The sequence below is a fragment of the Stegostoma tigrinum genome, chromosome 41 (assembly GCF_030684315.1).
Source record: "Stegostoma tigrinum isolate sSteTig4 chromosome 41, sSteTig4.hap1, whole genome shotgun sequence".
In the NCBI taxonomy this organism is placed as follows: Eukaryota; Metazoa; Chordata; class Chondrichthyes; order Orectolobiformes; family Stegostomatidae; genus Stegostoma; species Stegostoma tigrinum.
In genome coordinates this window covers 8,605,043-8,677,131 of record NC_081394.1, presented here as the reverse complement: position 1 = coordinate 8,677,131, position 72,089 = coordinate 8,605,043, and the positions used below count along the sequence as shown (strand labels likewise).

Sequence of the window (72,089 nt, the reverse complement as noted above, 5' to 3'; positions counted from 1 at the left end):
TCTATTCCTGAAATGTCAGGTTTTGTGCTCCTGAGATGCTGCTTGGACTGCTGTGTTCATTCAGCTCCACACTTTGTTATCTAAGATCTGCACATTGGTCATTTCCTTCTGGGTTTTTTTTTAAAACCCCTTGTGTTGTTAATAATTTTCTGTTTGTATTTTGAATTTTAAATGGTGCCAGAGAATTTGATTTGATTGAATTTGAGTTATTATTGACACATGGACCTGGCAAAGTGAAAAGTTTGGTTTGCAAGCAGTGCAGGCAGATCATAATGTAATAAGTACATATGGGGAGGAGAATGGAGTGAGGAATACAATGTAACAGCTCCAGAGGGGTGCACAAAGAGCGAGGTCAAAATTAAATTTAAAAGTTCAAAGGTGTATTCAAAAGTCTAATAACAGTGGGGGAAAATAATATTGAATCTGTTGGTGGGTTTGTTTAAGCTTTGTTGTCAAGTCTGACATTTGCAATGCCATTGTGGATGCCAGTAGGCAATACAAACCGAAGCTTGAAGCCCAGACTAACCACACAGGCATTTGTCGTTTGTAGCAAAGTTTACGCAATATGATAGTCTACGAAGCGAAATCAGTCAGACTCATGGGCAACAGTAGATCCCTATCCCGTGAGCTCGATACATTCTAAGTTTGCTTTGAATAGAACGACAGTGAACCAACATCCTCTGCCCCATCAGCCCCGAATGCACAGGTACCCTCAGTCAGCTACAGATGTTAGGTTGGCAAACCCATTGAAAGCAACCACTACAGATGCATTCAGATCCAGCTTGGACCAGCTGGTGGGAGTGTTTATAGACGATTCAACTACTGCTGTCAATGACCTGAGTTCTTACTTTCTTCAAGAAGATCACTCATGTCCTCAGTGCCAAAAAAGTCAGGCAGTGGCCTCAATGTCTACCACTCTGAGGTTCTGACATCCATAATTTTAAAGTTCTTGAACAGGTTGGCCATGGCTCACATCAACTCCAGCCTCCCAGTTTGCTCTGTCCCTTGCAATTCACCAACCAGGGCAACAGGTCCATGATAGATGCCATATCCCCGGCCCTACACTCGTCTCTGGAACATTTGTACAACAAGGACATCTACATCAGGCTCCTACATATTGGCTACAGCTCCAACTTCAACACCAAAATTCCAAACAAACTCGTCTCCAAATTCCAGGACCCAGGTCTCTGCTTCCCTCTGGATCCTCCACTTGCTGACAAACAGAGCGTACTCAGTAAGGATAGGCGACAACACCTCCTCCACAATAAAGGCCAAACAAAGAACAAAGAAAATTACAGCACACAAACAGGCCCTTCGGCCCTCACAGCCTGTGCCGATTCAGAAACTCGATCGAAACCTGTCGCCTATTTTCCAAAGGTTAAATATCTCTGCGCTCCCTGCTCATTCATGGACCTGTCTAGATACATCTTCAATGATGCTATCGTGCCCGCCTCTACCAACTGTGTGGCAAGCTTCTGCACAAATTCCATTTCGAATTTACGACAGCACTATTGTTTGGTCGGATCTCAAACAATGACAAGACAGAGTACAGAGAGTAGATGGAAGGGTTAACAGCACAGTTTAAAGTCAAAAATCATCAACATCAGCAAAATCTACAAACTAGTCATCGACTACAAGAAGCAGAGTGGAGATCAACCCTCTGTCTGCATGAATGGTGCTGGGGTTTAGATGATCGGATGCGTCAATCTCCTGAGACTGATGATCTCCAAAAATCTGCCCTGGTCCAACCACATTGATGTCATGTTCTAGAAAACACAACAATATTTCTACTTTCTCAGAAGGGTAAGGACATTTAGCATATCCATAAAACCTGTTTTGTTTTGCATAGATGCACCAGAGATAGCATCCTATCTGGATATCACAGCATTGTATGGTAACTGCTCTTCCCAAGACTGAAAGAAATGACAATGAGATGCGAGCACAACCCAGTCTATCATGCAAACTAGCATCCCATGCATTCACTCCACCTACAGTTCCTACTGCTTCAGGACAGCAACCAACATTACGAAAGATTCTTCCACCCTCGTCCACCAAGCAGAAATTATAAAAGATGGAAATACACGTGAGAACAGATTCAAGAACAGCTTCTTCCCTGCTGTTAGCAGATTTCTGAATGGACCTCTTGAATGTTAATGCTGATCTCTCTCCGCACCTACTTGGCACACCTCACTGTACCTCGGTGCACGTGACTGTAATAAATCAAATCAAAGGGGAATGACGTCCTGCAGAATGATACAGCTAGGCAGAAATTTACAAAGCAGGGCATCAACGGTGGTAATCTCAAATTTTACCTTGTGCCACATGCGAGTGTGAGTAAGAACAGGAGGATAGGGAGAATGAATATGTGGCTGAGAATCTGGTGCAGGGGGCTGGGATTAAGATTTTCAAGAGATTATTAGAATCTCTTCTGAGTCAAAAGAGACCTCTACGAGGGGGAAGGGTTGCACATGAACTGGAAAGGGGCAAATATCCTGGTGGGGAAGTTTGCTCGAGCGACCCGGTTTGAACTACCTTGGCAGAGGTTAGGACCCAAAGCAACAGTAAGACCAGAAGGAAAGTTGAAACTGGTACAAATGTTAAACAGAGCAAGTTACATAAACAAAGGCAGGCAAGAGTATGGCAAAGAAGGAGGAAAGACTTATGAATGAAACTGCAATTATTTCAATGCAAGAGGCCTCACAGGTGAAACTGATGAACTCAGAACATGGACTAGAACATGTGACTGCGACACCACAGCTGTTACAGAAACATGGTTGAGAAAAGGACAGTGCTGGCAGTTGAGTTTTCTAATGTACGGATGCTGTATGAAAGACAGAAGGGAAGACAGGGTAGGAGGGGGAGTGGCATTTTTTGAGCAGGGAAAACATCACAGCAAAACTTAGAGAGAATATTCCTTGGGGAGTTTCCAGTGAAATATGTTTTGAACTAAGACATAACCACGGGTTGATAACTTTGATGCGATTCTACTCTATGCTGCCCAATAATTGGCAGCAACTTGAGGACCAAATATGGAGAAAGATGCCAGATTGATGGAAGAAAAATGGTGTTGCCATAGTATGGTATTTTAACTTTCCAAGCTTAGACTGGAACTTCCAAGAGTTGAGGGCTTGGATGGGGATGAATTTGTTAATTGTGTCGAAGAATATTTTTTCAGTCAAGATGGAAATTTCTCAACTAGAGAAGGGACAGAGCTTAACTTGCTGTTAGGAAATAATGCAGGGCAAGTGACTGAGCTATTTGTGGGGGAGCACTTTGCAACCAATGGCCACAATTCCATCAGTTTCAAAAGAGTCATAGAAAAGGACAGTTCTGTTCTGAGGAAGCGTTACCGGACCTGAAATGATAATTCTGTTTTTCCTTCACAGATGCTGCCAGACTTGCTGAGCTTTTCCAGCAATTTCTGTTTTGATTCCGTAAAGGACAGGCCTGGTTCTTAAGATAAATTTCATATTCAGGGCAAATCCAATTTTGATAGTGTACGGAATTGTCTAAAAGTCGATTGAGAGAAGCTGTTTGGAGGTAGAGGATGGCAGATAGGCCAGGAAAGAGGTGGATCATCAGGCCGTGAAGATTGGCTGAGTCTGGGACTTGTCAAGTCCATGTGGAGTTAGTCAGTTTGGTTGTGGGAAGAGTCAAGTCTCACTGGGGAGGCGGCTGGGTCATATCATCACGGTTAGGTGCGTAAGAGAGCAGTCATGACTTCTGTGAGTATGAGGGAGATTGAGCTGCAGTGTCAGGTGATCAGTCGAGGATGTTGGGGGTATTGGAATGAGGGGTGGGAATTGCTGTGGGATCAAGGAGAATGTTGGTGCTGCAGAGTTCAGTATGAGTGATCAGTGTGCTAGTCATGAAACAATAGTGAGAGAAAATTATTTTTACAGTCTAGTAATTGAATCCAGCTGAGCACACTGCTAGGTTTCGATGTCTCTGATTCTCATTGAGAATGTTTTTGTTCAGAATAAGCAACTTGTGTCCATTTGATGTTTAAATAACCTGCAAAATTCTCATGTGTCAGGAGGGCTGTGCTGGTGAATGCCCTGGTCTTTGGCGATCTGACAACAAGATAACTCATTACGCATTAGGTCTCTGACCAGGAGTTCAGGCCATTGTGATTCTGAGAGAATCAGCGTGTCTTTTACTGACAAACCAGTTTGTGGCTGGATTGCAGTGCGGACTGATACCAACAGCACCGGTTCTATCCCCCTCCTGGCTGTGTTGGTTCAGCAGGCTCTGCCTCGCAACCTTCACTCATAAATCGATGTGGAGCAGTGCTTCTCATTTCTGGTTGTGTTCCCTCTCTGAAACAGAGAGACAACTGAGGCCCTTTCAGGGGCTACGGCTCCTTCCTTGATAACCAACAAAACTCCGATGTCAGATGGCATTGTGAGTTAAAACAAAAATTAGATGAGCAAATGAAGAGCTTATTGTAAACCATTTGAGTCAAGGTCAAGATTTCTCCAATTTATGAACAACAGGATGATGTTAAGAGTTCATTCATGCTTTATTAAGAGAATGAAAGAACACGTTTATGCAAAAAAAAGCAAAGTTCAGACGAAGATTACTGGAACAATGGTTGCTGTAGATTTTTCGAATCAGCCTCTTCAGAGGGGTAGGTGGGATTTGAACTTAGACCTCCTGGCCTCGGCTTCTGGGCATTAATTCTGCACTAAGAGGACACAATGATTTTAATCAACCATTTCAGGTGTGCTATGACACGTTTGTGGAACTGGAGGACCCAAACCCTGGTCTTCTGGACCAGCGAGCTGGACATTACCAACATGCCTGAAGATCCCATGATGTTAACCCCGGACATGCTGTGTGGTGTAAAGTTAGCTACGCCCCTTTATTTCCTTGTCAGTGTTTGATGTTCTTGTATCCTTTCCTCTCTTTCTCCTTTGTCTCATTCATTACTCCATTGTCGATGTTACTTTGTTCAGTTCCCCAGCAAAAAAAAACACTTTCAAAGATTCGCGATTAGGCTCGCGGTAAACTGAATAACTTTCCCTGAGTTGACCAATTTGAGTCGTCTGTGGACATTTCACTGCACAGCTGTGACACTTGTGTCCACTCCCTGGTATATCCATGTGGGCTGTAATCACCTGGCCACTTGCACAGTGATGCCACACAGCCCCTGTAGCTCTCCTTATCTCATTCTGGATTAAAGCTGCTACAAGCCAGTTAGTAAGGCATAAGAATATTTCTGCAGGTTCTGCTGTACAGATCAATGCACAGTCAAAGATGGAATATACATCATCTCACTTGTACACTCATTAAAACATTTAAAAAGAGTTACAGTTGTGACATTAAGATCGTTACCCAGTCGAATAAAAGTGCGAGAAATCTTCGCCTTTTCCTTACTCCTTCAAGGAATCTCGCTGTCCCACGAAGAATGGTTACAGGCTGGAACAGACTACTCCAACTCTGTCACCCTTTTTAAGTGGTGTCAAACACCTGCAATGGTCATTGGGTGAAAACTCAGTTGATATTTGTCCATTCTCCTCATTTGAATCTGTGTACATTACAGTCGTAGGATTTTCAGTTGATGTGCTGGTTTCAGGTGTGATTGACATCATTGTTATCAAGGCATCACACAAACAATCACTGATTAGGGAAGAAGCAAAGAGAATAAATTGGTTTTAGTGATACCAGAGACAAGCTTCCTTTGCAATACAAATTCAATAGCAGCCGATGCTTTATGTGACACGTAACTAAATTCTTACGCACAATGTACAGACTAGTTCCAAAGACTGGATGCAGCCTGCTGTGAAAAGCAAGCGATGATCTTGTTCTGGTTTCAATTATCTCACATTGTTTCTTTGCTGTTTTTCTTAAAACATGCGCTCATTTTTTTCAGCAAGTGTCCAGAGAATCACAACAATGTGGAACGAGACCATTCAGCCAATGAAGTCACCACTGCTTGCGAAAAGAGCATCCCATCCACACCCACCCCAGTTACAGTTCATTTCCTACAGCTAATCCACAGAGCCTACACATCCCTGGACACTATGGGTTAATGAACATGGCCAATCCAACAAACATGCACACATTTTGACTCGGGGTAAAAGCAAAGGCACCCAGAAAGATCTTGTAGAGTCACAGGGAGAATGTGGAAAGTCCGGATTGACAGTCACCTGAGGCTGGAATCAAACCAACAACCCTGGTACTGTAAGCCAGCAGTGCTAACTCCTGAGCCACTGTGCTCTGTCTCGAAATCTCAGTTGATTCTGAGCTTTGCACTGAATCATTCATCATTACTGTTTGAGGAATTAGTGATTAATGAACTTTCTTTATCATTGTGTACAATTGGCCTCTGAGATTGTAAGAGGGCAGGGGAAGCATCAAAATACAGTTTCCGATGAGGAAATATTGTAAGATTTAAAAGGAATTTCCAAGACATGTTTGATAAGGCACAGTATGTTACACTCCTTCATAACATGGGAGCCCACAGTATGGTAGGCAGTGTATTACCAGGAATAGAGGATTGGCTAATTAATTAAACATGGAAAGTTGAGATAAGGGGTAGATTTACACGGTGACAGGCAGGAGCAATGATGATACCAAAGGGATCAGTGCTGGAGCCTCAGTTATTTCAAAGACATTTCAATGACTTGTGTGAGGAAATTGAACATATGAAAGCCAACTTTGTGATGTTGCAAAAATAGATGCAAAAGAAACTGATGAGAAAAATAGAATACTACCACGAGACCGTCACCTGGCCTCTAATGAGGTTGGCCGTTGCTTTCCAAAACTCCACAGACTGTTGGTTAATTTTTCGCAATCCGTATAAATGGGAGGGTCCCACCACCATGGAAATAAGTCTGAAGACCCTTTGTTGCATTCCCTTTTTGGAAATAATACTCTTCTTCAGATAAGGGGACTTGAACTGCACACATTACTCAAAGTGCAATAAAAAAAAGCTCTAATAAGGAATATAGACAGATGGACAGCAACTTGACAGATGGAATATAATGTGGGGATTTATGAGTTTGTGCTCTTTGATAGGAAGAATAGAGGAATGGAACGTTATTTAAATAGTGAAAGACCACAGAAAACTACAGAACAGATGGATTTGAGGGTCTTTGTGAGAAGCACAAACTTTGACAAGTTGAGTTATTATAATTCATGTCAGAGCATGGTTTGACTGGCCAAACTTATTGGAGGGGAGTTGATTGTCTCATGGTACCATTGCTGGACTGTTAATCCAAGGACCTAAGTTATGCTCTGGGGACTGAGTTTCAAATCCAGCTGTGGAAGATGGTGAAATTTGAATTCAATTTTTAAAAGAACTGGAATTGAATCTACTCATGAATAAGAATCCATTGGTGAGAGCTGGAAAAACATACCTACATCACTAACGTCCTTTATGGAAGGGAATCTGCCCATGCCTTGGCCTGGCCTACATATGACTGCAGACTATTGGCGATATGGCTGACTCTCAACTACCTTCAGTGCAATTAGGAATGGCAATGAATGCTAGCCTCGCCAGCAATGCCCTCATCCTGCGGATGGATAAGAGAAGTTGAAAGACTCACAGAATACAAAGTGGAAGACAGGCGTGGCTAAGATGATTCCCAAGTTTGGGAAGTTGTGAAGAAGAGGCATGATTAGGGAGAACGCCACTGAGGTCCAATAGAAGGAGAAAAGGTTTTTTTTTTAACTCAGAGTGTTGTGAACCTTGGCAACTGTGAACCATACTTAGCTGTCGTAGTTCAGCATTTTGTTTATTTTAAGCCAGAAAATGTTCAGTTTTGGATTCCCAGGGAGAACCAGGTGGTGAGTATGAGTTGGGTAATAAAACATTTTAAGCTCGATCATGGACAGTTGCATTGAATCTTTGGGGTGTGGATGGAGTCGAACTGATGTGCAATGACCGAGTAACATTACTGCTAGAGGCATAATACAGACAATCGGCGAGTGTTCTGGGGGCCCGTGTTTGATGGTGGAATTTAGTTTCACCAAAAAATGTGGAATTAAGAATCTACTGATGACCATGAAGCCATTGTTCATTGTCATCAAAGCCCACTTGGTTCACTAATATTCTGATGATTCAGGCAGTGAATAACTTTGAAGAATATTCCTTACGGATCTCGAGCCTCTGCAGCATCGCAGCCTGAAGGACATTAAATGGACAGAAGGTAATTTGGCACTTCTCTTGTGTCATACTTATCATGTTGAAATGGAACAGAGTTACAGCGGGGATGAACAAAAAATGAGGAGACCCATCCAATTTTACAGGAAAAAATTGAAAATTTGTGGATCCCTGGAAGAGATTTTTAGTAACACATGCTGCGATGACAAAAAGTGATGAAATATCTTCTGTAATGGAAAGTGGGGAAAAATCCTTCATTGAGAGAGAATGTAATGTGAAACAACTTCATTGCCCAGAAGTGAATATACTTAAAGAACGATGAACTTCTTGAATTTATAAATGGTAGGGAGTCATGATCTATTCTATTTGTGAGTTTTATTACAATGTATTTTAAAAGGAAAAGAAATCATTGAAATAAATTATTGAATGAAGATCAAACATATTCTGGAGGACAATGGCCGCTGCAGTTGGGGAGATCCTGAATGCCATGTAGTCATAGAGAGCTACAGCATGGAAATAGACTCTTTGGTCCACCTCATCAATGCCAACCAGACACCAAAAATAATTTAGTCCCATTTGCAACCATTTGTCCCATATATTTCTATAAACTTCGTGTGGATGTACTGATTCAACATTTCAATGTTGTAATTGTACTTGCCTCCAACATATCCTCTGGTGTTCATTTCATACATGCACCCACCTGTGTGAAAAGGTTGCCCCTTCGGTCCCTTTTAAATTTTTCCCTAATCGCCTTAAACCTCAAGATTTGGGCTCTTCCGTGCTGCTTAAAAGACCTTGCCTGTTCACTTAATCCATGCCCATTGTGACTTTATAAACATCTGTAAGGTCATCCGTCAGCCTCTAAAGCTGCGGAGAATTAGCCCTAACCTGTTCAGACTCTGATCGCATTCCCACACTTGGGAATCAGGCCATTGAGCCCTACAAGTCTGTACTGCCCCTCTGAAGATCCAACAACCGAGAACCACCCTCCTACCCTATCCCTGTAACCCTGCATTTACATGGTCAATCACCAAACCTGCAATTCTCTGGAATGTGGGAGGAAATCGCAGCACTGGACGATGCCCATGCAGATACGGGTAGAATGTGCAAACACCACACAGACAGTCACCTGAGGCTGAAATTCAACCCAGGTACCTGCCGCTGTGAGGCAGCAGCCCGAACCACTGAGCCACTGCCTCCCCTGTCTATGACTTAAACCCTCCAATCCTGGCAACATTTCACACTCAATGCACTGAATACCAAAGGCAAGCATAACAAATGGCTTCGTCACGAGACTGCCTACCTGTGACTCCACTTTCAACTGTGAGCCTGCACCCTCAGAACTCTATGAATGACAATACTCCGCAGGACATTACCGTTAAATATATAAGTCCTGCCTGATTTGCTCTACCAAACTGTAGCACCACACATTGATCTGGAAATGACCATTGAACGGAAATGCTCACCATTGTCAGTCAGGCTGACCTTGCGGAACACCACTTGAGTGCAGCCAGTTACACAGTCTCAGTCAGGATAATGTCTGACTTTGGGCAGAGAAAGTTCAAGCCCTGTCAAAACTGAAACAACAGTTGGTGATGGGGGAAGCTGAAGGGCCATTACAACGCAAACTGGACCCTTTCCAGATGCCGAGTGACCAGCTTATAATCAAGTATTGTTGTGAGCAGCATGAGTGATTGTCCTAAGCAAGGGCCATTGCCAAACACAGGCAGGTCTCCACCTGGGACATCCAGGGATCTCCGAAATGTTGATCAGAAGGTGTGTCTGATGGCCAGGCTCGGGTGCAGACAGAATGGCATCGTGGGTCACTGCCCAGAGTGAAAACAAGGACAAAACTTACTGTCAGCATCTCCCCTACATTCACAGAAATGTCTGGGTTAACTTTGGATGGGGTTGCATGAGAACTGTGCAGTTCTTTTCATGGGCTCAATATTCTTAACCATGGTGGACACCCAGTCAAACTGGTTGGATGTGCGCAGACTGCATTCGTCAAACATGGGGCCGATGACAGAAAAACTGCACAGGACTTTTTCAATGCAAGGAGCCCTGGAGGTATTGGTCACGGATAGTGAGCCTCGTTAACAGCAAGGAAATGATGAAAAGGATTTGGCACACAACAACATCTCCATACCACCATATATTCACTGGCCTGGCAAAGAAAGAAGTCCTAAATTTAAAGGCAGGCTTAAGGAAACAGCCTATAGCCTTGTTAGATACACAGCTGTCAAGGTTGCTATTTTATTATTGGACCACCGCAAATGTCACTGCAGGGATAATGCCAGCGGAGTTGCTCATGGGTAGAAGGCTCCACACGGGGTTAACTCTGATCTTCCTGGGCCGGCCGTGGAGAAGCGGAAAGCAGCACCAGGAATGCCAATGACAAACACAAGGCTCCAACAAGCGCAAGAGTCAGTTTACTTCAGGTGACAAAGAATCACAGAAATGGCCCGTGTGAGAAAGAGACGTGACCGATGAGTGGTCAAGCCCAATGATATGTAACAATCGAGAAGGTGCAACTGTCTGAACAAGCACATGGACTACGTGAAAGCTGCAAACTCACAGACAGCACAGAAGCAAAACGTACCCTGCCCATTGGAAAACTCCGAAAGGCTGCTGGAACCCATGGGTTCACACACTTCACCAAGCATTGACCAAACCTCTGAGTCAGAAGTGGACATGACAGATGTAGCCACCTGAATGCCTTTTCAACCTGAAGAAGGACGTGAAATTCTACCAAGGTGTTCCTGGAGCATGAGGCGTACAATGGGTGCTGGAACCTGTCCCAGTGATTAAATGCCCCAAAGGGCTCTCCAAGAGAAAGGACCAAACAATGTCCTCGGACTCAGTCATTCAGAGATGTAGTGACTGTAATGAGGGCATCATCAAATTGGACACCGCAGGAGATGAGTTCCCTAATTGGATTTGGTAATCTGGTCCAATCTGGGATCCCTGGCTCACAGATAAAAAGAGGAATGCAAAAGATTCTGTTCCTCTGAGAGCTGAGTCTGAATGATACAGGACTAGAGGCAAGGGCACTGCATGTCTAAATAAAGGATGGCTTGTTCACAGAATTCCAGCCTCCATGGAGTTACTTCAGAACTGAATGGCCTACTTCCTTTCTTATCAGCCCTTGCATGAGAAACTGCCTGTGGCATCTTTCCAAGTATCTTTCAAAAATCCTAACATTTCCCTTTAAATGCTTCACTTCAATCTGCGTTGCTCGTTTTATCGTCCGAAAGGTGCGAACAGTTTTGTCTCTGAAGAAGGGTCCTGACCAGAAATGTCAACTTTCCTGCTCCTCTGATGCTTCCTGGCATGTTGCGTTCCTCCAGCTCCACACTGTGTTATCTCTGACTCTAGCATCTGCAGTTCGGAGGAACCTATCAGATTGTCTCAGTCATTTACATAATCCATAACAATGATGCCTCTGTGTATTCAATGTCTTCTGAACCTACTTGCCTTCCTCTACATATCTGGATCTCTTCCAGTTAGAACTTATTATAACTGCATTATTTGGATTGGACAAACGGGGCCAAACTCCCATCTTTCCACTGAGTGCACACAACCTGACACAGATTGAGAACTGATCCAAACTGGGCCTCTGGGAGGCACTGCAGGCCATCAGAAGCAGCAGAATTACATTCAGTCACAATCTGTAATCTGCAGTCTGTCATGAGCACCGACCAAGTGAGTTCATCCCAGTTCAAAGAGAAAATCAGAGCTAGCAATCCAGGACGAAAACCAGGCAAAACTAAAAAGTGGAGGTGGCAAACCCTGGTGAAGCTCACACACAGCAATAGTAAACTTTAATTCCCTTTCTTTCCCACCAAAGAAAGTCGACAGGACTCAAAGTCGGTGCACTCGGAATTTCATGGTAACGAAAGGGGAAGTGAAAAGTCACACTAGTAAACGCTCTTTGTTCCCATTCCTGATGCCAACAGGCGCCGAGTCTCACTACCAACATAATCCACGACTTTGAGCTTTCGGCTGCATAATTCAACGGATGATTCATAGCATGAAAGTTCACTTGGAGTATCAAGTTCTGCAGTGTAAGCCAGAGAAAAAGAGACATATATTTTAAATTGCCAGCTTCCTTATCCCCCTGAAAGTTCCCTCGATAAATATCCCTCCTTTTAGAAAAGGATTCAAGACACACCAGCCCCAGAGGCATTTCACAACATCTCTGAAAATGTTCATTAGAAAATGCCCATAAATTCATCTGTTCAATACAAATCGCTGATAGGTGAATGGTCCAAGTCAGCAACTGACGGAGAGTTCTTCACAATTTAGGACAATGTGGCATATTGGGTGCGTTTGGGAGAGAAATGCATCACCCCATCATCATCTCCACTCAGGGCTTAGCAATTCACCGGGAGTATGCCAAACATGATCCTATTCAGGATGTTTAAGAGCAGCAAAACTGACTGTTGAGACAAAGAGTGATCTGTGTTTTCATCCAGTTCATGCATAGATGTAGCACAGAGCTCTTTGGGGCAATTTGGGCGCAAGGAGTCGTGATAGCAGAATTTCTGGGGCATGTGTAGCCGAGCTCTTTGAAAGGAAGTTTCACAGAAGTTACCGCCTGAAAATGTGGCAGTTCAACTGAGGCATTCCAGAGCTCGTTAGATGGTTATTTCAATGGAAATAGCATGCAGCGATATTGAAGAACAATTCGGATATTGGCCCTGGGTAATGATGAATGTTTGAAGAGCCCGGACATGGCAATTCTGACTTGAGATGCTGTATTGGTTGACAATTTTACACTCACAAATCTAGGCAAGGTCAGTTGTATTGGGATAAGGATCGCCAATGGCCCATATTGACACTTCAGCCCCGACTACAGATCAATGTTTAGATTGCAACACCAACTGACATGAATGGAGCACCATCAATTTTGTGAAGGGGCCAGAGAAACTGTGATGTTTGGTTCTTCAGCTACAATACAAGGTGCACAATAAAGATGGCAGAAATTATCGGGACAATGTAGGAAACACATAATGATTTCAATTGCATGATAATATGTAATTATATCATTGTATTATATTACATATTCTAACACTACTATTATTATAATTGAGTGGTACCATGTTCCAGGTCACTTCAGGCCATCACAAGGGATGTTCCAAATGTAACCCCATGCTGCTCATAGCAGAATTTATGGAGGTACATTGTGTAGAGAGAGACAATTTTGGGAAGTGAACTTCAAACTTGAAGACAAAAGAAACTTGCCTCTCCCAGCTTAGCATGTCAAACATTGTCATGCCATTCATTAGTTGCAGCTACTGGCTCAAAATTATTTTATCATGTACAGGAACCTTACCTGCTCAGGCTGCTCATTGCAATGATCAGGATCACACAAAGTGCTGATCTTTGAGAAAGAAGCAACACCACTGTTCAGAGACATATTGCTCTCATGGTTCAAGTCACAACTTTTTGCAACTTTACAGACCATTTTCCCTTCTGTAATCAAGCACACAAGTGGAGATGTAAAATTGACAATTCTTCCTGGTATCTGGACAGCTTACTATTTCCCTCCATCTATGCAAGGCCACCATCCCTCACTCACTCCTTTATTTCGTCTTCCTCTCTAACACCCTTATCTACATTGGACCTGAGGAACTGAAGAGGGCCATTCAAACCCTCCACCCTGTTTAGCCATCCGATGGGATCTGTGACCTAATTACATATATCTGCCTTCAGCCCATAACCCTTAATATCATTTTAAAATGAACAACCGATCTAGCACCAAGTGCCATTTGAGGAAGAGGGCTCGAAACTTTCATCACTCTTTGTGTGTCGAAGTACTTCCTAACATCTCTCCTGAATGGTCTGGGCAGAATTTTAAGGCGACCACCTCATGGTTTAGAATACAGAACACATGCAAATTGTTTGTCTTTATCAAAACTGAAATCTTCTGATAATATATTGAAAACTTTGATCAGATTACCCTGTCATCTTCGAAATTCTAAAGAAAACAGTTCCAATGAGTATAATCCTTCCTCATGGACCAAAGTAATGTTTTGGTGTTCTGGTTTTGAATCCATATATGGAAGATGGCGAAATTTGAATTTAATTTTTTTCAAAAAGATATGAAAGCAAGAGTCTAATAATCAAACCATTGTCGGAAAAAAACACAGAGATAAAGGGGCCGCAGATGCTGGAGAATCCCAGCTCGAAACAGCAGTCATCCTGCTTCCCTGACGCTGCTTGCCCTGCTGTGTTCATCCAGCTCCACACCTTGTTATATTAGGGAAAAATCCCTCTTGGCTCACTAGTGTCCTTTAGGGAAAGTGACTGCATTCCTTTCCTGTTGTGGCCCTACATTTCACACCAGACTCGCAGCAATGTGGTTGACTCTAAACTGCCTGCTGGAACTTAAGATTCATAAAAAATGCTGACCCAGAGCATCCCATGAATGAAAAACAAGGCCCTCTGAGGCTTTTGTGGGAGAATGAAAAATAAGGGGAAGGGATCATTTATTCCGAACTGTTTTGCTCCTGACTCGCTATGCTGCTAAGACGAATCTGAGAAGAGACAAAAAGCCATCAAAGAACGTCAAAAATGAAGTTACAAGCTGTGCTACCTACATTTGTTGTTGTTGAAACGGTCCAACATCATTTGTTAACTTCTCTGCTTGAAGAAAATAGACCCATGCAATCGCCTTTGAAGCATTTCAAAGAGTCCACAGAGCATATTGATGTAAGTTAAGCAAAAGAGAAATGCAAGCATTCTCCAAACTTCACTTTGTAATGCCTGTCATTTCCATAATATTGATGGGCCAAGATTTCTGGGGCAGGTTCTGGGCAAATGAGCAAAGATGTTAAAGATCTCATTAAAAAGTTGACACGTGGGAATCTCAACTTCCATCGTTGAGGTTCCCTCCTCCCCGACACCATTTCAGCTCTGAGCAAGTGATGATCTTTTGTTCCTTCCAGGGTGATGAAGGTGGGAAACATTGCAATCTGTAAGAAGTATTTTTTTGATCACTTGAGATGCTGTAACGTAGAAGGCTTTGGAGCAAGTGCTGGGAAATGGGTTCAGGGCAGAGACAGGTGGAGTGAGACTGGGGAAGGCAGGTGGGATGGGGATAGGTGAGTGCAGGTCGGAATGGTAGGGATTAGTCAGTAGGAGGGGCAGTTTGGTGGGAGAGAAGATGGGCAGATAATGTCAGTTTAAGGAGCCGGGGATGAAAGAGAGGGTTAGCCATGGGAAGAGGGCAGGGGGTGTGGAGATTTTAAAACTAGTGAACTCACATTGACAACATTGGACTGTCAGCTCCCAAGCAGAATATGAAGTGCTCCTTCTCCTGTGTGCTGGTTTCATCATATTCTGAGCTGTCGCTCCCTCTCCATTTCAGAAGAAGGATCTCCACCAAAACATTAGCTTTCTTGCTCTTCTGATGCTTCCTGGCCTGCTGTGTTCCTCCAGTTCCACATTCTGTCAACTCAAACTTCAGCATCTGCAGTTCTTGCTATGTTAGCAATTAGGGTGGAGTAGGTTGATGGCTAGCATAGCCTCCATGGGCCAAAGGGCCTCTTTCTATTCTGTAAAACCCCACAACAATGGCAGTATAACGATGGCCATCAACCCAAACCAGCTGCCCACTTCCCCACGTACCTCACCCACCCACCCATTCACACATTTAAACTTGCTGAAGCTATTGTGCTGAAAGGAAATACGTTCCCCGACTGCGTTAAGCTTCACATCTGGTCTGCCTTCCATGTTTCTCAAATCTTGGAAAGCCACAGAAGAAACCACAAAATTGCAGTATTGTAACGGTGCAAATGGAGAGCATTCAGCCCATCATACCTGTGCAGGTTCTGTTACTGAGTTCCAAATCTCCTGTCCTTTGTCCCCATATCTCTGCACACTATGTTTATGGATATGTGGATCAGCATCAAATGAGCATATATCTGCTAAATGGGAGCAGACTGGTGATCCGAGCCATCACTGCAAGACCTCAGAATAGACAGGCAAGACTCCACTCAACATCCTGAGGAATGTCTATTACCATCGTTCCGTCAGCGGTGGCCATGATTACATCTGTCAGAGGTCCGGAAATCCCTACCTCCACCTCCTAGTCTTTTGAATTTGTTTTACTTCAGGGCAACTTCGAATAACTTAACTCAACCTGAAAAATTCAAAAACACAGATACAGTGACTTTCCCAGATCCAGATATTGCTAATTGATTGTTCCAATTTAGTAAACAGCCCATAAACATAACCTTGGCAAAAAGGCAAATTCAGAAAATACATTGTCTCACATGACATTCTCCTATCCAGAAGGAAAGAATATCAAAAGACAATTCTGAGAGAAAACTCAGAGAGAGACAGTAGCAACCAGAAGAGATTCACTGCAGCAGAATTCTGCTAAAACCCCAAGATGTAAAAATTCTGGACCTATCAGAGTTTGATGACACCCACTCAGGCTACTTCTATTGTTCCATCTTTAAAAATAAGCTCCAAGGCCTCACAATCTGCTTTTGTCCTCATTGACTACACACCAGCCCTCCCACAATCTCTCCCAAAATGAAACCCTCTCAAAACCACAGCATTGTCACACTACATGTCAGTTTGTTGCCCGAGGGAGCATTTGGGCAGAGGGAACATTACCCTGTATGTAAATCCAGGCTGTCCCTGTCCAAGGATGTGTTTGATGAAGGTATTTTGGATGGATATTTACATTCTGCTGAAAAGTGTGAAGGGAACTGCAGTTAGTATCTAACCCACTATTGTATCTCTCCAAGAATTGGTTCTTAGGGATAGTGTCAAGGGAACTGTAATTTCAGTTTAAAAGAGTCCAGGGGGCTTTCTCCCATATCAAAACATGTGTTATCCTTGCACTGAGAGAGTTTGATGGAAACACCATCAATGGAGCTTTACTTTCAATTTACTTTCACTTTAAAAGACGATCCTGTTTCTAAAATTCCGCATTCTGTGCTGTCCAACCCTCGGAGTGTTTGTTAAGGACAGTGGAGAGGTATCTCCACTTCGAAGGTAAACTTGTAGTGTCTGGTTTACTCTAACCCGGTGCTGAGTGTTTGATGGGAAGTATGTCAAAAGAGCGTCAGGACACATCGCAATCTGTGGCTAAATTTGTGCTGGAAGTGATTGATGAGGGAATGGTGAAGGAACATGCACTCTTCACCTAATCCTGTGGTCTACCTGTCCTCGATATGATTGATAGCAACAGCTCAGATGAATAAAATTTGTGTTTGTGACACAAACTTGGGCTAATTTCATTGTCTTCCATGAGACTCTGCTGAATTGCAGAAAGGTAGAAATGTACAAGTGCAGATCATTCAGCCCTGTCCCTGTGCTAACCCAGCAGAGGAGTTTACCAGCTTCAAGCATCAAATCCTCTTTCTGTGCTTGAAAAGCCAGTACCTTCCTTGCACTTAAGGTCTTATTTAAGAGAATTGTTTCACGATAACTCAGTTTTATCAACTATTATTATGGTATATTCTGGGGTCATAACCCTCAGTAATACTTGCTGCAATGAATGCTTCAGAAGTTAATATACTGAACCAACATATTTTGGGGCATGTCTACATTTGGAGTACAGATCTTCAGCATTATCGCTGGCATGTCATGAATCCATGACTATTTCAACATCCTGTGCATACAGTCATTCCTGCATATCATGAGTATTGTGCAGTATTAGCTCATAGCTGGCAGTCATGTCAGTGGGAATTTCATGGTGGAGATGAAGGTGGATCACTCACTTCGCACCTCTGGTTGAAGGTATTGCAAAAGCTTCAGCTTTTGAGGGATATTTACATTCTGTTGAAAAGTGTAACGGGAGCTGTCGTCATTGAGGACGGAGGTGAGTGCTTCCCCAAATTGGCCGTTGAATTTGCTGCAACCATTCCCACCTGGATGTAAATGGACTGTTGCAGAATCACACAGGTCTGCATATTGCAAGTTGATTTTCCCCTGTTCAGCATCCTGTGTTGTGACATTATTAGATTTAATGCAAATTTTACATATGTTTAGGGCTGCTGCATATGAGGCCTCCTGTGCTTGTCACTTGACCTGGTTTGACATTGGCAATTACTGGTCTCTGGACAATATTCATTTAAATGCCATTTCAGAATTTGCAAACAAAATTAATTATGGAACAATATGCCACCCAGTGTAAACACTTGTCCTAAATATTTGATAACAGTTTTGCATTCTGTAATATGCATCCAAAACTCTAATCTTAAGTAACCTGCTTGATTGGCATCACATCCTGAGACATCCATTCCCTCAACCGCTAACTTTCATTTCCAGCATAGTCAACTGTCTACAAGATATAATAATGAAATTCACCTCAGAACCATTGACAACCCACGCCCACGCCCTTATTGAAGACAAAACACAGATGGGAGCACCACCCCTTGCAGGTTTCCCTCCAAGTCTCTATCCTTCCTTGGAAATATTTTGCCTGTCCTTCACTGTTGTTTTGTCTCAGTTCTGGAATTTCCTCCCTAACGGCATGGTCTTCCTATTGCACTGAGCATCTGCAGTTCAAGAAAGCAGCTCACTAGCACGCTCCCAATGACAACTCGGAAAGGACAATAAATGTTGGCCAGCCAGTGATGTCTACTTCCCACATGAAAATGAAAAACGAACGTAATGTATTAATCATCCATGATTACAGCTGTATCTTTCTTACAAGCTGACAGTATTTCCTGATTTGTTCTGTGCCCCACTCTGGTGCCAGTGCTTGGGTGGTGGCAAGCCACAGAGAAACAGGGACGATGTGCAATCTGCATACAAATGGTCACCCAAGTCACCAAGCAAACACGTGTCCAGGGCACTGTGAGGTAGCAGTGTTAATGACTGAGCTACCATGTCGGGAATCTGGTCCCAGTAGAATTCAGTTGGAGCCCATCTCATTACAACATCTCTCTCCTTCCCCAGTTCAGGTGCCAGTGCCCCATAAATTCAAACCATTTTCCAACATCACCGTTTGAGCTTTCTTTTTATCTCTTACATTTGTTTGATTTTGTGCCAATTGGCTCAGGTAGTAGTCTATAGATCATGACCTTTATAGTTCTGCTTTACAATGTAGCCCCAAGCAGCTCATGATTGTTCAGCAAAATTCTCATTCACTCCATCAGTAGCAACTTCGGTCCCTAAGTAGCAACTTAATCTTCCACCTCCCACTCCAGGTTCCACTGCAGGACTCAGGAAATATCCTAAAACTCTTGAAACCAGGCACAAGACAGACAACAGAACATTTGGGCATCACGATCCTGGCCAAGGAGAACCCTGTCCATTTCCTTGACCATACTATCTCCAATTATAGCTATTTCTCTCCACGTTATTGAGAGGCTTCCTGTATAATGGTTCGATGGTCAGTTTGCTCATCCTCCTTACAGACTTCACTTTCATCCGCAGAGGGAGCACCAATATCTAACCTTTCAGACAAGGCCAAGTGCTGAGGCTTCTTCAACCCTACCTCGTGAATCACACCAGTTGCCCCCAGTCACAGTTGCATCCTCCTGTCCCTGATCACTGATTTAATTTAAAGCAGTTTATTGAAGGGTGTCTCCTGGAACACAATGTCCAACTATCTCTCCTACCTCCTCATGTGTCACAGTGTTCTACAGTTGGTGTCTAGCTCATTAACTCTGAGCCGAAGTTCCTCACTCAACAATCATTTGTTATCGATGCCATCACTGTGAAACCCAATGAGTTCATCAACTCCCAAATCGTGCAGATCTTACATATTGCCTCATCCTTTACCTTGATGTCAGGTACTTTGTCCTTAATGCATTTCTTGTTACAGTTCAATCTGACCTTTAGGCTTTTTCATAAATCTGTAAAATAATTCTCTGAATAATCTTCGATCTGAAAGTGATTGATAATCGGTATTCAAATGAGCAGCTATTACCAACCACTGAAAGTACAATGACGTCACTCCTTGTTTTGTGCTGGGGCCCCGAATCTGAGCCTCGAATGAGCGAGACAAAGACCTTATTAATAAGCAAAGAGAAAATAGCAAGAAAACGCTTGTTTCCTTTTGCACCAAATTCCTAGGGTAGTCCAAAATCCCAGAAACACACTCTCGGGCTGTTCCCCGCTCTGGATGTGCTGTTTCCTAACTGCTCGCATCAAGCTCAATCGTTATGCATTTTCAATAACGATGGGGAGTGTTGAGATGAGTCACCAATTAAGTTTCAGCTGTATTCAGATTTCATTGACTAACGGACAACTGTTTCTCAGAAATGAAGTCAATAATTAACTAAATTACTGAACATTCGATTTTAAATAGTGAAAGAAAGGAATGACTTCCCAGTTCTATTCCCAAGTCACTCCACATTCCCAGAAACACACACCCAGGATTGCGCCTCATTCTGGCCATGCAAAGTCTCTTGATGAAGGCGATTGTGATCTTCCTTCGTGAACTGCCAGAGTCCATGTGTTTTAGGTTGACAACAATACTGTTTGGGAGGAAATATCAGCATTTTGACCCAGCTACAGTGAAGGAATGGCAATAGATTCTCCAGGCAGCATGGTGAGTGTGTTCAAGGGAAACATGCAGTGGGTGATATTCCGATGTAGCTGTTGGCATTGTCCTTCCGGACTGAAGTGTTTGTCAGTTCAGAAGTTGCTATTGAAGGCTCTTTGGTGATTTTTTGCATTGAATAACGAATATGGTAAAAACTGCAGCACCTGAGAAGTGGTGTTTGGGGGAGTGAATGTTTGTTTGTGTGGTGCCAATCAAGCAAGCTGCTCTGTCCTGGTGGCTGTCGCAAACATTCCGGCAAATTGGGAGCATTCCATCATAAAGACGCTAAAAGCACGTGGGATAATGGGTGTAACAGTGGTGAATAATGAGGAAGATGCAAGGCTACAAGAAAATATGAATGAGTTATTCACATGGGTTCAAACCTGCCAGATGGAATTTAATCCTGAAAGGTGTGTAGTGATGCATTTTGGATGTATAGCAGGACACGGGGAAGCTCAGTGGATCAGTGGGTTATTGTGGTATTTGTCAAAAGATCCCTGCAGGTGGTGGGGCAGATTAAGAGGGAGGTTAAGAAGGCATATCAGACACTTGCGTCGAATATGACAACAGAGATGATCGTTTGAGCTGTACAGAAAATTGGTTAGGCCACAGCTGGAGTACGTGTACAGTTCTGGTCACCACATTTTAGGCAGAATGAGATTGCACTGGAGAGGTCGCAGAGCCGGTTCACTGGAATGGAGCAGTTTAGCGACGAACACAGACTGGAGAAGCTTGGGTTGTTTTCTTTGGAGCAGAGAAGGGTGAGGGGAGATCCAATCAATGAGTATAAGATTCTGAGGGCAGACAAATGGGTGGATCGAAAGCAGCTTGTTGAAGGGTTAATCAGAAAGGGGCATAACTTTCAGTTCAAAGAAAAAGGTTCAGAGGGGATCTTAAGGAGAATTTATTTCGCCCCGCTTGCGGTGGGTGAGGAGTGCACTGCCTGAGAAGGAGGTTGAAGCAGCAAAACTTCACACCCTTTAGAAATGACAGAGATAGCAAGAACAGCCAATGCTGGAGTTGGAGATAACACAGTGTGGATCTGGAGGAATACAGCAGGCCAGGCAGCATCAGAGGAGCAGGAAAGCTAATGTTGCCAGTGAGTGCCCTGAGGTACTTGGATGAGCACCTGGAATGCCATAAGCTGTTGGCCAAGTGCTGTAAAGTGGAATTAGTCTTGAAATGCCAATACAGTCTCAGTGGGCTGAAGGGCCTTTCCAAAGAGAAGAACAGAAATTGCTGCAGAAGGCTGAGGAGTGCATTGAACAATATTCAACAAGTTGACAAAGCTGCTCCCTCCATCTCATACAGGAGTTTGGAGAATTGGCAGTTTGTCACATCTACATGTGCCCCACATCAGAATTTTGTGGATCAGTGGCGATTTTACTTACTCTGAGCCAAGAGACCGAGATTTTAACCATCAGAGGTGTTTCATTATATCACTGAATAGGTTGATTAGAAAACTGAACTCATAATTCTGTTCAAGCAGTACTAACATATTGGGCATTACAAATTACATGGAATAAGTTCGGACCAAGGTTCATTCAGTACACTGAAATAAATTCCAGGAAGAAAGGGAAAAAGATTGTAAGAGGGGGAAATATTGTCCGTGGCTAAGCTAAAAAGTTAAAGAAAATGACAAAACAAAATGTAAGGCAGACCATATTCAAATGTGAATGGCAGGCTCGAAGACCAAAAACCTTTAAAGTTCAACAGAGAGTTTTGAACAGAGTCAGAAATGAACAAAGATAAACAATGAAAGAAAATGAGAGCGAAATTTAAAAATAGATGTCAAAAGCCTTGATAAGTATAAGAATGGGCAGAGAGTGGCAGAAGGTAAATTTTAGTCCCTGGGAGTGTGAGACGCAGGAGTTAATCGTGGGGAGCACAGAAATGGCATGAGCCAGGAAATCAGTACTTTGTTTCATTTTCACAGTGGGGGACACTTCTCGTATCCCAACAGAAACAACTATTTAGAGCATAAGACAGGAAGAAATAGAGATAGCAGGAGGCTGTTCAGCCTCTCAAGTCTGCTGTCCCATTCTGTTAGGTCATGGCTGATACAAAGTTTCTCTCAACCACTTTCCTGCCCTTTCCATGCGACTCCTGATTTCCCGACTGATCAAGAATGTATTTGTCGCAGCCTGATATTTCCACAGTGACTCCACACACCCACAGTTCTCTGTCTGAGAATTCCACAGACCTTTAACCCTATGCGAGAAATAAAATCCTCCTCATCACAGTCTTCAGTAGGTGCCCCTGAATTCTGAGATTATAGCATCTGTTCCCAGATTCTCCCATGACAGCATGTATCTCTCTGTGAGAATTTATCGTTGTATGATAAGTGACAGCAGATTTAAAACAGAAGAGAAGAAATTCCTTCTCTCAATATCTGCGAAATTGACCATGCCAGAATATGGTGGATGTCACGGCATTGAGTAAATTTAAAGAGGACATAGACAGTATTTTTTCATTACTATTGTCTTGAAGGATCATGTGGAGCACACAGGAGAGTGGATTTAGGGCTGAGATGAGACCAACCATGATACCACTGAATGGTGGGACCGGCTCAACGGGCTGAAAGGCTCATGATCCAATATTCTTTCTGTACTTGCGTTCTGAAGGCTTGTATGTAAAGACAGACAAGAAATTCTGGCTCAGCCAGTAACACTTGCATCCCTCAGTGAAAATGAGTCTAAAACAATTTTTTATTATTTCTGCCATTTCTCAGTTGTTTTTAATAAGTTCTCAAGACTCTACTTTTAATTGACGCATGTTTGTCTTCACCAAACATCTGCAGAAGGTGTTACAGTCCATTTTGACATTTCATTGCAGATTGTGTACATATTCTGGTTTTGTTTTCCTTTTCGCTTTTTTGATCCTCCATTCCATCTTCTATAAACGTCATTATCGTCAGATTTATTAACATTTACCGGCACTTTAAGAAAGTGCTTTATTTTACATTTCTCGACTCCAGACCTTTATTTCTCAATGATAGCACAGTGACAGATTGTTTAGCTCCTGTAAGCCATGTAAAAGCTGTTAAACACTGACCATTACCATTGTTTGGTGATGCTTTTCGATCTATTTTCCGAATCTCGCCTGGCCAACCTGTACCTCATGCATTCATAAATGACCTTGTTCAAATTTAACATCCTTGTTTCAGTTTTAGCTGCATCAGTTTAAAAATTCTGAACATTCATGTCAAAAATTTCTTCATACAGCATGATTTTCGATTCGTCCTTTTTCATTCCGTAATACGAGCCCCTGTCGCTTGTCCTATATCTCACTCCTCACCACGCTCACCATCTTTAAACCCATTCTCCACATCTTTAGAGCCCAGGCTCTTAACCCAGTCAATATGCAAATTGGAGTCAATCGTGACAACCGTGTTGCTCATTCTGCAAGTTTCTCCCATCTCCTGACGTATACAAGACCCCATGTTCCAGTACTGTTTGGTGGCTTGTAAATAACTCCAACATCCGAACCCTCATGCTGTTTCATAGATTTATCCAAACAAATTAAACCGATTGTTCTTCCAATCAGATACCATCCTTTTCAATACACGAAACCCATCTTGTATTATCAGCACATGTCCACCTTCTCTATCCTTCCGAAATATCGAAAAGCATCGGAGTTTCTGCTCCCAGTTCTGGTCACCATGCAGCCATCTTTATGTCATGCCAATTAGATTATAACTGCTTACGTCCATTTACAGTCACTGAATCATTAGAGATATTCGGCATGAAAACAGACCCTTCTGCACAACTCATCCATGCTGACCACATATCCGAAATAGATCTCAGCCCTTCCTCGTCATGTACCCATCCAGATACCTATCACATGGTGTATTTGTACCAGCCTCCACCACTTACTCTGGCAGCCCATTCTGTACACCCTCTAACCTCTGCATTAAAATGCTGCCATTACTTCCGTTTTAAACCTATGCCCTCTCACCTAAAACCCATTTCCTCGTGTTTTACACTCCCTCACCCAGGGATAAAGGAGCAGAAATAGAAGTTGCTGGAAAATCTCAGCAGGTCTGGCAGCACCTGTGAAGAAAACAAAAACAGATTTAAAGTTTTGAGTCCGGTGACCCTTCCTCAGAACTTGGGAAAAGACTTCGGTTTTGCACCCTATCCATGCCCCTTACAATTTGACGAACTTTTATAACGTCTCTCCGAAGCTCCCGACACTGCAGGGAAGGTAGCCCAGTCTGTTCAGACTCTGTCTGTAACTCAAACCATGGCAACATTCTTGTGTATCTTTTCTGAACCCTTTCAAATGTCACAACATCCTTCCGATAGCAGGGAGATCAGAATTGATTGCAATATTCTAATAACGGCCGAACCAATGTCCTGTACAGCTGCAAACTGATCTCCTCTCTCCAAGACACAACGCAGTGATCAAGAAAGGCAAGAATACCAAACACCTTCTTCAGTTTCCTTTTCACCTGCAACTCCACTTTCAGGGAACTATGAACATGAAATCCAAGGTTTTTTTGTTTAGCAACTCTCCACAGGACCTTAACATTCAGCGTATAAGTGCGGACCTGATTTGCCTTTGCAAAAGGCAGCACCTCACATCGATCTAAATTAAACTCGCTCTGCCACACCTCAGCCCATCTGATTGAACTTTGAGGCCACCTTCTTCGCTGTCGACAACCCCTCCGGCTGCGGTGTCATCTGCAACCTTACCAACCGTACCTCCTATGCTCACTTCGAAATGATTTAGAAAATGACGTAAAGCGGTGGACCCAGCACCAATCCTCTGGCACTCTACTGGTCACAGGACTGCAGCCTGAACCTCAACACTCCTCCACCATGCTCTATCTCTTACCTTTACGGCAGTTCTTTCTCCAAATGGCTAATTCTCCCTGAAGACCATATAGATCGTGCCCATCACTCTGCCTCCATGTTGTGCTGTTGGGTTTTGTTGTGAATGCTGTGTGTATCCATGAAGAATGGCCTTATCATGGTCTTCTTGACATCTTTCCGCCTCCAAAGCACACTCGATGGTAGACTTTCCCTTCATTTCCTTCTGGTCTCCCTCATAACTTTTCTGCTTCCTGTTTCCAGCTTAACCACATTTCAATTTCAGTGACCTCTTTGATGCCCTTTAAAGTTTGTTGTTTAACCTTCCTCTTAAAGTTACAGTATTAATAGCAAATCATTAATTTCTCTTTAAGCTACACATTTGGTGTTTGATTGCTGTTATTCATAAAATATTCGCAAGAACAAGTGAACAATTCTAAGGGTTATAGAATATTGCAATTGCAGTGTGTTGCAAATCCAGCGTTACCACAGCAGACGTTATTTATTTTACCGCACACAGTTCTCTGAGGCTACTTATGAAACTAACAAACCCAATGATGTGGCCTGAAGTGACTCCGAGCTCATGAAAACCTCACCCTCACTCGCCAAAAACATAATCACAGTGGCAAATGTGCAGTGGTTTCATTGAAGAATGTTGAAAATGTGCGGGGCAGAGATTCTTGTTCATTCTGGCTAAATCCTCACGTCACCCACATATCTCAGAATTTGGCAACTTAATGGTGAAGATTTATGACTGAGATTAATTGCTGCCAACTGCAGTTCTGTGCGTTGGTTGTATTTTGATCATCGTAATGGTAGGTAAATTTGGAGTTTTGAAGCTGTCAGGTATTCGGATGATGGAACATTCCAGGTTATCACAGAATGAAGGACAGTACAAAGGAGACCATTGGGTCCATGGAGCCGGTTCCTACATTCCCAATGAGAATTTGTTTATTATAAGTGGAATGTATAACAGATTGCCTGTAACAATAGGAGTTGGTGCGCCTTAAGTTTAATTCAATGCTGCGACAGTGCAAGTGAAAGCTTGATAAAAGTGTGAAATGTCATCTTTTTGATATTACTGTTGACTTTTCAGTTTGTGACGTTGCTGAGTGGTGTCCCATGTGAGTTCAAAATGGCCAATTCCACAATGAAGAGACTTGTGATTGCTCCAAACTTTCTCCTCATGATAACCTGAGCCCACTTATTGGCCAAAACAGCCAACAAGCGTTATGTGATATTCACTATCAAACAATTGTCTCATAGATCCAAAAAGATGGCACTGTGACACCTGTGGCAAATGCACCACAACTGAAGGGACGTGCTGGCCTCGTGGTGTCATTGTGAGGGTCTTAATCCAAAAACCAGGTCACATTCTGCAGAACGTGAATTCAAAACTCACTGGAGAACACAGTGTAATCTGAATAAAATCTGGATCCAGATATCTCATGATGATTGTTGAAAAATGCCTTTGTGTTCAAACATACATCTTTTAAGGAAGAAAATATGTTGACCTTACCGAGAATGGTCATGATGATACTCCTGCCCCACCGAAAATTGTTTGACTCCAAATTGCCTTCTGGACAATTATGGATGAATAATAAATGCCTCTTCACTCATGCCCACAAAAAGCACTCCACTGGGGGCAGTATCCTGTCACCAAGTATCCCTTAAAGTCCACATGGAGAGTCCTTTGCACAGATCCAGCTCCCTCAGAGGCAGCTCACAGCGCGAACAGCATGGGCTACTTTCCCATTCTGTCATCCGTGCCTCCCCCATTGGACCAGAATTATGGCCCCAATCAGGAAACTCATATTCTGGGAGGTCCGCCTGTCTGACATCATCCCAATCACTGAATCTATCCCCTTCTGATTCCGAGGACTTTGGCGGGTTTAATTTTTTTAGTTCCTTGGTGACATGTTAGCACTGGGTCACGTTCCGATAAATCTGTCCCTGATATGGATGATGTGTAATGCACAGTAGCTTGCCTCTTGTGCCAAGAACAACTCAGGAGCCAACTCACATTCCGAGGTATCATCAACGTTTGATTTATAAGGTGATGTTGGATTGAACTAGAACAGTACAGCACAGTACAAGCCCTTTGGCCCACAATGTTGTGCCGACTTATTATCCGACTAAGGTCAAACTACCACGCAAACCCAACATTTTGTTATCCTCCGTGTGCCTATCCAAGTGTCGCTTGAAATGTATCTGACTCTAATGCCATATGTGGCAGTGCCTTCCTAATTCCCATTACTCTCTGTACAAAGAACATGCCATACCTCTGACATCTCCCTGATACTTTCCTCCAAACCCTTTAAAATTATGCCCTCTCCTAATATTCATTTCTGCCCTGGGACAGATCTCTGAGCATCCACTTGATCTATGCCCCTCATCATCTTGAGCACATCTATCAAGTCACCTCTCATCCTTCTTCTCTCCAATGAAGAAAGCCCCAACTCCCTCAATTTTTCCTCATAAAACCTACCCTACACTTTAGGCAGCATCCTGGTGAATCTCCTCTGCACTCTCTCTGAAGCTTCCACATCATTCCTCCACTGAGGTGCCCAGAATTGAACACAATATTCCAAGGACAGACAGCACTTTCTCCACTGGAGCATTGGATTTTGAAGATAATAACATAATGAAGAGTAGAGTTATATTAAATGGCATTTGGCTTTTCCTTCACATTCTGGATTTCAAGACTGGAGTGCACAGGTTTAAGGTTTGAGGGTAAAAATTTCAAAAAAGGCATGGGACATTTTTTTAAAACTGAGAATGAATCAACTTCCAGAAGAACTAGTAAATGCAGGCACACTTACACCGTTTAATGCCATTTGGGTTCGTACATGATCAGAAAATATTGAAGGGATATGTGCCAAAAGCGGGCAGGTGGGATTTGTTTAGTTTTGGATTATGGTTGACATGCATTGTTTGGAGCAAAAGGTCTGATCATTCGCTGCATTCTTCAATGAGAGGGAGAACCAATGGATTCTGGAACAGTCAGAAAGTCTGCTGTGGAAGTGGGAAAGCTTTGCTCCTGCACGGTTTGCTTGTTTTCAGCTTTCATATGATCCACCTGCTTGTTCAGAACCAATGCACCAAACCGAACCTTGTATATCATTGGGCCTGACCTCACATCCACCACATCTACAACGAACTTTGCCCCCTGAAGTAAACAATCTCTCAGTCCTCATGGAGTCATGTATCTCACATTGGCGTTCCTGATCCCACCATCCACTCCTGGGAAGTTCAGATTTAGCCTAATGAAGAGACTTGACCCCACTAGCATCTCTGCTTAAGCTATCCCTGTAGTCGCACGTGTAGTGGTCCAATAACCAAAGAGAACACAGCTGTTTTTTTTAATCGTTGTCCCTGTGTTTGACGAATGATCTCTATTCATGTCCAGCCTCTTTTAACAGGCATCAAAAATGGCAAAGAGCATTGAGGCCATGAAAGAGCCGCATAGTTGAATATTGGGGAGTTGCAGGCAGTAATTCTTGTCCTTGTCTGCATCCTGTCCCATCCACCAAACAGAACTCCATGTCACTGTCTTCATTTCGGAAACCCTGAGACAGCCCTTGTGGAGTTCTGCCAGAATGCAGCAGCGACAATTGTTCGGGCATATCACTCTTGCTTATCATAATAATATGCCGTGCTCAGCTAGTTGGCATTTTGCGTGGTTACATCATTAATCCCACACATCAAAACGGTCTGTCAGCATCTCATTAAGGTATAAAGAAAAACCACTGGCCTCTGCCAGTCATCTTAGCCTGTTCAAGATTCTGATATGAATTCTCCTCGTTTTTCGCATTGCCAAGTGAAAACGATTGCATCTCAGAATTAGAGGTGGCTTGTGGTTGTAATATTTCCCAAGCTAATTCCACCAACTCTTGAATGGTTTTAGTTCTGCTTGAGTTTAGGTAAGCCATGCTTCCCAATGACCAAGAAAGCCACGGGCTATCAAAAGAAATACTGTAGGGTTTCCCTCTGCCCTTGTTTCCACTTGCAAGGGAAGGTCAATGCAGTCTTTCTGCATTCTAGGCATGTTTTTCGACAGCAGCATTGATCAGGTCATGCTTCCCAAATAATGGCACGATGCTACATATGCTTACCCATAATGAAAGATACTTGTTGTGAGTGAATTTCTGCAAGAGATTAGTTTTTCTTTCATCACCACTGAAATAACTCCATGGAGGCCAGAATCCCATCACCAAAGCATTCTCCACTTACAAATGCCAGTAATTGACACTGAGCCTGCACCCTGACCCAGCTTTCAGCATGAACAGAACCTCTGGCGTCACTGTTTTATCTGCCAGGTAAGGCTCCCTGATTGGAGCAATTTAACAGACGCAAATAATGAACTCATGTGCGACGAGGCCCACCTGGTTCACCTCCTTGCAATCGCTACAGACACATCCTGTGGATGAATGCAGAAGAAAATTCAAACGTCTTTCACATGAAATTCTTTGAAACACGAAGAAGGTGATGCTCAAAGGCAGTGGAGCTGTCAGCTTCAAAATATCACCAGTCTTTGTGTCTCTCACTGTTGTCAGATTTCTCGCACTTATTGAGTTGTAGTGGTCTACAACACAGTAAAGGCTCGTCAGCCCATCGAGCCAGTACTAATCAACACAGGCATTGAACTGTTCTAATCCCATGTTTTATCACTTTGCCCACAGCCTCGCGTGCCTTTGCATTGCAAATGGACATCCAAATACTTCTTCAATGTTATGAGGTTTGTAAGTAAGTACCTGCCCATGTTCTTCCGACTGCTTTTGCAGTCTATTTGTTATTTCAGGCTTATCTGCTGCTGATGTTTGGTATTTGTTGTAAAGGACAACAAATTCTGGAACGTTGTGCGATAATTCGGTCTGTACTGTTTCAGTCAGTGCTAAATCATTGGGTTCAAGACACTTTGTTGACTTGCCTCATGGTTTGTCCTTATCTGTTCCCTCCTTTAGATTTCTTATGAAAAAAAAAATTAAAAAAAAACTAGATTTAATGTTTTCAATCTGGTGACCCTTCCACAGAACCGGGGAAAACACTTGGCTTTTCACACTATCCCCATGCACCTAACAATTTTACAAACTTTTGTAAGGTCACTCCTCAGCTTCCAACACTCCAGCAAAAATAGCCCCGCCCCTGCCCCCTCAGTCGCCTGCTCAAACACTCCAACCCTGGCAACATCTTTGTATATCTTTTCTGACCCCTTTCAAATTTTACAACATCCTTCGTCTCGCCAGGAGAAGAGAGTTGAATGCCGTCTTCCAAAAGTGGCTAAACCAATGTCCTCGACAGCTGCAACAAGACATTTCAACTCCTATACTCAGCACAACAGTCAATAAAGGCAGGAATACCAAATGCCTTCTTCACTATCCCGTCTACCTCAAACTCCACTTTCAAGGATCTATGAATATGAACTCCACGATTTCTTTGTAAAGCAACACACCCCAGCACCTGACCATTCAGTGTCTATGTTTATTCCTGAAGTGCATTTCAAACATACAGCACCACACATGTATCTAAATTACACTCCATCTGCCACACCTCAGCCCATCTGATTGGGGACCGAGTGAACTCTGAGGTCACGTTTTTCACTGTCCACTCCTCCTCCAAGTTTGACGAAAGGTGCCAGTTTATCAGCGAATTAAACACAGTACAAAGGAGGCCACTGTTTCCATCGAGCCTGCTTCTCCTCTCACAATGAGAATTAGTTTGTTGTAAGTTGAACGTGTAACAGATTGTAACAACAGGAGACGGTGCACGTTTAGTTTAATTCAATGCTGTGACTGAGCAAGTGAATTCTTGTGAAACGCCATCCTCCCAATATCAAGTTGTGGATTCTTCAATTTGTGACTTTGCTGAGTGGTTTCCACATGTCAGTGTCAAGACGCACAATTCCACAATTCAGAGTCTCACCATTGCTCTGAGCGTCTTTCTTGTGACATGCTGTGGCCTTTTAATCACCAAAACAGTTGACAAGTGTGATGTGACATTTGCTGTTCACAATTGCCTCACAGTGGAACAAAGTTGGGACTGTGACATTTGTGGCAAGTGCACAAAAACCGAAGGGAGGTGCTGGCCTCGTGGTATCATTGCGAGGCTATTAATCCAAAATCCATTTCATGGCCTGGTGACTTGAAATCAAAACCCACTGAGGTTTTCAAAATTCAAAAACCAAGTGGTGTAATCTGAATTCAATCAAATAAAATCTGGAACCAAGTATCTCATGATGATTATTGAAAAATGCCTTTGTGTTCATTCAGACCCCTTTCAGGGAAGAGAATCTGCCAACCTACCTAGAATGGCCTTGATGTGACTCCAGTCCCACAGCAGTGTGTACTCGGGCACAATTATGGATGGGTAATAAATCTGCTTTCACTCATGCCCACTGAAATAACTTCACAGTGGACCATATCCTATCACCAAGTCACCCTCTGATAACACGGCGAAAGCCCTTCACGTTGATCCAGCTCCCTCAGAAGCAGCTCTCAGAGTGAAAAGAATTTTTGACAATCCCATTCTTTTAGCCATGGCTTCCTGACCGGACCAGATTTAGAGCGTGAATCAGGGAACTCATATTTTGTGAGAACCTCCTCTCCAACAATATCCTATTATCCTACAAAAATCAAACACCCCTGCATATGTTATAGTTTACAATCTTCCGTGTCCCTCTCTGAGAGTTGCAAAAAAGTCTCCATCTGACTCCAGTACCACTTCCGGCAGCACATTCCACACGCCCACCACTCTCTGTGTTACGAACCTACTCCTGACATCTCCCCTATACCTTCTTCTAATCACTCTAAAATTCTGCCCCCTTGTAATAGTCATTTCTGCCCTGGGAAAAAGTCTGACTGGACACTCTATCTGTGCCTTTCATCATCTTGTACACATCTCTCCAGTCATCTCTCATTCATTTTTGATCATATCAATAAAGCCCGAGTTCCCTCAGACTTTCCTTGTAAGACCTGCCCTCCCGTCCAGGCAATACTTTGGTAAATGTCCTCTGCACCCACTCTGAAGCTTCCACATGTTTCCTGTAATGAGGCAACCAGAACTGAAGACAATTTTCCAAGATAACACGGCTCAGAACTGGATGGACTCAGGAGGCCAAGCATCATCAGAGGAGCAGGAAAGCTGAAGTTTCAGGTCGAGACCCTTCTTCAGAAAAAACTCTCCTCTGATGCTGCCTGGCCTGCTGTGTTCACCCAGCTCTACACCGCGCTATCTCAGATTCTCCAGCATTGGCAGTTCCTACGATCTCTGCAACAATTTTCCAAGGACAGATGGGCATATTTTTTGACTGGAGCATGGGAGGTTGAGAGGCCAAAGATAGAAGTTTATAAAATAATGAAGAGTGTGAGGTTATGCATTTTGGAAGGACAAATTTGAAAACAGAATATAGAATTAACGGAAAGATTCTTGGCAGTGTGGAGGAGCTGAGGGATCTTGGGCTTCGTGTCCACAGTTCACTGAAAGCTGCCACCCAGGTGGATAGAGTCATTAAGAAGGCATATGGTGTGTTAGCTTTCATTAGTAGAGGGATTGAGTTCAAGAGCTATGAAGTTCTGCTCTCGCAATACAAAACCCTGGCTCGGCCACATCTGAAGTATTGTGTCCTGTTCTGGTTGTCTCATTATAACAAAGGTGTGGAAAAGTTGGAATAGTTGCTGAGGAGATTTACCTGGAATGGACGCAAGTTCTTTCAAGGAAAGGTTGCGAGAGCAGTGGCTTTTCTCTTTGGAATGACGAAGGATGAGAGGCAACTTGATGGAAGTGTACAAAGTGATCAGAGGTATGGATAGAGTGGACAACCTGAGACATTTTAGTTGGGTGGAGGTAGCTGCTACAAGGGGGCATAATTTTAAAGTGATTGCAATTAGATATAGGGGAGAAATGAGAGGTAGTTTCTTTCCTCAGAGTGTGGTAGGCGCATGGAAAGCATGCAATAGATGTTCGTGGATTTGGCCTCATGAGGGACTTTTAAGTGCCTGGGAGATCGTCATATGGATGTTAATACGAGGTACAGGTGGAGGTTACATAGACCTGAGGTTTCGGAAAAAGTTTTGTACTGCATTATGAACCGAAGGGCCTGTACTGTGCTGTAATGTTCAATGACCTACGAATTGTCTGTAAGACATCTTAACAAGTAGCCAAATTAATAACAATACGATAATTTGCCCACGCTAATTTCTTTAATCGTATCACACATCTCTTTAATGTCTGTACTCATGTTTGAAGAAGCATTATTTGGTGCCTTTGAGGCAATTTAAGTCAGCAAGTCAAGTGAGGCTGTGGTCCAGTGGTCATCATGGAATTTGTAATTCATTTTGTTCTGTGAATGTGAGTTCAAATCCCCCTGTGACAAAGTGTGAAATTTAAAATTCAGTGACGATCTGCAAATTAAATTTTAAAAAATGCATTCAATTATAATTTTACAATAACACCATCTGGTTCACGAATGCCCTTCAAGGAAAGGAATCTGCTGTCCTTACTGAGCCAAGCCTTCACGTCACTCCAGACCCAAAGTGATGTGGTTGACCGTCCTCTAGGAAATTGGAGATGGCCAATAAATACTGGCCCAGCCAGCGGCCCACGTCCCATAAATGAATTTTTTAAAAGTATTCATATCAAATGTCCCCATGCTGAGTGACACCTACTGAGGCAAATTACCCATGGCCATGCCCCGATCGCACGTGAGGCCTATTTCGCCTAACAACCAATGGTAATATCCCCGTACCGAGGAAGGCCTATAAAGCCTAACTGCCCATGGTAATGTCCTGATGCCGAGTGAGGCCTATAAAGCCTAAATACCCATGGTAATATCCCCATGCCGATTGAGGACAACAAAGTCTAAAGACCCATGGTAATGTTCCCACACTAAGTGAGTCCTATAAAGCTGGACGACCCATGGTAATGTACTGCTGCCATGTGAGGCCTATAAAGCCGAAATCCCCATGCTAACATCCCCATGCCGATTTATGCCTCTCAAGCCGAAATACCAATGGTAATGTCCTCATGCCGATTGAGGCTAATAAAATCCAAATACCCATGGTAATGTTCCCACACCAAGTGAGGCCTATAAAGCCTCAATACCCATGGTAATGCCCCCATACCAGGTGAAGCCGATAAAGTCTAAATACCCATGGTAATGTCCCCATGCCAAGTGAGGCCAATAAAGCCGAAATACCAATGTTAATGTCCCCATACTAAGAGAGACCTGTAAAGCCTAAATACCCATGGTAATGTCCCCATACTAAGAGAGACCTGTAAAGCCTAAATACCCATGGTAATGTCCCCAAGCCAAGTGAGGCCAATAAATCCGAACTACCCATGGTAACGTCCCCATGCCAAGTGAGGCCTAAAAAGCCTAACTGCCCATGGTAACGTCCACATACCAAGTGAGGCCTATAAAACCGAAATACCCATGGTAATGCCCTGATGCTGAGTGAGGCCTATAAAGCCGAACTACCCATGGTAACGCCCCTGTACCGAAAGAGGCCTATAAAGCCCATATGCCCATGGTAATGTCCCCATACTAAGTGAGGCCTATAAAGCCTAACTATCCATGGGAATGTCCCAATGCTGAGTGAGGCGTGTGAAGCTTACCTTCCCATGATAATGTCCCCATACCGAGTGAGGCCTATAAAGCTGTTGGGGACCAAAGGCAGGACAAGTGACTGAGTTGTTCATCGGGGAGCTCTGAGCAACCAGTAATCACAGTTCTGACAGTTTCAAAACAGTTATGGAATAGGACAGGGCAGGTCCCAAGTTAAATTTCTAAATCAGGACTAATCCAATTTTGACAGTGGACAGAATTTTATCAAAGTCGATTGAGACAAGGTGTTCGGAGGTACAGGGACATCTGGCAAGTGAGAGGGGTGGAGGTGGGTTTCAAAAGGAAGATGACAAGAGCTCAGGGACAGCATGTTAGTGTGAAAAGGAAGGCTGGCAGGAGTAGGGAACACTGGATTATGAGGGATGCTGAGACTCTGGTGAAGCAAAAGAAGAAGCTAAGTGTGAGGTAGAGACGTCTGGAATCAATTAAATCCCTTGAGTAAGATAGGGGGTACAAGAGTGCACTTAAGAAGGATTCAGAAGGGCACAAAGGGGATATGACACAGCTTTGACAGAAAAGATTAAGAAGAACCCAAAGACATTCTGTGAGGATATTAAAGGCAAAAGAATAACTAGGGACAGAACAGGGCTCCTTAAATGATCAACAAGGCCATCTGTGTGCGGGATGCATGAGATGCATAAGGTCCTAAAGGAATATTTTGTGTCAGCATCTACAGTGGCAGAAAGACACGGAAGCCTGGGAACTTGTGGAAATAAGCAGTGATCTTGTTGAAAAGAACCCACAGTGCAGAAATAGAGGAGCTGGAGACTTGACAATGCATAAAGGCAGGTAAGGACTCAGGAACTGATCAGCTGTATTCCAGGACATTGTAAGAAGCTGGGGCAATTAGCAGAGATATTTGTATCATTGAAAGGCATGTGTCAGGTTGAAGACAGTTCAGATGGTAGATTTCTCAAGTGGCAGATGGTAAGGCTGCATGTGGGTAGAGCAGCATGTGAGGGACTGCGTCAATTCCTATGGTTTTACATGGTTAAAGAGGGGAAACAGAATACGGTAGATTAAAAAAAGCAAGTTCCAGAGAATCTCAGATGGTCTTGCAGCATGTGTGGAGGCGGAAACTGAGGTAACATTTCCATGACCCTGCTCAGGTCATATGTTACTCGAGTGGCATTTCCGTCAGGTGGCATGTGAGACAGCTGTTGAAGAAGCGCACGTCATGGAGATGCCAGTTGCTTCAAAGGTACATCTCTTGCAGTCTGCTTGGGCAGTGTTAGCATGAAGGTAGTTGGGGGATAGAAATGTTTGAGGGGTAGCTGGGTGGCTGAGTTGAGAGGGGTTGAGAGGGTGTTTTCAGAGGGTGGTATGGAGGTGAGCTGATATGTGGATAGTCAGGGCCGGAGGTTTGGTGAAGTCAGGGGATAGCCAAGTCCACCTGGAGTCACCCAGTAAGTTTGTGGGATGAATTGAGTCACACTGGGAAGATGGTTGGGTCATATCATCATGGTTAGGCGTGTAAGAGAGCAGTCTTGGCTTCTGTGAGTATGGGAGAGATTGAGCTACAGTGTTAGGTGATCAGTGGAGGATCTTGGGGATACGGAATGGGGGTGGGGAAATTACGGTGAAATCAAGGAGAATGTTGTTGCTGGAGTGTGCAGTATGAGTTCTCAGCTTGACAATCAAGAAACAACAGTGAGACAAACTCATTTTCACTGTCTAGTCTTTGAACCCAGCTGATCACACTGCTGCTTTTCAATGTCTGTGACATTCATTTACAGTCTTTTTGGCACAGACCTGCAGCTTGTGTCCATTTGAGGTTTAAATGACTTGCACGATTCTCATGTGTCAGGAGGGCTGTGCTGGTGAATGCCCTGGTCTTTGGCAATATCCCAACACACTTTATGCTTCTGACTAGGGAAGTTCAGGCCATTGTGGTTCTGAGAGAATCAGCGTGTCTTTTACTGACAAACCAGTTTGTGGCTGGATTGCAGTGCAGACTGATCCCAACAGCACCGGTTCAATCCCCCTCCTGGCTGTGCTGGTTCAGCCAGCTCTGCCTCCCAGCCTTCACCCACACATCGATGTGGAGTGGTGCTTCTCATTTCTGATTGTTTTCCCTCTGTGAAATATAGAGACAGCTAAGGCCCCTTCAGGGGCTACGGCTCCTTCCTTGATAACCAACAAAACTCCAATGTCATATGGCATTGTGAGGGATAAAAAATAACATTGAGAAGAGCAAGTGAATCGTTGTAAACCATTTGAGTTAAGGTCAAGATTTCTCCAACTTACGAACAACAGGATGACGTTAAGAGTTGATTCATGCTTTATTAAGAGAATGAAAGAAAAAGTTTTTACCACAATGCAAAGTTCAGGCCAAGATTAATGGAGCAATCATTGTAGATTTTTCAAATCAGCCTCTTCAGGTACAACGGGCGCAGGTGGGACTTGAATTTAGACCTCCTGGCATAGATCTCACACATTACTCCTGCACTATAAGGACACAAGCATTTTAATCAAACATTTCAGATGTGTTATGTCATATTTCTGGAACAGGTAGGACACAAGGCCTGGTCTTCTGGGCCAGTGGTCTGAACATTACCAATGTGCCAGAAGACTACATGATGTTTACTCCACGCAGCGTGTGTGCAGTTAAGTTAGCAATGCACACTTATTTCCGTCTCAGTTTTTGATGTTCTAAAATCCTTTTCTCTCTGCCTCCTTTGCCTCATTCATTACTCCACTTTTGGTGTTTCTCCATTCAATTCACAACAAAAAAAAAACATTTCAAATATTCCCCATTCGGCTCGCAGTGCCCTGCTACTTTCCCTGAGGCTACCAATTTGAGTCATCTCTGGACATTTCACTGCACAGCTGAGGCACTTGTGTCCGCTACATGGTGTATTCATGTGTCCCACACTCAGCTGGCCACTTACACAGTGATGCCACACAGCCCTTGTAGCTCTTTCTCACTCATTATGGGTGTACGTAGCTACAAGCAAGTCTGTAAGGCAAAAAATAACAATATTTCTGCAAGTTCTGCTGAACACATCAATCCGCAGTCAAATTCTGAATACAAATCATCAATCTTGTACACTCATTAACACATAAAGAAAGACTTTAATTGCTGCATTAAGATAGTGACCGAGCCAAATTAAAGAGCTTGAAACCAATACACCTTTGCATTGATCCTTCAAAGAATCTCGCTGTCCCACCCTAACTATGGTTACAGGCTGGGACAGACTCTACTCCAACACTGTCAGCCTTTTAACCTAATTTCCAATTCCTGGAAGAGCCATGGTGAGAAGCCTCGAGTGAAATGACTGTTGTAGGATTTTCAGTTGATTTACCGGTTTCAGGTGTGATTGACATCATTGTTGTCGAGGAATCGCAGGAGCAAATAATCACAGATGAGGGGAGAAAGAAAGAAAATAATTTAGTCTTTGTGATACCAGAGACAAGCTTCCTTTCCATTACAACTGAAAACACCAAGTGCTCCAGTCAATGCTTAATGTGACATGGAACTTAATTAATCGCCACAACGTACAGACTAGTTCTAAAGACTTGACATATGCTGCAGTGAAAATCAAGCGATGATCTAGTTCTGGTTTCAATTATCTCACATTCTTTCTTTGTCTTTGTTCACAATGTGGAAACAGGCCATTCGGCTCAAGAAGTCAAAACTGCTCCTCCGAAGGGAATCCCATCTCCACCCTCCCCAGTAAACCTACATTTCCTGCAGCTAATCCAACTACCCTGAACATCCCTGGACATGATGGGTAATTTAGCATGGCCAATCCACCAAACCTGCACACATTGGACTGTGGTAAGAGACCAGGTCACCCAGGAAACTCCTGTGCAGACACAGGGAGAATGTGCAAACTCCACATGGACAGAGCCCCGAGTCTGGAATCAAACTAATATCACTGCTACTGCACAGCAGCAGGCTAACCACTGAGCCACTCCGCTCTCTTGCTAAACCTCAGCTGACTCTGAGATTAGCATTGAATCATTCTACATTGCTGTTTGATGAATTGTGATGAATGTGCTTTCTTGGTGATTATGTATGATTGGCCTTTGAGACTGTAATAGAGCAGGGGAAGCAGTAAAATACAGTTTCTGATGAGGAAAGATCATAAGATTGAAAGGGAATTTCCAAAACATCTTTGAGAAGGCACGGCACGTTACGCTCTTCATAAGATAGGAGCCCACAGTGTGGTGGGCAGCATGTACCATGGGAAGTCAATTGGCGAATTAATTGAACAGAGAGAGTTGGGATAAGGGGGAAATTTACAGGATGACAGGCAGTAGCAATTAGAATTCCACAGGGAACAGAGCTGGAGCCACAATTATTTACAAGATATATGAATAACTTGTATGAGGCAAGTGAATGTCGGATAGCCACGTTTGTGATATTGCAAAAATAGATACAAAACTCTACTCAAGGAGACAGGTGGACAAAAACTTGGCAGATGGAATATCCAGCACGGTGGCTCAGTGGTGGGGTGGCATGGTGGCTCAGTGGTGGGGCGGCACGGAGGCTCAGTGGATGGGCGGCACGGCGGCTCAGTAGTGGGGCGGCACGGTGGGTCAGTGGATGGGCGGCACGGTGGATCAGTTGTGGGCAGCACGGTGGGTCAGTTGTCGGGCGGCACGGTGGGTCAGTTGTGGGGCGGCACAGTGGCTCAGTGATTAGCACTGCAGCCTCACCACACCAGGGACGATTCCAGCCTCAGGCGACTGTGTGTGTGGATTTTGAACATTCTCCCAGCGTCTGCGTGGGTTTCCTCCGGGGGCTCCGGTTTCCTCCCATAGTCCAAAAATGTGCAGACTAGGTGAATTGGCCATGCTAGCACTTCCCGTAGTGTGCAGGGGTGTGTGGGTTATAGGGGGATGGATCTGGATGGGATGGTCTAAGGGGCAGTGTGGACTTGTTGGGCCGAAGGGCCTGTTGCCACACTGTAGGGAATCTAATTTAATGTGTGGACATGTGAGTTATGCTCTTTGGCAGGAAGAATAGAGAAACTAAATATTATGTAAATGGTGAAAGGCAACAGAAAACGACAGAACAGATGATTTTGAGGGTTTTTGTGATCAGCAAAAACGTTTATGAATTGAGTTGTTATAATTCATACAGGAGCTTGGTTAGACTGCTCCGTGAGTAATGTGCGCAGCTCAAGGCTCTTTATCTGAGAAGGGGACTATTTTCAAAAAGAGAGTGCAACAATGGGTCACCAGACTTGTTTCCAGAATGATGGGAATCTCCCATGTGGAGAGATTGGGCAAAATTAACCAATAGTCTGTGGAATTTTGGAAAGTGGGAGCCAACCTTGTTAGAGGGGAGGCGATGGGCTCAAGATACTATTGCTGGACTATTACTCCAAAGATCGAGGTAATGTTCTGGTGACTTAGTTTCAAATCCTGCCAAGGAAGATGGTGAAATTTGAATTCTATTTTTTTTAAAAAGTGGAATTAAGAGTCTAAAGATGAACAATAATACATTGCCGAGTGTTGGAAAAACACATCTGGTTCATTAATGTCCTTTCCAGAAGGAAATCTATCCCTGCCTTGGTCTGAACTATATGTGACTACTGACCATTGCCAATATGGCTGACTCTGAACTGACAGCAGTGCAATTAGGAATAGCGATAACTGCTGGTCTCGCCAGCAATGCCCACATCCCATGGAAGGATAAAATAAATTGAAAGACTCATAGAACACAAAGGAGAAGATAGAGTCAATAAGCCTGAGATACTTCCCATTTTGGGGAGTCTGGAGCCAGGGGCAAAATTAAGGGGAATGTTACTCAGGTCCAATGTGTGGAGAATCTTTTTTTTGAACTCTGAGGGTTGTGAAACTTGCGATTTGTTGAACACACAGAGCTGCCGTAGTTTTACTTCAGGCTGAAATTGATCAGTTTTGGATTGCCAGGTTGTACAAGGTGGTGAGAGGGAGTTGGGCAAAAAGCATTTTAAGTTCAATCAGCCACGATCGCTTTACATTCTTGGGAATCTGCTGGGGTGGGGATGATGCGCAATGACCCATGAGCATTATCGCTGGATTAGTAACCCAGAAAATCAACGAATGTTCTTGCGGCCTGTGTTTGACAGTGGAATTTGAATTCCACAAAGCAAGATGTGGAATTAAAAACCTACTGATGACCATAAAGACATTGGTCATTGTCATCAAATACCATTTGAGTCACTAATGTCCTGATGATTGAGGCAGTGAATGACTTTGAAGAATATTCCGGATGCATCACGAGCCTGGCCTGAACAGCAATAGCAACTTAAAGGACACTAAATGGAGAGAAGGTAGTTTTGCACTTCTCTCTGTCACACTTACCATGTTGCAATGTAACATTGTTACACAGCGAGGATGAACAACAATGTGCAGACCCATCCAATTTTACAGGGAAAAAGTCAAAATCTGCGGGGCCCTGGCAGAGATTTTCAGTGGCACATGCTGCTGTGACAAAAGGAGATGGAATACTGTCTGTAACGGAAAGGGGGGAAATGCTTCATTTAGAGAGAAAGCAACGTGAAACAACTTCATTGTCCAGCAGCGAACATTCTTAAAGAAGAACGATGAACCGCTTGAATTTATGAACGGTAGGTAGTTAAGATCTATTATATTTGTGAGATTTATGAAAGTTGAGTAACTGGGTGAAGTTGACAATGCAATTTAAAAGTAAATGAAATCACTGAAAGAAGTTATTGAATAATTGAAATTTTTTTTGAATGATTCTAGTGGAGAGTGGGAACTGCTGTTTGGGAAATCCTGAATGTAATACAGTCACAGAGATCAATAGCAATGGAACAGACTCTTCGGTCCACCTCATCAATGCCGTACAGATAAAATAAAAAATATCAGTCCCATTTGCCAGCATTTGGCCCAATGCCTCTGTCCCCTTCCTATTCATGTGCCCATTCAACATTTCCATGTTATAATTGTAATTGTCTCCACCATTTCCTCCGGCATTTCATTTCATACCTGCACCACCCTCTGTGTAAAGAAGTTTCCACGTAGGTTCCGATTAAATATTTCCCCTCTCAGCTGAAACCTCTAGTTTTACACTCCCCTGCCATGGGGCAAAGATATTGATTATTCACCTCATCCGTGCCTCTCATGGGGCATAAACCTGTATAAGGCCATCCCTCAGCATCGAATTCTCTATAAAAATTAGCCTCAGCCTTTTCAACCTCTCCCAGAATTCCCACGCTTTTGAATCAGGGCATTCGTCCCCTCGGAAGATATCCCCCCTGAGAATATCCCTCCTACCTTATCCCTGTAACCCTGCATTTCCCAGAGCCAATCCAACTGAGCTTCAAATCTTTGGACTGTGTGAGGAAACCAGCTCACCCTGATGAAACCCACACAGGCACGGCGAGAATCTGCAAACGCCAAACAGACAGTCGCCCGAGGGTGGAATTCAACCGGGGTGCCTGGTACTGTGAGGCAGCAGTGCCAATCACTGAGCCGATGTGATGCTCCTGCCTTCTCTCAAAACCTCCCAACCTGGCAACATCTTGTACTCATTGCACTGAAAAATCAAGGCAAGCATAAGAAATGCCTTCTTCACTGGGCTGCCTGTTTGTGACTCCACTTTCAAGGAGCCATGAACCTGCACCCTCAGGTCTCTTTGTTTGACAATACTCCCAAAGACATTACCGTAAAGTGTACAAGTCCTTCCCTGATTTGCATTCGTCAGACGTGGGGCTGATGACAGAAAAACTGTACACATCTCTTTCAACAGAACGAGCCCTTGAAGTGTTGGTCACAGATAACGGTCCTCGTTTACAAGGAAGGAAACGTTGAAAGGTATTTGACACACAAAAACAGCTCCATACTAACTCACATCCACTACCCTGGCAGCGACAGCAGCCCAAACATTAAAGGTTGGCCAAAAGAAACAGCTTTTAGTTTTGTCAGAGACCAAACTGTCAGGGTTCCTGTTTGATTGTTAGACCACCCTGAATGCAACTGCAGGGTTTGTGCCAGCAGGTTTGCAAATGGGTAGAAAGCGCCACACCGGGATCTTCCTGTGCCTGGCACGGAGAAGGGGAATGCGGCATCGGGAATGCCAATGCCAAACACAAGGCCCCTCCAAGCGGGAGAGACAGTTTCCTTCTGGGGACGAAGAATAACAGAAATGGCCCTAGATGAGTAAGAGACGTGGCCAATGAGAGGTCAAGTCCGATGATGTGTAATGTTCCAGTGGGTGCAATGGTCTGAACAAGCACATGGACCACGTGAAAGCTGCAAACTCGCAATTAGTACAGAAGCAAAACGTGCCCTGCCCATTGGAAAACTCCGAAAGGCTGCCTGAGTCTGTGAGTTCACCCTCTTCACCAAGCATTGATCAAACCTCTGAGTCAGAAGTGGACATGGCAGATGTCGCCACAACGATGACTTTTCCACCAGAAGGAGGAAGTGAAATTCTACCAAGGTGTTCCTTGAGCATGAAGTGTGCTCCCGTGTCACCTGCAATGGCAGCGGGAACCTGACCCAGTGCTTAAATGCCCCAGAGGGCTCTCCAAGAGAAAGGACCAAACAATGTCCTCGGACTCAGTCGGGGACAGGTATAGTGACTGTTTGAGTTCATCCAGCTGGATGCTGCAGGATAAGAGTTCCCTAATTGGCTTTGTTAATCTGGTCCAATCAGGGAGCCATGGCTGATAGAGAAAAACGGAAATGCAAAAGATTCGGTTCCTCTGAGAGCTGAGTCTGAATGATGCAGGAGGAGAGGCAAGGACACTGCATGTCTAAATAAAGGATGACTTGGTCACAGAATACCAGCCTCCATGGAGTTACTTCAGAACTGAATGGCCTACTTCTGTTCTTATCAGCGCTTGCATGAGAAACTCTCTGTGGCATCTTTCCAAGTATCTTCCAAAAATACTAACATTCCTCTTGCCCTTCAATCTGTGTTGCTCGTTTTATCCTCCGAAAGGTGCTGCCAGAATTGTCTCTGAAGAAGGGCCCCGACCAGAAACGTCAACATTTCTGTTCCTCTGAGGCTGCCTGGCCTGCTATGTTCCACCAGCTCCACACTGTGTTATCTCTGACTCCAGCATCTGTAGTACTGACTATCCTATCATATTTCTGTCAGTTGTTCACCTCAGAAAGAACAATGATGCCTCTGCCTAATCACTCTTCTGAACCTACTTGCCCTGCCTTACACAACTAGATCCCCTGCAGCCCAATGGTATCAATGTGGACTTCACCAGCTTCAAAATCTCCCTTTCCCCCACCACATCCCACAACCAGCCCAGTTTGTCCCCTCCCACAACTGAACACACAACCAGCTCAGCTCTTCCCCACCCCTCACTGCATCCCAAAACCAGCCCAGCATGTCTCTGCCTACCTAACCTGTACTTCTTCTCACCCATCCCTTCTTCCCACCTCAAGACGCACCTCCATTTCCTACCTACTAACCTCATCCCACCTCCTTGACCTGTCCGTCTTCCCTGGACTGACCTCTCCACTCCCTACCTCCCCACCTATACTCTCCTCTCCACCTATCTTCTTTTCTCTCCATCTTCGGTCCGCCTCCCCCTTTCTCCCTATTTATTCCAGAACCGTCAACCCATTCCCCTCTCTGATGAAGGGTCTTGGCCCAAAAAGTCAGCTTTTGTGCTCCTGAGATGCTGCTTGGCCTGCTGTGATCATCCAGCTTCACACTTTATTATCTTGGATTCTCCAGCATCTGCAGTTCCCATTATCACTCTGACAGTTATAATTTACTTTAAATGCATTATTTGGATTGGACAAATGGGGCCAATCTCCCATTTTTCTCCTGAATGCACACAACTTTTCTCAGATGAGAACAGATCTAAACTGGGTCTTTGGAAGTCACTGAAGGCCATCAGCAGCAGGATGTTCGCTCTCAGGCACAATCTGTAATCTACAGTCTGTCATTAGCACTGACCAAGTGAATTCATCCAAGTTCAAAGAGAAAAGGAGGGAGAATATCCCAGGACCAAAACCGGACAAACCAAAAAAAGATGAGGTGGCAAAACCTGGTGAAGTTACAACACAGCAATTGTAAATGTTAATTCCCTTTCTTTCATCCGAAAGAAAGTTGACTGGGCTCCATTTTTGGAGAACTAGGAATTTCATGGTAATGACAAGGGAAGGGAAAAGTCACACTTGTACAAACCCTTTGTTCCCGTTCCTGATGCAATCAGGCACCGAGTCTCATCACCAACACAATTCACCTCCTCGAGTTTTTGGCTGCATAATTCAAAGGACGATTCAAAGCAACCAAAACATGAAAGTCCATTTGGAGTGTCAGGTTCTGCAATGAAAGCCACACAAAAAGGGACATGTATTTGTAAATTGCCAGCCTCCTTATCCCCTTGAACCTTCCCTCGATAGATATCCCTCCTTTCCCAAAAGGGTTCAAGCCCCAATTGCTCTAGAGGCATGTCATAACATCTCAGAAAAGGTTCATTGGTAAAAGCCATAAATTCATCTGTTCAATACAAATAAACTGATCGGTAAATGGTCCAAGTCAGCAACTGGTGGATAGTTCTTCCCAGTTTAGGGCAAAGTAACAAAAATCATGATGGGATATTAGGTGGATTGGGACAGAAATGGGGCACCCATCATCATGTCTACTCAGGGCTTCCCAATTCACCAAGAGCATCTCAAACATGATCTTATTAGGGTTGCTAAAGAGCAGAAAAAGTGACAGTTGAGACAAATAGCACTCTGCATTTACATCCCGTTCATATATACATGGAAGACAGAGCACTGAGGGAGCAAGTTGGGCAGAAGGAGGGGTGATCGCAGAATTTCTGGGGCAAATGTAGCTGAGCTCTTTGAAAGACAGTTTGACAGAATGCACTGCCTGGAAATGTGCACGTTCAATTGAGGCATTACAAGGTCGTTGGATTGTCATTTGGACACAAATATCATGCAGGGATATTGAAGCGGTAGGTTGGTTGGTGAGGGGGCGGTGGGATAAGCAGGATATTGTCGCTGGGTATTGGTGCACTTTTGAAGAGCAAGGACAGGCGCGATGGCCTGAATGGCAACCCTCAGCAACATGGCAATTCTGCAATTCTGACTGAAGGTGCTGTACTGGACGACACTTTTACACTTTCAAATCCAGGCAAGGTCAGTAGGATTGGAATGAGGACAGTTGATGGGACGTATTGACACTTGAGACTATTACAGATCAATGTTTGAATCGCAAAAACAACTGACTTTGATGTAGCACCAACGATTTTGAGGAGGGTCCAGAGAAACAGTGGCGTTTAGATTCTTCACCCACAATATGAGGTGCACTCTAAAGATGTCAGGAAACATAGGGACAATGTAGGCATCGCATAATGATTTGAATTGTATTATATTATGTATTTATATAATATTATTACATGAAATGTAACCCAAGCTACACAAAGCAGATTTTATACAGGTAAGTGGTGGAGAGAGAGAGAGAGAGAGAGAGAGAGAGTGAGAGAGAGAGAGAGAGAGAATTTTGGGGAAGAGAACTTCAAGACTTGAAGACAAAACAGCTTGCCTCCCTGAGCTTGGAGTGCCAAATACTGTCAATCCATCCATTAAATTGGAGCTACAGGTTCAGATGAGTTGATCATGTACTAGAACCTGACCTGCTTCAAGGTGTTCATTGTTGATCCTTGAGAAAGAAGCAATGCCACTGTTCAGGGACACATTTTCCTTCGCGTTCAAGTCACAAAGATTTTCTTGCTCAAAGACTGTTTCCCCTTCTGCAATCAAGCACACAAATGGAGATATAAAATTGAGAAATTGTCCTGGTTTCTGAAAAGCATTTCTTCCCCCCATCTATGTACGGCTGTATCCCCAGGTCAATCCTAAGTTTCATCTTCCTCTCTCGCCCCCTTATTTGAATCAGAACTTAGCAAATGATGAGGGCCATTGAATCGAGGTCGGTCATCCAATGGGATCTGTGGCCTGACTCCATACACCTGCCTTTCGCCCATAACCCTTAATATCATTGTTTGACAAAAAGTTCTCCATCTCAGATTTAAATTTAACAACTGATCTCGCACCAACTGCCCTTTGAGGAAGAGACTTCCAAACATCTGCCACCCTTTGTGTGTAGAAGTGCTTCCAACATCTCTCCTGGATAGTTTGGGCAGTATTTTAAGGCTATCGCCTCATGTTTAAGAATATGCAACCCCTTGAAGTAGTTCACTTATTTCAAACCTGAATTTTTCTGTTAATATTTTGAAGCCTTTGAACAGATCACCCCGTAACCTTCTAAGTTCTAGATAAAACAGTTCCAATGTGTGTAATTTCTCCTCCTAAACCAAGGCAATTGTCCGGTTCTCTGGTTTCAATCCTTACATGGCAGATGGCCAAATTTGAACTCAATTGAAGAAGAAATTCTGAAAGCAAGAGTCTAACAATGAACTCATTGCAGGGAAAATCCTATCTTGGCTCACCAGTGTCCTTCAGGGAAAGTAACTGCAATCCTTTCCTGGTGCGGCCCGACATTTCACTTCAAACTGACAACAATGTGGTTGACTCTTAACTGCCTGCAGGTCAGTAAAGATGCACAAAAAGTGCTGACACAGCCACATCCTATGAATGAACAAAAGACCCTCTGAGGCTTTTATGGGAGAAGGGAAAACATGGGGAAGTCAGCATTTATGCCGAACTGCTTTGCTCCTGACTCCCCTCATCTGGAATGCAAATATGAGAAGAGACAAAAGGCAATGAAAGAACATCAGAAACGGAAGTTAGAAGCTGTGTTACCGATAGTTGTTTTTGTTGAAACGGTCCAACATTGTTTGAGATTTTCTATGCTGTCAGAACTTTCAGACTCACAACGTCCCATGATGCATTCCAAAGAGTCCACTGAGCATGCTGAAGGAAGCAAAGCAAAAGAGAAATGCAGTCACTGTCTGAAATTCACTCTGGAATGCCTCTCCTTTCTTGGGGTCAAGACTTTTGGGGCAGATGCTGGACAAATGACCAAAGATGTGAAATTTCTGAATAATTCGAAACATGGGAATCTCTCGCGAATCTCGACTTCCAGTGGTAATTTCACCCCATTCCCTCCAGCCTTTGGGATTTGAACAAATGCCGTTTCTTCCCCTCCAAGATGATGAAGGTGGGAACCATTGCAATCTGTAAGAAGTATTTCGGTGATCAACTGAGATGCTGTAACATACAAGGCTATGGACCAAGTTCTGGGAAATGGGATTCGGGTAAAGAAAGGAGGTGTGAGGTTGGGGTTGGTAGGTGGGATGAGGATAGTTGAGTGTCAGTAGGGAATGGTAGGGGTGAGTCAGTGAGGTTGGAGGTGCAGATAGGTGGGACAGAAGATGAACAGGTTGTGTCAGGTCAAGGAGACAGGGTTTAGAGTAAGGGTTAGCCATGAGATGAGGCTGGGGGTTGCAGAGATTTTGCAACTTGTAAAGGACCCATGACCTACGTCTGCCTGTAGGCTCCCAAGGCAGAATATGAATTGCTGCTCCTCCAGTATGCAGCTTTGCTTAAATTCTGAGCTACCCTCTCCCTCTCCATTTTTGAAGAAAGGTCCCAACTGAAACCTCAACGTCCCTGATCCTCTGATGCTGCCTGGCCTGTTGCGTTCCTCCAGCTTCAAGCTGTGTTATCTCAGCCTCCAGCATGTGCAGTCGTTGCTATCTCAGGGATTAGGATACAGGAGCTTGATGACCAGCATGGACTCCATGGGTCAAAGTGCCTCTTTCTATTCTGTAAAACCCCATGACTATGACAGTATAACTATGGAGACCTACCAGAACCAACTGCCCACTTCCCCACTTACCTCACCCACTCACCCATTCACACATTTAAACTTTACTGAAAGGAAACGTGTTCCCCGACTCCACTCAGCTTCACATCTGGTCTGCCTTGTACATTTCTCACTTCTCAGGAAGGCACAGATGAAACCATAAAATCACAGGACTGTGACGGTGCGTAAGGAGTCCATTCAGGCCATCGTGCCTGTACAGGGTCTGCTAGCGATTGTCAAACTTCCTGTCCCTTATCCCCATATCCCTGCACACCATTTACATGGAAAGATAGATCAGCATCAAATCAGCATATATCTCCTAAATTGGAGGAGACTGGTGATCCGACCCATGGCTGCAAGTCCTCAGAGACAGGCAGAACCTCACTCAACATCCTGAGGAGTTTCCATCCCCATCATTCCATCAGCAGTGGCTCTGTTTCCAACAGCCAGAGATCTCGAAATCCATCCCTCTGACTCCATGTCGCTTGACTTGGTTTTACTTCGCAAAACTAAGTTATGGAACGTCTGACCCCAAATTTCAGGTGCACTCAGAATCACCCACCAAATGCATCTCGAGATTTTATGGGAAAATTCAGCATGGCCAATCAACTAAACGGCACATCTTTGTCCTGCAGGAGGAAATGAGAGCACCTGGAGGAAACCTATGCAGGCACAGGAGAACATGCAAACCCCACAGAGACAGTCGCCTGAGGCTACTATTGGACACATGTCCCTGGTGGTGTAAGGCAACAGTGCGAACCCCTGAGCCACCGTGCTGACACTTTTTCTTTTCAACAGCCGAAAGCTTTTTTTTCTTGAGAATCCTTCTGTAGAATCCCTTTGGAACATTTTAACTGAAGCAAAAGACATTTGGGCTGAGGACGGATTCTTGATGTTTAGCATTGCTGATTCACAAACACCAGGGGCCTGAGTTTGATTCCAGACTGCTGTGACTGTCTGTGTGCAGTTTGAACGTTCTCCCCGTGCCTACATGATTTTTTCCTTGGTGTTTGGTTTATTCTGTACACCATGGTAAATTGTTCATTGTGTTTTGGATGTGTAGGCGAAGCAGATCGACCATGTTAAATACGGGAATGGGATACGGGCTAAGTCTGGGAGGAATCCAGATGTAATTCGATTGGTCAACATTAAGCAAAGCACAGTTCAGTCAAACACTGTCGTTGAACTGCAAAAACAGAACGTGGAACCTGGAATAACGTAACTCTACGGGAAATATTCAGAATCATTCATTCAGTAACTAGCACTAATTAACTGTTCCAATTTCCTGAACATAACCTGAGCAGAAAGACAGAGTCAGAAAACACATTGTCTCATGCCATTCTACTATCCAGAAGGAAAGAACATCAAAAGGCAATTCTAAGAGAAAACTCAGAGAGAGAGAGTGTAGCAGACAGGAGAGTTTCACTGCAGCCTAACCCTGCTAAAAACCCAACCGGTAGGAAGTCAGGATCTGTGAGAGTTTGACTACACCCACTCAGTCTGCTTTTATTGTTCCAACGTTAAAAGTATGCTCCCAGGCTTAACAAGGTGTTTTTGTCCTTGTTACAACTCGTCACTGATCTCACAATCTCTCTCGAAAAGGAAACCTCTCAAAAACACAACATCGCCACACTTTCTATCAGTTTGTTGCCGTGGACTGGTTATTAAACTGTTTCCAGGAAGAGAGTGGAGTTGCAGCCCCCATTTAGTCTGTAAATAGTTATCTGTTGTATACTTCGGTGTTATTGGGATGACTGATGATTGAGCTCAGCATCAGAAAAATCTCAAGAGCAAGTAAAAACAGGACAGACTTACCTTTGGCAATGCATATGTAGACAATAGCGAAAGCAAGAAACAGCTTCATTGTTGAGCTTTGACGTTGAACACCCAGGTCAGTCACTTCTGTCTCTACTAATGAGCTGCTGCTGCCTTCCTGATCACAGCTCTCCACTCCTCGGTGCAGATACTCACCCAGTGTCTGCTTTATATTGAAACAGAACTGTGACATGTGATGTGACAAACAACTCGAACAATCTCATCATTCCTGTCAAATTACATGTGAACAAAATTATATGATTAGTCAAACTTCTGGAAAATTCACCTGTGGTAACAGTCAATGGAATTTGACAGGGTGGATGCTGTTTTACTGGAGGCATTTTAGAGAAGGTTCTCTGGATTGATTCCAGAGACGAAGGGTTTGTCTTCTGAGGTGATGTTGAGCAGTTTCGGTCTTACTCAGTGGAGTTTGGATGGACTAGGAGCAATTTAATTGAAGAATTTAAGATGCAAAAGGAGATTGACCAAGTAGATGTAGAACAGGTATTTCCCCTTGTGAGCCAGTCTAGAATGAGAGGCTCTCATTTTAGGATAAGTGGTAGCAGATTTAAAACAGAGATGAGGATGAATTTCTTCTCTCAAAGAGTTGTGACTCCATGGCATTCAGTACCGAGAGTGCAGTGGATGCCGGACACTGAATAAATTTAAGGAGCAGATAGACATGTTTGTAATTCATCTCGGGTTAAACGGCTTTGAAGATCAGCAGTGGTTTTGAGGCCAAGATGACATCAGCCATGATCGTATTGAATGGAGAAGCTGGCGAGAGGGGCTGAATGGCTTCTTCCTGCTGCTTGATCCCATGTCATGAAATCCTTTGAGAAAACGTAACACTCACCTGGATGAAGAAGAAACACATTTCAATCACACTGCCCACTGGAGTCATTCGCAAGAGATTTTAAACCACACTCATAATGCATTCAGATGTGGTACTAGGCTGGGGTTGAAATATAACGTTTGTAATCAGGAGAGTAGTAATAAACTGAAGGAGATTTTATTTGGTAAAGAGAGGGAGCAGAAATGAGAGACGACAATCTTTCCCATCCTAAATGGCATTGGGAGAGTTAATCAGTTTTGGATTTGTCTTCCAAGAATTTAAATGGCACAGTAGACTTGATGGGCTGAATGGCCTATTTCTACATTGATACCTATTGATCTCAAGACACTGAATGATGCAGAATAGATAAGAAATGTGGAACTGAACTGGATGATATTTCTCCTGAGAGCTCTGAGAAAGCAGCAGTGTTGTTCAAGTTCATGAAGTGAACTTAAGTCCTAACAATGTGTGAGATGCAGTGAGGTGTTTGACTGTGTGGGATCCCAAGGAGTCCGGGGAGTGAGCAACAGCCTAGAGTCAGTGCAGGTTGATGCTCAATGTGAAGAGAGAAGCACAATTGTACTGATCGAGGTGTCAAAGTGGTGAGAAGGGATGTGGGATGTGATTGTGTGAAATCACAATTTTTCAAGGAGCAGAACATTCGGATTTGATGAATTAACAGCTGTGATGGTACGATGGCTTTAAGAGGTTCATATTACCCTGCTTTTCCTTGAATGGAGGGTTTTGTGACAGAAGCAACGAGCTGTCACTGCAGAACTGCGAAAGCAAACAGTTCATGAGGCCTTGGAGTTATTTTTAAATTTGAAACACTATATGGTTGAATGAATAGTTACGGTCAAGCAGTCACTGCAACAAATTTTTTAGTTCCTCAACTTTGACAACCGTAGAGGCGCCTGTTGCTGTGTTACATCTCTCCGTGCTGCACTCTTTTCTGTTGGATATGGCTGAAAGCTGTTCCTGCAGATAGAGTTACATGTGAGACAATCTGTTTTCTGAATTTGTATTTTTCCAGTGGTATGTTTGTGGGATGTGACTATCTTGGAACATTCACCATTTCGAGGCGAACTAATTTACTACACTGTTCAGTTTTCCAATACATTTGCAGCGAAGCCAATCCTTCATTCGTTCTTTAGCCAATCCTTCATTCGTTCTTTTGTTGATTTTTAACTGCAGTCTCTGAATAAAGTAAGTTTTGTGTCAAATCTGGTCGTTAGACCAGGTGAGTTGCATCTGTACTACAGCACCTTACACTGACATTTCGAGTGAGAGAAAGTTTGGGCCCAGTCTTCCTTTTGAATTATGTTGAGGGAATCTGGCCTGGTCCATAACATAGCACAAAATGAGGCCCGACTGTAAGTTGTGAGGAGCAAGCAATGAGGCTTCAAGAAGTTTCACGCAAGTTGAGTGTGTCTTCAAATACATGTTTGAAGTTAACTGTGAAGCTGTGCTCTTTGGTGTGAAAAGCAGAGAGGCAGAGTGTGATTTAAATGCTGAGACATTGTGAAGCATGGGTGTACAAAGAGGGGTATGGTGTCCTTGTACAATCAGTCAATGACAGTACACATGCAGGGGCTGCAAACAACGAGGAAGTCAAATTGAATACTGACCTCATTGCAAGAGGATTTGAGATGAATTGAGGAAAGACTCCATGCAATGAAAGAGGGCTGATGTGAGAGCACAAGGAGAGCATTGTGGGCTGTCTCTCTACCTGAGAAGTGTTGTAATTGTCACCGAGGGAGTTCACAAGGCTGATCCCCAAGATGGAGGGACTGCCATATCTGAGGAGAGATTGGTATTAGATTAGATTCCCGACAGTGTGGAAACAGGCCCTTCAGCCCAACAAGTCCACACCTCCCCTTGGAGCATCCGACCCTGACCCATCCCCGTATAACCCACACACTCCTGAACATTACAGGCAATTTGGCATGGCCAATCCACCGAACTTGCACATCTTTGGACTGTGGGAGGAAACCAGAGCACCTGGAGGAAATCCATGCAGAATACGGGGAGAATGTAAAAACTCCACACAGACAGTCGCCCGAGGCTGGAATCGAACCGGGGTCCCTGGCACTGTGAGGCTGCAATGCTAACCACGGAGACACCATGCCGCCCTTCATCTGGATCAATCTGTATTCATTAGAGTGGAACTTGAAGATGTTGCTGCATCCATGTATCTGCTTGGCTTGTTCTTCGAGATGCAAGTGGTCATGGGTTTTGAAGGTGCTGTCGAACGAACTTTGGTGAACTTCTGCAGTGCATCTTGTCACTGGAACACAATGCTGCTCCTGAGTGTCAGTGTTGAAGGCAGTGGATAATTGTGGATGTGATCCCCATCAAACAGGCTGTGTTTTCCTGGATGGCATCGAGCTTCTTAAGTTTTGTTGGAGCCGCACGCATGCAGGCAAGTGCGGAGTGTTCCATCACACTCCTGAATTTCCTTGTGGATGGCGGACAGGCTTTGGGGAGTCAGGATGTGAGTTAGTCGCAGCAATATTCCTCGGCTCTGACCTGCTGTTTGTGTGCCTCCTCTGTTACCTGTTTACCTCAGGCCTCTGCTTTAACAGGGATGTCAATAAATAATTCATAAACAATTATCAATCAGTTCACAGTGTGCCTCATTGAGCTGCCCAGAGAGAGATTGATGGGGACTTGTCGCATTGTTGCCTATTGACGTTTGAAGAGTAGATGGAGTTTTACCTTCAGTTTAAAGAGTAGGTCGGAGTTTCCCTCTGTCTCTGACTCCATTCTGGCACATTCCTGGGCACCTTTGGTGAAGGGGAGAAAAAGCATCAATCGAGATTCATCAGCAGAGGCAGTTTTACACTGTATCTGAGACAGTGCTGTCAATGTCCGGGAGGCAGTTGATAGGCACAGTGTTGAAGTCGATTTATTTTCAGTTCAACAGAATAGAGAAGGCCTCACTCTGTACGTAACTCCCAGTAGTACCTGTCCTGAGAGTGATTGATGTAGACAGTGTAGACAAACATTCACCCTCTATCTCAACCTGTGTTGGACCTGTTCTGGAACTGTTTGTTGGGACAGTCCAGCAAGAACTTTACTCTTTATCTAACCTGATGCTATACTTATTCTGTGAGTGTCTTAGTGGTACAGAGTGGAGTGAACTTTCATCTATCTCGAGCCCCATGCTGTCCCTCTCCTTGAAATCGTAGATGTGGTCAGTGTAGAGGTAGCTTTCCATTCAGTTCAAAAGGGCAGAGGGAGTATTACCCTGTGTGCAAACCCACGCTGCCCCTGCCCAAGGATGTGTTTGAAGAATGCACTTTGGAGGCAAATGTACATTCTGTTCAAAAGTGTAGGGGGAGCTGTACTTTGTATCTAACCCACTGTTATGCCTGTCCTGGAAGTGTTTCATGGGGACAGGGTCAAGGCAACTGCAATTTCAATTTAAAAGAGCTGAGGGAACATTCTCCCATATCTAAACATGTGTTGTCCTTGTCCTGAGAGTGTTTGATGGAAACACTAACATCGGAGCTTTACTTTCAATTTACTTTCAGTTTAAAAGAGCAGATGGATACCTTTTCTGTATTTCACACTGTGCTGTCCTCATCCTAGAAGTGTATGATTACAACAGCGGAGAGTTCTCTCCACTTCCAAACCAAAATTGTTGTGAATGGTTAACTCTAACCCGGTGCTTAGTGTTTGATGGGAAGCATGTCAAACAAGCTGCATGACACATCTAAATCCCTGTTGTACCTGTGCTGGGAGTGATTGATGAGGGAAGGGTTAATGAACATTCAGGCTGCACATAACCGCATGGTCTCCTTGTCCTCGGTGTGTTTGATACCAACAGCTGAGAGGGAGATTAACTGTATTTGCAGTACAAATTGGTCCTGATTTCATTGTTTTCCATGAGAAATTGTTGAATTGCAGAGTGGTAGAAATGTGGAGTACAAATGCAGTTGATTCAGCCCTGTCCCTGTGATAATCCAGCGAAAGAGTATGACATTTCAAACATCAAATCCTCTTTCTCTGCTCAAAAAGCCTGTAACTTCTTTGCACTTGAGGTCTTATTTGAAAGATGTTATTTTGTCGTGATAACTCAGTTTTATACATTAATACTGGTGTATATTCTGGGCTCATAACTCTCAGAAGTACTTGCTGTGATGAATGTTTCAGCAGCAAATATACTGAAACAACATGTTTTGTGGCATGTCTTCTTTTTGACGCCCATCGTTACCGTGGGCATGTTCTGAATCCATGGCCATTTCAATATCCTGTTCTTCAGTCATTCCTTCATATCATCTGGATTGTATGGAATTGGCGAATAGCTGGCAATCATGATATTGGGAATCTCATGTGAGAGACAAAGGTGGACCACTCACTTAGCACCTTTGGCTGAAGGTCTTGCAAAAGCTTCAGCCTTGTCATTTGTCCTGATGGGCTGGGATCCCACGGCCATTGAGGATGGAGGTGAGAGCTCTCCCAAATTAGTTGTTTAATTTGCCGTCACCAGTTACAACTGGATAGAAATGGACTGTTGCAAGAACAGTGATATCTGCCTATTGCAAGTTGATTTGATGCCTTTTAGCGTCCTGTCTTGTGACATGATGAGATTGACTCCCTGTTTTACAAATGTTTGGTGCTGCTCAGTGTTGGCACTCTTCCTCTTCTCATTTGAGCCAGTTTGGCATTTTCAATTCCTGGAGAATATTCAGTTAATGGCCAATTAAGAATTTCAACAACAAGATCAATTATTGAGCAATATGCTACCTAAAGTAAATCTTTGTGATTAATATTTGATAATCTTTTGCAGACTGTAACAGGGATACAAAATTCCAATTATAAGTAAACAGATTGATTGCACTATTCTACAAACATCTATTCCGCCTCCACCAAAGTTCAGTGACAACAGAATCTAGTGTCTGCAAGATGCAATGCAGAAATCACCAAAGTACTATTGACAACACCTTCCAAACCCATGACCACTTCCTTCTCGACAGCAAGACGTACAGTGGAGCACCATCCCTTTTGGGTTTCCCTCCAAAACTGTCTCTGTCCTGACTTGGAAATATTTTGCCCTTCCTTCACTGTTGTTGTGTCAAATTCCTGTAGTTCCCTCCCTCACGGCATTGTGGGTCTTCCTACAGCGATTGAAGAAAGCAGCTCACTACCACCTTCCCAATGACAACGAGGAAAAGGCAATAAATATTGTCCAGCCAGTGATGTCTACTTCCCAGAAGAGAATGAAAAATCGTGGTGCATTAATCATCCATGATTACAACTTTATCTTTCTTCCAAGCCATTAGTATTTCCTGAATTGTACTGTGTCCAATTCCGGGACCACTGTTTGGGTGGAGGAATCCTACGCAGATACAGGGAAAACAGAGAAACTCCGCCCGGATTCTCGCCCAAGTCTTCTATCACACAGACAGGATGGTGAAGAAGGCATTTGGTATTCTTGCCTTTATTGATCAGTGCATTGAGTATAGGAGTTGAAATGTCATTTTGCAGCTTCAGAGGATATTGGTGAGGCCACTTTTGGAATATTGCATTCAACTCTGATCTCCCTGCTCCAGGGAGTATGTTGTAAAACTTGAAAAGGCTCAGAAAAGATATACAAGGATGTTGCCAGGCTTGGAGTGTTTGAGCTACAGGCAGAGGCTGTGGAGTGACATTATCAAAGATTGCAAAATATTAAGGGGCATGGACGACGTGAAAAGCTAAGGAGGTTTCCCCAGGTCTGTGGAAGTGTCACCAGGCCGAAAAATTTTATGTTTTTTTTCCTTCACGGTCGCTGCTAGACCTGCTGAGCTTTCCCAGCAACTCCTGTTTTTGTTTATTTTTCCAAGCGTCAGGGAGTTCAAAATGAGAGGACAAGGGTTCAACGTGTGAGAGGAATGTTTGAAAAGGCAACAAAGGGGCAACTTTTTCATGCAGAGGGTGGTGCATGAACAGAATGGCCTGCCGGAGGAACTGGTGGGAGCTGATATAAATACAACATTTGTTAGGCAGCAGGATGGGTTGATGAACAGTAAATCTTTAGATTAATTTCGGATATCTGGCTGGCATGGATGAGTTGGCCTGAAGGGTTTGTTTTCATGCTGAAGCACTCGATGATTCTGTGGCTGTAAATAGATACAAGCGGTTATGATGTAATTGGCATCACATAAACATGACTGCATGGTGACGGGGATTGGGGACTGAAACTTTCAGGATGTTCGATATTTTGGATGGATAAAGAAGGTGAAGAGGTGCTGATAAAACAAGGTGGGCTCAGTGCTTTGATAAGAATGACATCAGTACGGAAGAACAATGAATTGTATTTGTTGGGTTAGTTTTTTGCCACAGCACACGGCATCAGATGTTGGAGTTATTTAAAAGCCGCCAACAGTACTGGTAGTGAGGTGCCTGGTATAACTCGGGAGATGGGAGAACTGTGCAGCATTAACAACGCAGTGTTAGTGACTGATCATGATCATGAGCCCCACACCTCAGGAAGGACATACTGGCACTGGAGCGTGTCCAGCGGAGATTCACATGAATGATCCCTGGAATGGTAGGTTTAACGTACGATGAACGGCTGAGGATCCTGGGATTGTACTCATTAGAGTTTAGAAGGCTGAGGGAAGATCTAATAGAAACTTACAAGATAATGTATGGCTTAGAAAGGGTGGACGCTGGGAAGTCGTTTCCGTTAGGCGGGGAGACTAGGACCCGTGGGCAGAGCCTTAGAATTAGGGGGCGTAAATTTGAAAAGGAAATGAGGAGACATTTCTTCAGCGAGAGAATAGTGGGCCTGTGGAATTAATTGCCACGGAGCGCAGTGGAGGCCGGGACGTTAGATGCCTTCAAGGCAGACATTGATAAATTCTTGATCTCACAAGGAATCAAGGGCTACAGGGAGAGTGCAGGGAAGTGGAGTTGAAATGGCCATCAGCCATGATCAAATCGTGAGTGGTGTCGATGGGCCGAATGGCCTCACTTCCACTCCTATGTCTTCTGGTCTTATGATTGACTCCAGTCAGTATATTGATTGTGTACATCAGCTGAGCTGTAGAGCTGTGAAGGATGGGTTTCGGGATGACAAGCATAGTGAGGAATATGAGAGAGGACAAGCTATTGCAGATCTGATATTATGGAATGAAAAGGGACTAATTTAAAATCTTGTTGTTTGAAGAAATTTTCTGGATGAATGGCCACAATTTTACAAAATGTTTAAAATGATGCAGTTGAACCTGAAGCAAGGGTGTGAAATTTAAACACGTTTAATTCAGAAAGCATGAAGTCATTGAGTGTTCCTGAGAGGAGTGGGTGAGCGCCCTGTGACAGTCAGTCAGTGTTACTGAGAGGAGCGCGGAAGGGCCCTGTGACAGTCAGTCAGTGTTACTGAGAGGAGCGGGTAAGGGCCCTGTGACAGTCAGTGTTACTGACAGGAGCGGGTGTGCGCCCTGTGACAGTCATTTAGTATTCCTGGGAGGAGCGCGTGAGGGCCCTGTGACAGCCAGTCAGTGTTCCTGAGAGGAGCGCGTAAGGGCCCTGTGACAGTCAGTCAGTGTTACTGAGAGGAGCGGGTAAGGGTCCTGTGACAGTCAGTAAGTGTTAATGAGAGGAGTGGGTAAGGGCCCTGTGACAGCCAGTCAGTGTTACTGAGAGGAGTGGGTGAGGGCCCTGTGACAGTCAGTCAGTGTTACTGAGAGGAGCGGGTGAGGGCCCTGTGACAGCCAGTGTCACTGAGAGGAGCGGGTAAGGGCCCCGTGACAGTCAGTCAGTGTTCCTGAGAGGAGTGGGTGAGGGCCCTGTGACAGTCAGTCAATGTTAAAGAGGAGCGGGTGAGGGCCCTGTGACAGTCAGTGTTACTGAGAAGAGCGGGTAAGGGCCCTGTGACAGTCAGTCAGTGTTACTGAGAGGAGCGGGTGAGGGCCCTGTGACAGTCAGTGTTACTGAGAGGAGCGGGTAAGGGCCCTGTGACAGTCAGTCAGTGTTACTGGGAGGAGTGGGTGAGGGCCCTGTGACAGTCAGTCAGTGTTACTGAGAGGAGCGGGTGAGGGCCCTGTGACAGTCAGTGTTACTGAGAGGAGCGGGTAAGGGCCCTGTGACAGTCAGTGTTACTGAGAAGAGCGGGTAAGGGCCCTGTGACAGTCAGTCACTGTTACTGAGAGGAGCGGGTGAGGCAACTGTGACAGTCAGTCAGTGTTACTGAGAGGAGTGGGTGAGGGCCCTGTGACAGTCAGTCAGTGTAACTGAGAGGAGCGGGTAAGGGCCCTGTGACAGTCAGTCACTGTTACTGAGAGGAGAGGGTTAGGCAACTGTGACAGTCAGCCAGTGTTACTGAGGGGAGGGGGTGAGGGCCCTGTGACAGTCAGTCAGTGTTACTGAGGGGAGGGGGTGAGGGCCCTGTCACAGGCAATGTTACTGAGAGGATAATATCAGCCTTGATCATGTTAAATGGCAGAGTGGGCTCAAAAGGCTGAATTTCCAAATCCCGCTCCTAATTGCCATACTCCCCTATTGCCAGAGCTGCTGAGATTTTCCAGCACTTTGTGTTTTTATTCCTGTTTGCACATTCCTTCCATCAACAAAATTGTGCTCTTGAGATACGTGTGTTAGAGAGAGAGGTGATCATTTTGTGTTCAGGATTGTAAATATTCTCTAATCGCCTTGTTCAGGAATGTTATCACACACTTCTGCAGGAGATAAGATTTAGACTGAAGTCTCCTGGTTCAGAGGCAGGGACGCTGCTGTTACAAATCAAGACCCGTCAACTAAAGGATTCTTTGCCATATATCATCCAGAAAGTAAACTGAGACACACATTAATTCATAAATTCATATGCAACGTGAGCTCGTGGGGGTCTGGGAGAGATAGACAGAGTATTCAAAAATTACTCCAGTGCATTGTCCGTGAGTCAACGAACTTTGTTGACAAGTCGTCCGACTGAACTTGTGTTTTTGATGGAAGAAAAACGCGACAAGTCTGCCTGGCATTTTATGCATTTATCATGCAGCTGTCCCAAACAAGCAAAACATGTGTCAAACAGGAGCAGAGCTGTCTTCAAGCAGGAGAACAGCTTCCAGTTAGTTAGTGGGACACTTTGGGAAAATAAGTGCGTGTTTGGAAGAGAGAAACAAGGCGGGGGTCATGTGAAAGAGAGAAATCAGCTTTATTTTTGTTATTTACCTTTTCTCGGCTGTCAGACACATTGGGAAACTGTGCTGAGTAACAGTCAGTGAAAGATTGCCTCTGTCCCAGAGAGCCAAAGGGCTGCTCTCTCATGAGGGAGACGATCGAGCAGTTGCATGCTTCACCTGAGGGTCATCACGCCTCTGGTGAGGGAGTGAGATCAAGTCGGGGACTCCTCTATGTTCACATGAAGCTTGGGCCACAATCGAGATAAAAAGGGCAGATGTGAGATGAACCAGAACTTGATAACCGTGTTCGTACTCCACAGAGAAAGGAAAGGAGGCGGGTTACCAAGCGGCAGAACAGAGCAGATCGCCTGCTGGTCACTGAAAGTACTTTCGAACGTGAAGGGGAAATACAGAAAGTGACTTGTCCCAAGCTGGCAGGTTCTCCACTCCAACAGTGAATTCGGTGACAGGGTCCAAACTGCATCTCTGTGCCCCTCGTCACTTTCACAAGTTGCCCCCTGTTGTATTGGTCACACAATCTGACACTTATTCCGTGGTAAAGATGAGCAAAACAAACCCAGGCGTGTGTGATGCTTGATTTGCCAACCATCCCCCTCCTGAAGCAGTCATTTCAGGAATGCCGAATGTGTTTTGTTCTTTGTTGAAAATATTCCAAAACAAGTGGGCGTATTAAAAGGCGTTTAATGAGTGGGTTGATATCTATTGGATGGTGGGAACAATTGACTTTTCGATTGTAAATTGTTTTCATGGTTTAATGGATAGAAACATTGGAAACGAGGGCAGGAGTCAGCAATCTGCTTCCTCAGGCTGGCTCTGCCATTTGTTATGAAGCATGGGTGGGGCCACATGGAAAGGGCAGGAAAGTAGATGTGCGGAGGTTTGGATCAGCCATGATCGAGCTGAACGGGAGAGCAGGCTCGAGAGATTGAACAGCCTGCTCTTGTTCCTATTTCTAACAGTCTTATGGTCTTCTTAGTTGTGTCTGTCGGTAATGTCCACATCAGTGACAACTGAAGCAATTTATTGATTTTCTGACTCTGCCATTTCTATGCTCCCCACTTTCATATCCCTCGTCTTACACTCCCAGAGACGAACATTTACTTTTAGCCTCTCTGTTGCCACTCATGTCCGTACAGAGGCTTTTGATATCCATTTTTTTTATTTTGTGTTAATTTTCTTTCATTATTTACCTTTGCTCTTTTATGAAGTTTCTTTCATCTTTCGGTAGATCTTTAAAAGTGTTTTGATCTTCCAGCCTACCATTCGCCTTTGCAATGTGATCTGCCTTAGATTTTGTTGTGATATTACTATTAGTTTTATTTTGCTTAGCCACGGATGTTGTTCTCCCTCTGAAAATCTTTTCCCCTTTCTTCCTCGAATATATTTCAGTGTATGTCATGAACATTGGTCCTAAATTATTCCATGCAATTTGTAATACCCAATATTTTAGCACTGTTTGGACCATGTTGTAGAATTCTTTCCTGTCGTTGTTATATCTTTTGTATTAAATCTTCTGAAGTAATGATATCATCGTTAAGGGTTCCTATTGTTTCCTTCCAACAAGATTTCGATGAGACAGGGTGGAACCTCCTTTATTTTCCAGTCAAAATAGCCAAGCTCAGCAAGGCCAATTCTACATATATCTTTCTTGTGTGCTGTTGAGCTCCAATACGACATACCTCGCATGACAAGCAATTTGTAGCATTTGTTATCTCTCACTGAAAAATAATGTCTATTATTTACCTGCTGTCAAAAGCTCCTGTCATATACAGAAGCTCTTTGTGGGATTGACTCTCACTGGAGATGATTTTATGGCTGCATTTGACAGCTGACAATAGGCAACTAGCACAGAAAGAACATTCTTTGATCTTTCAGTGCAAGAGTACTCAAGCACATAGTTAATGATGAGTAGGTACTGCTGCTTTCTGTTACACAGGGGATCACAGTTCACTTCCTTGTCAATAGTTTAGCTGCTGCAGGGTTTAAATTGTGTTCAGTTTTAAATTTGCATATACAGTGAACCTCCCTCTGAGCTGTTACCATCACACACACTGAGGACAGGGAGACAACACAGTTAGGTGTAGAGTGAAGGTTCCTTATACCTTCTCTCATCAATCACTCCCAGCACACATACAGCAGAGATTCAGATGTGTCATGTGGCTCGCTTGACATACTTCACACCAAACACTAAGCACTGGGTGAGAGTAAACCATTCATGACAATTTTGGTTTGCAAGTGGAGAGAACTCTTCACTGTCCTCATCAAACGCTCCGAGGATGAGGACAGCACAGTGTTAGATACAGAATATATATCCCTCTGCTCTTTCAAACTGAAAGTAAATTGAAAGTAAAGCTCCGATGATGGTGCTTCCGTCAAACACTCTCAGAACAAGGACAACACATGTTTAGATATGGGAGAATGTTCCCTCAGCTCTTTTAAATTGAAATTGCCGTTCCCCTGACGCTGTCCCCATGAAACACTTCCAGGACAGGCATAACAGTGGGTTAGATACAAAGTGCAGCTCCCTCTACACTTTTCAACAGAATGTACATTTGCCTCCAAAGTGCATTCTTCAAACACATCCTGGAGTAGGGGCAGCGAGGGTTTGCACACAGGGTAATACTCTTTCTGCCCTTTTGAACTGAATGGAAAGCTGCCTCTACACGGACTATATCAAAGATTTCAAGGAGAGGCACAGCATGGGGCACGAGATAGATGAAAGATTCCTCCACTCTGTACTGCTCAGACACGCACAGAATAATTATAGTATCAGGTTAGATAAAGAGTAAACCTCTTTCTGGACTGTCCCAACAAACAGTTCCAGAACAGGTCCAATACAGGTTGAGATAGAGAGTGAATGGCTGCCTACACAGTCAGCATCAATCAATCTCAGGACAGTTGCAACAGGGAGTTACGTACAGAGTGACGCCTTCTCTATTCTGTGAAGCTGAAAATAAATCTACTTCAACACTGCTCCTGACAAATACTTCCTGTGCATTGACAGCACTGTCTCAGATACAGTGTAAAACTGCCTCTGCTGATGAATCTTAATTGATGCTTTTTCTCCCCTTCACCAAAGGTGCCCAGGAATGTGCCAGAATGGAGTCAGAGACAGAGGGAAACTCCGACCTACTCATTTAAACTAAAGGTAAAACTCCATCTACTCTTTAAACGTCAAAGTGGAACTGTGCTACAAGTCCCTATCAGTCTCTCTCAGGGCAGTTCAGTGAGGCACATTGTGAACTCGTTGATAATTGTAAATTGTTTATGAATTATTCGTTGGCATTCCTGTTAAAGCAGAGGCCTGATGTAAACAGGTAACAGAGGAGGCACACAAACAGCAGGTCAGAGCCGATGAATATTGCTGCGACTAACTCACATCCTGACTCCGGAAAGCCTGTCCACCATCCACAAGGACAATTCAGGAGTGTGATGGAACACTCTGCCCTTGCCTGCATGAGTGCGGCTCCAACAAAACTGAACAAGCTCGATGCCAATCAGGACAAAGCAGCCCATTTGATGGGCATTTCATCCACTTTCATCCACTGACTTCACCACTGACACTCAGGAGCAGCATTGTGTTCCGTCTACAAGATGCACAGCAGAAATTCACCAAAGAACCTCAGACAGCACCTTCAAAACCCATGGTCACTTGGATCTAGAAGAACAAGGCAAGCAGATACATGGGTGCAGCAACATCTTCAAGTTCCACTGTCATGAATAGAGATTGATCCAGATGATGCCAATCTCTCCTCAGATATGGCAGTCCTGCTGTCTTGGTTATCAACCTTGTGAACTCCCTCTGTGACAATTGCAACCCTTCTCAGGTAGAGAGACAGCCCACAATGCCCTCCTTGTGCTCTCACATCGGTCCTGTTTCATTGCATGGAGTCTTTCCTTAATTCATCTCAAATCCTCTTGCAATGAGGTCAATTTTCAATTTGACTTAATCGTTGTTTGCAGCCCCTGCATGTGTACTGTCATTGACTGATTGTAAAATGACGCCATACCCCTCTTTGTACACCCATGCTTCACAATGTCTCACCATTTAAATCACACTCTGCCTCTCTGCATTTCACACCAAAGTGCACAGCTTCAGAATTAAATTCTGACATCTATTTGCCCACAGGCTCAAATTGCGTGAAACATCCTGAAGCATCCTTGCTTACTCCTCACAACTTACAGTCTCGCCTCATTTTGTGCTATGTTATGGACCAGGCCAGACTCCCTCAGCATGATTGAACAGGCAGCCTGGACCCAAACCTTCTCTCACTCGAAATGTCAGTGTAAGGTGCTGTAGTCCAGATGCAATTCACCTGGTCTAATGGCCAGATTTGACACAAAACTTACTTTATTCGTAGACTGCAGTTAAAATTCAACAAAAGAACGAATGAAGAATTGGCTTCGGTGCAAATGTATTGGGAAATTGAACAGTGTAATAAATTAGTTCGCCCTGAAATGGTAAATGTTCTCAATACGATCATGGCTGATGTCATCTTGGCCTCAAAACCACTGCTGATCTTCAAAGCCCTTTAACCCGAGACGAATTACAAACATGTCTACCTGTTCCTTAAACTTATTCAGTGTCCGGCATCCACTGCACTCTCGGTAGTGAATGCCACAGAGTCACAACCCTTTGAGAGAAGTAATTCATCCTCATCTCTGTTTTAAATCTGCTACCACTTATCCTAAAATGAGAGCCTCTCATTCTAGACTGGCTCACAAGGGGAAATACCTGTTCTACATCGACTTTGTCAATCTCCTTTTGCATCTTAATTTCTCCAATTAAATTGCTCCTAGTCCATCGAAACTCCACTGAGTAAGCCCGAAACTGCTCAATATCACCTCAGAAGACAAACCCTTCGTCTCTGGAATCAATCCAAAGAACCTTCTCTAAAATGCCTCCAATAAAATAGCATTCCATCCTGTCCAATTCCATTGACTGTTACCACAGGTGAATTGTCCAGAAGATTGACTAATCATGTAATTTTGTTCACATACAATTTGACAGGAATATAGAACATAGAACATTACAGCACAGCGCAGGCCCTTTGGTCCTCGATGTTGTGCCGACCTGTCATACCGATCTGAGGCCCATCCAACCTTCACTATTCCATGTGCGTACATATGCTTGTCCAATGACGACTTAAATGTACCTAAAGTGGGCGAATCTACTACCATTGCAGGCAAAGCGTTCCATTCCCTTACTACTCTCTGAGTAAAGAAACTACCTCTGACATCTGTCCTATATCTTTCACCCCTCAATTTAAAGCTATGCCCCCTCATTCTCACCGTCACCATCCTCGGAAAAGGCTCTCCCTATCCACCCTATCTAACCCTCTGATTATTTTATATGTCTCAATTAAGTCACCTCTCAACCTTCTTCTCTCTAACGAAAACAGCCTCAAGTCCCTCAGCCTTTCCTCGTCAGACCTTCCCTCCATACCAGGCAACATCCTAGTAAATCTCCTCTGTACCCTTTCCAAAGCTTCCACATCCTTCTTTTCATGTGGTGACCAGAACTGTACACAATACTCCAAGTGTGGCCGCACCAGAGTTTTGTACAGCTGCAGCATAACCTCTTGGTTCCGGAACTCGATCCCTCTTTTGATAACAGCTAAAACACTGTATGCCTTCTTAACAACCTTGTCATGATGAGATTGTTCGAGTTGTTTGTCACATCACATGTCACAGTTCTGTTTCAATATAAAGCGGACACTGGGTGAGTATCTGCACCGAGGAGTGGAGAGCTGTGATCAGGAAGACAGCAGCAGCTCATTAACAGAGATAGAAGTGACTGACCTGGGTGTTCAACGTCAAAGCTCAACAATGAAGATGTTTCTTGCTTTTGCTGTTGTCCACATATGCATTGCCAAATGTAAGTCTGTCCTGTTTTTACTTGCTCTTGAGATTTTTCTGATGCTGAGTTCAATCATCAGTCATCCCAATAACACCGAAGTATACAACGGATAACTATTTGCAGACTAAATGGGGGCTGCAACTCCACTCTCTTCCTGGAAACAGTTTAATAACCAGTCCACGGCAACAAACTGATAGAAAGTGTGGCGATGTTGTGACTTTGAGAGGTTTCCTTTTGGAACAAGTTTATGGGATAGGTGACGAGCAGTCAATGAGGACAAAATCAGCTGGTGAGGCTTTGGAGCTTACTTTTAAAGTTGGAACAATAGAAGCAGCCTGAGTGGGTGTTGTCAAACTCTCACAGCTCCACAATTCCGACCGGTTGGGTTTTTAAAGGGATCAGGCTGCAGTGAAACTCTCCTGTCTGCTACACTCTCTCTCTGAGTTTTCTCTTAGAATTGTCTTTTAACATTATATCCTTCTGGATAGGAAAATGGCATGAGACAATGTATATTCTGAATTTGTCTTTTTGCCAAGGTCACAGTTAATCAGTAATAGCTACTGTATGAATGATTCTGAATATTTCCAGTAGAGTTGTTATTCCAAGTTCCGCTTTTTTTTTGCAGTTCAACTGCAGTGTTTGACTCAGCCGTGGTTTGCTTAATGTCGACCAATTGATTTACATCTGGACACAGCACCTAGCAATTAAAATATGGAAATGTTCGGCTCGAGGCTCTCTTTAATATATTTTTGGGGGTCTGGATCCATCCATAACAATAGAATCATATAATCCCTACAGGGCAGAAAAAGGCCATTTAGCCAATTGATTTCTTCACCAGTCCTCCCAGACTTCGCCCCAATCCCAATCCCGTGTTTAACATGGTTGATCCGCCTAGCCTGCACATCCAAGACACTCTGAACAATTTAGTTTGGCCAATGGAATTAACCAGAACACCCAGCAAAATCTGATGCAGGCACAGGGAGAACATTCAAACTCCACACAGATAGTCACAGCAGGCTGGAATCAAACTCAGGTCCCTGGTGCTTGTGAGTCAGCAGTGCTGAACATCAAGAGTCTGTCCCAGCCCAAATGTCTTTTTCTTCAACGTAAAGATCCCAAAGGGGTCTACAGAAGGATTATGAAAAAAAAATTGGCTGTTTAAAACTAAGTGTCAACATGGGTAGCTCAGTGGTTCACACTGTTGTCTTACAGCACCAGGGACCCGTGTCCAACTCTCGTCTCAAGCGACTGTCTGTATGGGGCTTCATATTCTCCTGCGTGTGTGTGGCTGCCTTCGGGTGCTCTCATTTCCTCCTGCAGCCCAAATGTGTGCAGGTTAGTTGGATTGGCCATGCTAAATTTTCCCATAAAGTCGAGAGATGCATCCATTTGGTGGGTGATTCCGAGTGGCAAAGAAATTTGGGGTCAGATGTTCCATAACTTAGTTTTGTGAAGTAAAATGAAGACAAGCGACATGGAGTCGGAGGGAGGGATTTTGAGATCTCTGGCTGTTGGAAACAGGGCCACTGCTGATGGAACGATGGGGATGGAAACTCCTCAGGATGTTGAGTGAGGTTCTGCCTGTCACTTCTGAGGACTTGCAGCCATGGGTCAGATCACCAGTCTGCTCCAATTTCGGACATATATGCTCACGTGATGCTGATCTATCTTTCCATGAAAATGGTGTGCAGGGATATGGGGATGAGGGACAGGAGGTTTGACAATCGCTAGCAGAACCTGTACAGGCACGATGGCCTGAATGGACTCCTTACGCACTGTCACAGTCCTGTGATTTTATGGTTTCATCTGTGCCTTTCTGAGAAGTGAGAAATGTGCAAGGCAGACCAGATGTGAAGCTGCGTGGAGTCGGGGAACACATTTCTTTTCAGTAAAGTCGAAATGTGAGAATGGGTGGGTGGGTGAGGTAGGTGGGGAAGTGGGCAGTTGGTTCGGGTAGGTCTCCATAGTTATACTGTCATAGTCATCGGGTTTCACAGAATAGAAAGAGGAACTTTGACCAATGGAGTCCATGCTGGTCATCAAGCTCCTGTACCCTAATCCCTGAGATAGCAATGACTGCACATGCTGGAGGCTGAGATAACACAGCTTGGAGCTGGAGGAACACAGCAGGCCAGGCAGCATCAGAGGAGCAGGGAGGTTGAGATTTCAGTGGGGACTTTTCTTCCAAAATGGAGAGGGAGAGGGCAGCTCAGAATATGGGCAAACTGGAGGAGAAGCACCTCCTATTCTGCCTGGAGAGCCCAGAGGCAGATGGTGTTAATGGGGCCTTTACTAGTTGCAAAATCTCCGCAACCCACAGCCTCATCCCATGGCCAACCCTCATTCTCATCTCCATCTCCTCAACCTGACACAATCTGTCCATCTGCTCTCAAATCTATCTGTACCTCCAATCTCACTGACTCATCCCCACCACTCCCTACTGACACTCAACTATCCCCATCCCACCTACCAACCCACACCCCACACCTCCTTTCTTTACCCTAATCCTGTTTCCCTGCACTTAGTCCATAGGCCTGTATGTTACAGCTTCTCAATTGATCACCTAAATCCTTCTTACAGATTGCAATGGTTCCCACCTTCATTATCTTGAACACAAAGAAACAGCAATTGCTCAGAGCCCAAGGGGTTGAGCAAAGGAGGGGAATTCACCACTGGAAGTCGAGATTCTCAAGATATTCCCATGTTTCAAATTGTTCAAAAATTCCACCTCTTTGATCATTTGTAAAGCCTCTGCTCCAAACATCTTGCCCCATCAATATTACGGAAAGGACAGGCATTGCAAATTCAAGTTCGGAGAGTGACTGCATTTCTCTTTTGCTTCACGTACGTCAGTGTGCTCTGTGGACTCTTTGGGCATCTAAGTGAGTCGAGCAGTCAAGGTACCAAGCAATGTGGGATCATTTCAACATCAACAACTATCAGGAACACAGCTTCTACCTTCGCTTTTCGATTTTCTTTCATTGCTTTCTGTCTCTTCTCTTCCCCATCTTTTCCCTTCTCCGACAAAAGCCTCAGAGGGTCTTTTGCTTTCTCTGTTCATAGGATGTGGCTGGGTCAACACTTTTTGTGCATCTTTGCTGACGAGCAGACAGTTAAGAGTCAACCACATCGTTGTCAGTTTGAAGTGAAATGTCGGGCCGCACCAGGAAAGGATTGCATTTACTTTCCCTGAAGGACACTGGTGAGCCAAGATAGGATTTTTCCTGCAATGGGTTCATTGTTAGACTCTTGCTTTCAGAATTTCTTTTTCAATTGAGTTCAAATTTGGCCATCTGCCATGTAAGGATTGAAAACCAGAGAACCGGACAATTGCCTTGGTTTAGGAGGAGAAATTACACACATTGGAACTGTTTTATCTAGAACTTAGAAGGTTACGGGGTGATCTGTTCAAAGGCTTCAATATATTAACAGAAAAATTCAGGTTTGAAATAAGTGAACTACTTCAAGGGGTTGCATATTCTTAAACATGAGGCGATAGCCTTAAAATACTGCCCAAACTATTCAGGAGAGATGTTGGAAGCACTTCTACACACAAAGGGTGGCAGATGTTTGGAAGTCTCTTCCTCAAAGGGCAGTTGGTGCGAGATCAGTTGTTCAATTCAAAACTGAGATGGAGAAATTTCTGTCAAACAATGATATTAAGGGTTATGGGCTCAAGGCAGGTGTATGGGGTCAGTCCACAGGTCCCATTGGATGGCCGACCTCGATGCAATGGCCCTCATCAATTGCTAAGTTCGTATCCAGATAAGGGAGCGAGAGAGAAAGACGAAACTTAGGAGTGAGCGAGGAGACATGGCCATGCATAGATGGAGGGAAGAAATGCTTTTCAGAAAACAGGACAATTTGTCAATTTTATATCTCCGTTTGTGTGCTTGATTACAGAAGGGAAAACGATCTGGGAGCATAAAAAAAATGTTGACTTGAACCCTGAGGACAATTTCTCTCTGGACAGTGACGTTGCTCCTTTCTCAAAGGTCAACAATGAACACCATGAAGCAGGTATGTTTCTAGCACATGATCAACTCATCTGAACCTGTGGCTCCAATTTAATGGATGGTTTGACAGTATTTGGCAATCCAAGCTCGGGGAGGCAAGTTGTTTTGTTTTCAAGTTTTAAAATTCTCTCTCTCTCTCTCTCTCTCTACACCACTTACCTACATAAAATCTGCTATGTGCAGCTTGGGATACATTTGGAACATTCCTTATGATGACAATTACTGCTCTGAAGTGATTTGAAATGTGGTATGACTCGATTACAACAATAATAGTACTATAATATTTAATATCATAATATTACATATTTACATAATATAGTACAATTCAAATCATTGTGCGATGCCTACATTGTCCCTATGTTTCCTGCCATCTTTAGAGTGCACCTCGTACTGTGGGTGAAGAATCTAAATGCCACAGTTTCTCTGACCCCTCCTCAAAATCGATGGTGCTACATCAATGTCAGTTGTTTTTGCGATTCAAACATTGATCTGTCTGAAGTGTCAATACGTCCCATCAACCGTCCTCATTCCAATCTGACTGACCTTGCCTGGATTTGAAAGTGTAAAAGTGTCGTCCAGTACAGCACCTTCAGTCAGAATTGCAGAATTGCCATGTTGCTGAGGGTTGCCATTCAGGCCATCGCGCCTGTCCTTGTTCTTCAAAAGTGCACCAATACCCAGCGACAATATCCTGCTTATCCCACCGCCCCCTCACCAACCAACCTACCGCTTCAATATCCCTGCATGATATTTGTGTCCAAATAACAATCCAAAGACCTTTTAATGGCTCAATTGAACTTCCACATTTCCAGGCAGCGCATTCTGTCAAACTGCCTTTCAAAGAGCTCAGCTACATTTGCCCCAGAAATTCTTTTATCACCCCTCCTCCCATGCAAAATTCAATGCGACCATGGCTGATTGAACTTAAAATGCTTTTTACCCAATTCGTCCTCACCACCTTGTACTACTTTGCAATCCAAAACTGATCAATGTCAGCCTCAAATGAAACCATCACAGCTCTGTTTGTTTGACAATTCACAAGGTTCACACCCTTCGGAGTTGAAAAAGAAATCTCCTATATTGGACCTCAGTGGCATTCTCCTTAATTTTGTCCCTGTTTCCAGACTCCCCAAAATTGGGAAACATCTCAGCCATATCAACCCTGTCTTCCCCTTTGTATTCTAAGAGTCTTTCTATTTATTTTATCTATCCATGGGATGCAGGCGTTGCTGGCGAGGCCAGCATTTATTGCCATTCCTGATTGCCCTGAGGGTAGTTGAGAGTCAGCCATGCTGCCAATGGTTCGTAATCACATTGAGGCCAGACCAATGCAAGGACAGTTTTCCTTCTGGAAAGGGCATTTGTGAACCAGATGAGTTTTCCCAACGCATGGCAGTGGATTCCTGGTCATCATTAGACTCTTAATTCCATTTTTTAAAAGAATTTGAATTCAAATTTCATCATCTCGCTTGGCAGGATTTGACACTGTGTGCCAGAACATTCACCAGGTCTTTGGCTGAACAGACCAGTAATAGTCCCTGGAAGCCATTGCTTCCCCTCGAATGGATTTGGTTCTCATTTTCCAAAGCTCCACACACTGTTGCTTAATTTTGACCATTTCTCTTTATGGGAGAGTCGCACCGTCCTGGGAAAAA

At 44.0% G+C, this 72,089-nt stretch overlaps 1 long non-coding RNA gene across 1 annotated transcript; it reads right to left on the bottom strand.

The window, feature by feature from the left end:
• Positions 1-37,402: 37,402 nt before the first annotated feature.
• On the bottom strand, positions 37,403-45,242 carry LOC132206720 (uncharacterized). The gene is made up of 3 exons (XR_009443106.1): positions 45,184-45,242; positions 41,367-41,516; positions 37,403-38,344 (listed from the first exon to the last, which is right to left on the bottom strand). It is a non-coding gene; the product is annotated as an uncharacterized LOC132206720 (long non-coding RNA).
• Positions 45,243-72,089: the final 26,847 nt, after the last annotated feature.